The sequence below is a fragment of the Coregonus clupeaformis genome, unplaced genomic scaffold (genome assembly GCF_020615455.1).
Source record: "Coregonus clupeaformis isolate EN_2021a unplaced genomic scaffold, ASM2061545v1 scaf2327, whole genome shotgun sequence".
Lineage (NCBI taxonomy): Eukaryota > Metazoa > Chordata > Actinopteri > Salmoniformes > Salmonidae > Coregonus > Coregonus clupeaformis.
Window position 1 is genome coordinate 322 of NW_025535781.1, and position 72089 is coordinate 72410.

General features: G+C 45.1%; 1 protein-coding gene and 1 pseudogene across 1 annotated transcript; one reads left to right on the forward strand and one right to left on the reverse strand.

Annotated features, from left to right (window-relative positions):
- Window positions 1-20513: 20513 nt before the first annotated feature.
- Window positions 20514-33230, reverse strand: LOC121551567 (annotated as a pseudogene).
- A 29641-nt stretch (window positions 33231-62871) lies between these two features.
- On the forward strand, window positions 62872-68914 carry LOC121550688. Its single transcript, XM_045219373.1, has 8 exons — window positions 62872-62948; window positions 63030-63095; window positions 63466-63611; window positions 64875-64911; window positions 65490-67614; window positions 67874-68268; window positions 68423-68531; window positions 68699-68914. The coding sequence occupies exons 2-8, from the start codon at window positions 63045-63047 to the stop codon at window positions 68809-68811; spliced, it is 2976 nt and encodes a 991-aa protein (XP_045075308.1). The 5' UTR covers window positions 62872-62948; window positions 63030-63044; the 3' UTR covers window positions 68812-68914.
- Window positions 68915-72089: the final 3175 nt, after the last annotated feature.

Consider the following 72089-nt stretch of genomic DNA (forward strand, 5'->3'; position numbering starts at 1 on the left):
TCATTTTACAATACAAGCATGTGGTAATGTTGTGCAACACTAAATAAGGAACAATTAATTTATTAATAACTTACTCTACACTTACTCTCCACCATCCTCTCCTCTTACCTTCTGCTAGATGTTCTCAGGAGTGCTTGGCAGAGTTACCAGGGCAGAATCAAAGGACCATGGAACCATAGGCCCATCAGACTGCAGGGGCATCTGTCACGAGTTGCTAAGCCAGAACCCAGAAGCAGACCAGGACAAGGTAAGTTGAAACGAAGGTGAGTGTTTATTTACAAGTTCAATAGTGATGCTGAATAATCCAGGGAACAGAGCGGGCGATTAGTTGTTGGGGGGTGCAGTGGTTGATCCCATCCTGGTCGGCAGCCGACCACCCAGCAGAGGCTGGATGAAGGGTCCGGATCGGGTGACTGCAGATGGAACAAAACGGGGGTGAGTAAGCAACAAACCAACAAGGTGCAAAAAACAACAAAACTAACGCTAGGCTCTAAGACTGATACTCTGGTAAACCTACTGTTCATGGCTAACGATCCGGCAGGGAACTGGATATTAGAAGCCAGAGCCTAAGAAGGGTGATGATCAGGACCAGGTGTGGATTGCTGATGGGATACAGGTGCGGAAATCAAGAGAGCTCCCCGGAGCGTTCCCGAACCCTCGGGAAACTGGAGATCACGAACAGAAAAACTAGTCACCAGACAGGACCCGACTCAGACTGCCGGGATCGTCACAGCATCTGTAATCTCCTCATTGCCCACTGAGCAAATATGCTGGCTGGGATCTGTTGGGGATGAAATAGGTTGGATGCATCAAGCCAAACTCTGGATTAAAGAATATCTCCCAAGGGTTATAATTCTATGATAATCCTATGAAAAACACAAACAATAAAGCATGTAATACTACTGTACTACTGTTCCTACTACTACTACTACTACTACTACTTTATAAACCCATTATTTAACAATGGGAGAGAAATACATATTTGACACACGTTTACACCGCTGAGTTGCCTGAGTGACTTAATTGACAAGTAACAATTGCCAAAATGTAGATATTCTCTTCAGAGAACAAGCACTCATGGCATGTGTTGCCACTTCCCAGGACAGGTGTTAGCCAACAGGGCCCAGGGCAAATTTGAACAACAAGCCCTTCAAAAAATATGCACAAAAGACCATGCTTTATTATTCGAACTCCAGTGACAGCTCTTTATTCTTGTAGGGAGATGTGATACAGTATTTTAAAATGAATGATAACCATGTTAGTCTGTAACGGAATTTCCAGGTGAACAAAAGGAGAGCAGTCGTTGATCATATCAATCAAATATCAATACAGTTTAATACAAGAATTCAAGGAGACACCTCCATAACAGAAACATAGAAAATGTCTAACGGGCCTCTTGGACACAGGCCCTTTAGTCAGACAGTATCAAATGTTCTCTAAACATCAGCTGAGAGAGGCTTGTACGAAGTCAAAACAAAAGACAGGTGAATTGCCAGCTGCTACAGAATCCACAGTGTTCATAATGTCATCAATAGGTCTCCTGAGTGGCGCAGTGGTCTTAGGTTGCACTGCATCGCAGTGCTAACTGTACTAGAGATCCTGGTTCGAATCCAGGCTCTGTCGCAGCCGGCCGCGACCGGGAGACTCAGTGGGCGCGGCGAAATTGGCCCAGCGTCGTCCAGGGTAGGGAGGGAATGGACGGCAGGGATGTAGCTCAGTTGAGAGAGCGCATGGCGTTTGCAACACCAGGGTTGTGGGTTCGATCCCCACGGGGAGCAGTATAAAAAATATATATATGTATTCACTAACTGTAAGTCGCTCTGGAGAAGAGTGTTTGCTAAATGACGTAAATGTAAAATGTAAATAGGTACAATAATAATCAGTGTGTCCTTTGGTGAAAATAATAATAATAATAAATAATATGCCATTTAGCAGATGTTTATCCAAAGCAACTTACAGTCATGTGTGTATACATTTTACGTATGGGTGGTCCGGGTATCGAACCCACTACCCTGGCGTTACAAAGCGCCATGCTTTACCAATTGAGCTACAGAGGACCACATAATCTTACAACATATACCAACACAACAACATATGTAAATCAATGAAGTATTAAGTATACAATTCACATAATAAAACTGCATACTCAAGTCTATTCCAGTGCGGGAAGCCAAGCCAGGAAAAAGAAAACCTATTACAACCTATGGTTGACGTGATTTCATTAGTGTGATGACTATAATTTATTGAATAATTACCTACTATGTTTAATTGTTACTAAATTAAATTAATCATGTAACAATTAACTCATTAGAATTTGATCCACCACGGGAAAAGTTGTTTAATTAGTTACTGTTTCCCAAATTAACTCTAAAGATATCTAGATATCTCTTATCATTTAACAGTCATTTATTAATAATTACCGTGGACTCTTTAAGTCTGTACAACCCGGGTCTTACTGATCATTCCTTACCACACAAATTGATTTAATTATTTATTTACTAATTCATTAAAAATGATAACATAAGATACGAACACATACATGTTTAGGTTAGGGATTGGAACTTAATACAATGAAAACGGGTTCCAAGCGGACTAACACAATATGACACTTGTTACAACAGATTGCGAGTTAAACAGAGAACGATAGGAGAGAGAAAACCCTTGGCTACACATGGAACTACGCTCACAGTAATCCTAATACCTTGCCCCGAACTGCCGCCCGTTTGGTAAGAAGTAATGCATTGTTGGACCCATGCCTTCGTGGAAAGGGGTCGATTGGGCCTTCTCTTTCGGATGGGCCTTAGACGTAAGGCTCTGATTGTCCACAAGAGGTCACAATGTCCTTCTTCTTAGTTGTCTGTTTACTTTCACTCATTCTGGAAGTGGTCATCTGAGGACGGTTAATCAGCCGTGTCGATGATCCCCTGTGGGGTGATGAGAGCAGTGTAGTAGACGATGGTTTGAAGAGAGTAACAGGATGGTCCCACTTAAATTCACCTTCTTAGATACAGTACTTAGAACAGTTACTCAGCCGTAACTTTGATTGTTAGTGGAGGCAACTTTGTCGTCTTCACCTCGTGTTGATTTTCAGGGTCGGGACCTATATGGACCCACGCTGCAGCTTGAGGTCCGTCTAGTCTCCCCTGGTCTGTAGCGTTGAAACCTTTTCCATATTCAGCTCGCACTGCGTGTCGGCTAGTCTGCTTTGTTAATTCTTAACTCAATATTTTATGCACTCTGGTAAAGAGGCGTTACGTCATGTGGACACTCTTTCTGAGCTCCCGTGGCGTGGCTAGTTACTGGGGCAAAGTATTCTGAACACTATGATTTCGTTTAAAGAACCAAAATCTTCTCCCTATCTTTATAAAAATATTATCTTTCTCCTGGATATTTCCTACACATTTTTAACGGATGCAAACTGAAATGCACAGTATGAAAGCTCCTCAAGTTACAATGTTTTCGTTATAACGTTTTATACAAGTTTTAATGACATCACAAAATATACATTAATTTTCCAAATTCTCTCTTTCATCACTCCCAACATTCGGATGTTGAAATATACTGTTCCAGTGTCCACCTTTGGTCGTTTTAGAGTTTTGGGCGGCAATCTGTCCCTGTAACACAGAGACATTCAGATCGCCAATACAAGCAAACCATGTAGGATTTGGCGCGAGGGCTCTATAACTGTAAGGTTCTGTATGCATTTTCTTAGTCAACCTTGTGTTCTTGAACGTAGCCCTGTTTTTCATATTTGTTCATTGATTTCATCTGTGTTAGTTACTCACCTGGTCTCATCGGCTCCTTATTTAGTTCAGTTCATTCTGTTTGTGCCTTGTGAGGTATTGTTCGTTTTGACTCTACTAAGCCTTTTCCTAGCTCGTTTGTGAGAACCAGTTATAGCCTTCAGTCCTAGTTTTGTTTCACCTGCCTGTTTGCCTACCTGTGTATGACCATTGCCTGCCTGTGACCACGATTCCTGCCTTCTGCAGGCGTAATAAACACCTGCCGCACTCTGCGCGTGAATCTACACCTTTTTCTCCCTGAGTATTCATTACAATAACCTGTTAGTTCATATGCCTTGACACTGTGAAATACAGGCCTAAGGCCGAGACAATAATTTGACAGTGGCAGAATACATTCAACCACCTTTGTTTCATCACAAAACCGGAGAGGAACATCTGTCCTGTGAAGTCCACAAAACATGTTGCATGTAACAAACAGTTACATGACCTACAGCATGATCAAGCAACTTAATATTAAAGTTAATGTTTCCGACATTTCTGGACTACTAAACAACCACTGATTTTAGAACCACAGAGAGTTACCTTAAGTCGCAAAGAAAACAGACGCTGCCTCCACTATTCCAGCACAACTTCAACTTCAACATCATCTAATCACCTATGGTTAGTCTACTACAGTGACAACTAAAGATACCAAAAACGATTTAGTCCAATCAACGTAAGCTAAATATGATGTGGCTGTCCATAGTACTGATTTCTGTGTTGTGTGTGTGTGTGTGTGTGTGTGTGTGTGCGTGCAAAGTAGAAAAACATGATGTTAACTCACTCTACTTGTGAGAAACGCCAATGCCATCCTCCTCTTTCATGTTGCCTAAACGGTCTATGTTGTCCTAGGCTACCTGGCTAAAATGCTTGCTCGCTAGCCTAACTTCATTTCATGGGCAATGATACCCAGCCAGCTAGTTAACATTAGCATACTACATCTAGCTACATGTTGAACTTCCGCCCTCTCAGGCCAGGGGCACAATGTAAGAATTTGTGGTTGGATCAGAATCACCCGTTATAATCATTGGCCAGTACGGAGAAATAAGTTAAAATCCCTATCTCCATGGCTAAGCTAGGAAAAGGACAATTTTTGCTAGCTAGCTAGCTACGGTGGACAATGACACAACGAGATGCAACAATTTAAAGTCGATGACGTTTGGCTTCTTATGTGATGTGATTGGTGTGAAGCCAAATCCAAACTGGGTTACCTTGAGACTTTTTCTGGTGCTCCAGGACCATTCACAGCTGAGCTCTCTCAGTTTAGCTTAACGCTGATTGGCTATTATTTTATAACGCTCGCTGGCTTCCCTTGCATTCAATGCTACGGGCGGCAACAAAGTCATACTCTTTTTGACCAGACATCTACACTGAGAAGCAATGTTCCCTCTAAACTGCGCGCATGCGCAGCTGCCCTGGGACTGCCTCGCATAAGAAATATAAGCAGAAGAAATATAAGCAGAAGAAATATAAGCAGAAGAAATATAAGTGCGTGCAGAGAAGCACAAGATTGAATTTCAATCAACTTTCTAGAGTTTTCCCCGTTAGTTAACACTATCAACGTTTCCCTTTACTGTGGGAATTGTGATCGAATCAACACAATATTAGCCACTTTCAATGCAACATACTGAAACAAAACTAACTATACAATAGATTTTGTTGTAGACAGAATGCATCGGGGGTATTGCATTAACAGGCACATACTCTACACAGCCCGGTGTGCCATAACCAATCAGCACTGCAGTAGGGCTATTTGCAATTGGCCTATATGCAAATAGACCATTGCATATACGGATCTGTGCCATTCACTTTGAACTGGACTGTTTTTACAGCATCAGTGGTTGTGGGTAGATGCGCTTGTTTTGAGATCAAAGCGAGAGCTACATGTAGCGACGTGTGCATATTTGTTCATATCCTTTGCTAGTTAGTGAGTTATTAGTCCAGTTATAGATAATGTATAGTCAGCAATGGGGGAGTGATTGCTTCCTACCAAAGCACAAAACGTGCATTTCTAGACATATTTGAAAAGCGAGTCAGGTAAAGGGGCAGTGTTGTATTTTGAGACAGACTTGAATAAGCTAAGTAGCCAATAGGCAGAGGGTAGCATAATTTATCTCTTTCTCTGTAATAATGGTATGGGAATAATGATGCATTTTATTTTGTAAATTGGTTTCTTGCATCAAACAACACAACAACATTTTCAGTCACCTCCTTGTCTGAAGGACAAGTGTATAAACAGGTTAATGTCAAGAGGATCCAGAAAGATCCGTGTTGAAATTCTTTGTATTTTGGGTGTCATCAGTCAAACATCCCAGAGCAGGCTCAATTTCCCTGACTTCAAAGAAAGGAAAGCCGCACACTCTAGGAGCTCAGATGCAGCAATTTAATATCTTAATAACCAACGTTTCGACAGACAAGCTGTTTTATTGCATCTGAGCTCCTAGAGTGTGCAGCTTTCCTTTTCTTTTTGAAGCGTTTTACGCCGTCAGCCAGCACCTTGCCTAAATAGGTGTGCGTTTCTTTCACCTTTATCTCAATTTCCCTGACTGCCATAAATGCCATAACTTCAATGTTTTTTACTTAAATAATGGAAAGGAACCAGAAAGATCAGTTTTTAGGCTACTGGAATTCTTAGCAGTTTGATTGTTTAAAATAAAATTACCTGCCTGTAGGGCATCCCCTACTGTCAATCCCTGCTAGGCTAGGTGTAGCCTACAATGTGTCCTCCAATGCAATCTCGTTGATAGATGTAATGTAATGAAATACAGTACATACCTCAAAATAATATACATCCCAACACAGGAAGGATTGTAAGGTCACACACACAGACACAGACAGACAGACAGACAGACACACGCACACATACACACACACACACACTCACACACACATTCACACACACACAGACCATTCACATGCATGACTACATTATGATGATTCAAATAAAGTCAAATAAATTCTAATTCCTACCATTGCAATTTTGTGTGTGTGGGTTTGCACTTGAACTGTAAAACAGAATAGATATTTAGTTGTAGTTTGTTTTACGCTGAATTATGTAATTATTCAGATATCAGACGGAACTTGTGAATTCAGTCTGCTTCAATCTAGTGGAGATAAGGGAATATTTTAGTTGATTTCCCTAATGGGTTTACACCTTCTTATAGCTCAATAGTTCACACCGATAAAATTACATTGTCTGCGTTATGGACAGCAGGCTACCCACAACATCAATGCGAACACACAACACGAACACTTAGGTTTTGAATATTGAAGTCACAAAGGCAATATCGCCATAGAAATAGAATTCTAGATCTAGTGACAGGAACTGCATTCTTAAATAGGTTTATCAATCACTTTTCTGACATCCGCAGATGTTTCTGTTGTGGATTCATATATTTTAAGTACCTTTTTAAAGGGGGATTTCACCCTGAATCTGGGAATCTGGGATTGTTTTCATCACGTCCGAGGCATTTCTAGGACAGTGAGATGTGTTTCACACATAATTGCCCAGGAGGAAGGCAGGTCAGGCTTCCGCGCTGAATGATACACCATACATAGTTTCCTTGTTCTTCTTTGGAGTTTTACGGCGGTTGGCATCCAATGTGTTGCATTACCGCCAACAACTGGACTATAATATAAATCCATTATAGTTGTGTATACGAGATTTGACTTTAGAAGATTTAAAGGGTGTGTTGAGTGGTGGTGTCCCACCATTTTCTGTGATTTACATTCCATTTCTGCGGTACAGTTGATGACCATTGCTATGAATGCTAAGAAGCCAACCTTACTGAAGCATATATCACTCGTTGGCCCATCCCTCTGTGCTGGCAAATATCTACTACTCACATGCAACGTTCCGTTCCCCAGCAACATGGGCACCCCTACAGTTGACACACACAACTTTATCCACCGAAACTACACAATCCCCTGCACACTTCCCACATCTTGCAATCTTCGCTCCTACAAACTGCTGAGACATGACCATAAACGTTGCACCTGAAACAGCGGAGTGGACTCGGCACAAAAGCTCTAACAGGATAACTGATATATCCTAACATGACTTTATCGTCAAAACATAAAAAAAGACTGACAGTGACTCCTCTGTTTCACCACCAGGTTCTGCGTTGCACCAAACGGCAGGCATCACAAACACTAAGAATCTTCAACTTCAATTGCCACCTCCACACTTGCGCTACACCAGAAATAACTGCTTTCAATGGTGTCCTTGCAAAGCAAGAAACAGATCTTGACCCAAATAACGTGACATGGAGCGCCCGCCCCTTTGGTCAGAAGAAACACAAGCAAATATCAACAAGTCCACTACAGGTTACCTTCACTGATTCAACTGCAAAGAACTCCTGGATTACTTCATGGATCAACAGAAAGTGTTTATTTTAATAACAGACAAGATGTCTGCAAAAATCTTTGGGTAAATCACATTATCTGGTGTAACAATCTGTAGCTACAGTTCTTTGTACTTGTGTGTCTCTACACCTGAGACACACTCGGACACCAGTACTGTACTACACCGTTCATGCTATTTTTTGTATGTTACTTTGACCATATAACATTCTTGTTGAATACCCAGTTCTCTTTTTGAGTTAGCATTAAATAGTATACACACCCCTGTATTTTAGATTTGGACAAATAAACATTATTTGGATGCATCTCAATGTCTAGCATCTGTTTGATGCTAGAGAGCCCTGTACAGCTTATATACAAAAAATATATTCTGTGAATCCATAAAGGCAGACACATTTAGAAGATGTATTTATTTTATGGTGGTTCTACATGGTCTTATGCTGAGCCACACTGGCTGCGTTTACACAGGCAGCCCAATTCTGATATTTTTCTACTAATTGGTCTTAATCACATCAGGTCTTTTGCAGAACTGATCGGATTGGTCAAAAGATCAGAATTGGGCTGCCTGTGTAATAGTCCATAGTCCTTTATCCAGCTTCGGTACACTGGCAATGGTATTCGGCATTGTGGGCTGGGGAAGCTGAGACTCTTTGTGCTTATGGCCAATGGTCTTGTCCTGTCTGCGGTGAATGGCCAGCTAGATAAGACTCTGCCAAAAGTGTTGTAGGGCTTTCACCAACTGTTTGGTCCTCTTGCAGAAGATTTGCTGGTACTGCATGTGTCATGAACCCTGCATCCTGAGTCGGTTCCTGCCTGTGTTGCCATTTTTCTGCTCGGAATCTCCAGTTTCCTGAGGGTTCGTGAACGCTCCCGGCCTGGTTGCCGGGCGACGTTGCTAGGCGGGAGATCTCCCGATTAACCGCACCTGCATCTCATCAGCGGTCTGCACACCTGGTCCTGATCATCACCCTTCTTAAGCCCTGACCTGACATCCATTCCCTGCCGGATCGTTAGCCATGAACAGTATGTTTGTCAGTGTATCAGCCTTGGAGTTTTCTAGCGTTAGTTTTGTTGTTTTGCACCTTGTTGGCTTGGCGTGTACTTACCTCCGTTTTGTTTCTATCTGCAGTCAATCTCCCCGGAACCTTCACCCAACCCCTGCCTGGTTGTCGGCGGCTGCCGAGCCATTCTTGGATCTGCCACTGCACCTCCACCAACTCATCTCCGCCGCCCGCTCTGTCCCCTGGATTATTCTACATCGTTTTTTGAATCTGTTAAATAAATACTCACCTTCGTTTCAACTCACCTTGTCCTGGTCTGCTTCTGGGTTCTGGCTTAGTAAACCGTGACAGAACGATCCGGCCAGAAATGAACCCAGCGGACCTGGACTCTGTTCGCCATGCCATTACCCATCAGGAGAAGATGTTAGGACAACATAGCACGGCACTACAGGAGATAGCATTGTCCGTTCTGAACTTTTCTACCAGTCTGACGAAGATCCAGGCTCAGCTCAGTTTGCCGGTGGAGAATCCACGACCGGTTTCACCCATCTCGCCTGCCGCTTCTGGGACTGTGCCCTTCCCGTGAGCCCAAGGTTCCACGCCAGATAAATATGAGGGGGAGTTGGGAAGATGCCGTTCTTTCCTTATGCAGTGTGGTTTAGTGTTCGATCTACAGCCCCACTCTTATGCCACAGACAAGGCTAGGATGGCCTTTGTCATTGAGTTGCTGCGTGGTCGAGCTCTGGAGTGGGCTTCAGCCGTTTGGGAACGACAGGACACCTGCATGGCTTCATACCAGGAGTTCACGGCCGAGATGAGGAAGCTATTTGACCATCCCGTCCGAGGTATGTACGCAGCTAGGCGCCTGTTTTCGCTTCGCCAAGGAACTCGCAGCGTTGCCGACTTCGTGATCGAGTTCAGGACTTTGGCTGTGGAGAGTGGGTGGAATGAGGAGTCTCTGCAAGCGGCCTTTTACCAGGGGCTGTCGGAGCAGCTCAAGGATGAGTTGATCTCCTATCCGGAGCCTAGTGACCTGGACAGCTTGGTAGCCTTGTCTATTCGGGTGGATAACAGAGTTCGAGAGAGGAGGGAGAAGCAATGGGGCCTGTCCAATCAATCAGCTTCTCAGTTCCCAGTCGGGTCAGGGGGTGGACCAGAATACGTCGATCATTGTCCACCACACAGGATTAGTGGAGAGGTCCTGCCTCCAGATTCTGAACCCATGCAAGTGGGGCGGCACGGGTTAACCAAGGAGGAGCGCCAACATAGACGTAAGACCAACTGCTGCCTCTACTGTGGTAGTTCGGGACATTACATCTCCACTTGTCCCCGGCGGTCGTCAAACTGCTCGGCTCGTTAAAGTTGGGAGGACTTTTTAGCGAGCCAGTTTCAACCTCTCAATACCTCTGTCAGACCCCGTTTCCGGCTATCCTCATGAACAGGAATCAGAGTTTAGCGATTAACGCTTTCGCGATTCAGGTGCCGATGGAAGCTTTATTGATGCCGGCAGTGGTGGAACAGCTGGGGCTTTCCAAGGAGCGATTACCGGAAGCCATTGAAGCTACCACTCTGAACGGCAGTAGTCTGGTACGTATCACGATGAGGACTGAACCGGTTAAGATGCTGTTGTCAGGGAATCATTCTGAGGTGATCTCATTCTTCATTCTGCCTTCTTCCCATGTTCCTCTGGTCCTTGGATACCCCTGGCTGAAAGAACACAATCCCACGTTCGATTGGGTGACTGGCAAGGTAACTAGTTGGAGCCTTCATTGTCATGCTAACTGCCTCAAGACTGCCTGTTCCCATTCTGTTCCCAGTCAGGTGATTGAGGCTAAACCCCCAGATTTGTCCCTGGTTCCCGAGACATATCACGATTTGTGGGAAGTGTTCAGTAAGCAGAGGGCTCTGTCACTCCCTCCCCACCGACCATATGATTGTGCCATAAACCTGTTCCCTGGAGCTGTCTATCCCAAGGGACGGTTATACAGCATCTCCCGACCTGAACGTGAGGATTTGGAGACCTACATCAAGGAGTCCCTAGCTGCTGGTCTCATTCGTCCCTCGTCATCACCTCTGGGGGCAGGTTTCTTCTTTGTGGGTAAGAAGGATGGCTCTCTTCGACCGTGTATTGATTATCGGGGGTTGAATGATATCACGGTCAAGAACAAGTATCCCCTGCCCTTGATGAGCTCTGCCTTCGACTCCTTACAGGGTGCTACTGTGTTCACCAAGCTAGACCTACGCAATGCGTATCACCTGGTCCGGATCAGAGAGGGGGACGAGTGGTTGGCGGGTTTCAATACACCCGATGGGTCACTTGGTATCAGGTGATGCCGTTTGGACTGACCAATGCTCCAGCAGTGTTCCAGAGTATGGTTAATGATGTCCTGAGAGATTTGATCGGTCTCTTTGTGTTTGTTTACCTGGATGACATTCTTATCTTCTCGATGGAACCTTCCAGGCACATCCAGCATGTCAGGCAGGTTCTGCAGCGATTGTTGGAGAATCGCCTGTTCGTGAAGGCCGAGAAGTGCGAATTTCACGCCCACACTACATCCTTCCTCGGGTACATCATCTCCAGGGGAGAGATTAGGATGGACCAGGAGAAGGTTAGGGCGGTTCTGGAATGGGCCCAGCCCGGTACGAGATTGCAGCTCCAGAGGTTTCTGGGGTTTGCAAATTTCTATCGCAGATTCATCCGGGATTACAGCCGTGTGGCCGCTCCTCTAACTGCCCTGACTTCCAGTACCAGGACCTTCAGTTGGAATCCTGAGGCGGACCGAGCGTTCCTGGATTTGAAGAGGCGATTCACCAACGCACCGATTCTCTCTCAACCTGACACGGCCCGTCAGTTCGTCGTGGAAGTGGATGCGTCTGATGTGGGGGTTGGCGCCAACCTGTCCCAGCGATGCTCCACTGACGGAAACTCCATCCCTGCGCCTACTACTCTCGTCGTCTTTCGTCTGCGGAGAGGAACTACGATGTGGGTAACCGGGAGCTTCTCGTGGTGAAGCTTGCCTTGGAGGAGTGGCGCCACTGGTTGGAGGGGGCGGAGCAACCGTTTATTGTCTGGACCGACCACAAGAATCTTGCTTACGTGCAATCGGCTAGACGTCTCAACTCCCGTCAAGCCAGGTGGGCTTTGTTTTTTCGGACGCTTTAATTTTTTCCCTGACATTCCGACCTGGGTCTAAGAACGGCAACGGGACGCCTTGTCCCGGATGTTCTCCAAGACGGAGGAGAGTGGGGCCAAGACCGAGACGATTCTTCCCCGGAACTGTGTCGTGGGAGCAGTTTGTGGAGGATTGAGGAGGAGGTTATGGCGGCCCTTCGGACGCAGCCCGGTCCCGTAACGGTCCACCCGGTCGTTTGTTTGTGCGGAGTCGGTTCGTTCTGCTGTCCTCCAATGGTCCCACGCCAGCAAGATGGCTTGTCACCCTGGCGTGGCTCGGACGATGGCGTTACTTCGCAGACGATTTTGGTGGCCGGCCATGGGAGAAGATACTCGGCGGTTTGTTGCTGCCTGTCCAGTGTGTGCGCAGAATAAGAGTGCCAACCGGCCCAGCTCTGGACTGCTTCACCCCCTCCCTATTCCCCGGCGACCATGGTCGCATCTGGCCCTGGACTTTGTCACTGGGTTATAATAATATAATATAATATAGAGGGTTGCCCTCTTCTGAGGGGAACACGGTCATTCTGACTATCGTGGACAGATTCAGCAAGTTCGCCCACTTTGTGCCCATTTCCAAGCTTCCCTCGGCCTCTGAGACGTCCGAGATCCTGGTTAGGGAGGTTTTCAGGGTCCACGGGTTGCCCAGTGACATAGTTTCTGACCGTGGCCCTCAGTTTACCTCTTCTGTCTGGAAGTCTTTCTGTTTGGCCATTGGAGCTACAGTCAGTCTCACATCTGGTTTTCACCCCCAATCTAATGGTCAGGCGGAGAGAGCCAACCAGAAGATGGAATCACGCTACGCTGCCTTGTCTCCTCCAACCCCACCTCCTGGGTCTCTCAGTTGCCTTGGGTTGAGTATGCCCACAATACTCTCCCTACATCTGCCACTGGGATGTCTCCCTTCCAGTGCCTGTATGGCTACCAACCTCCCTTGTTTCCTTCTCAGGAGAAGGATCTCTCAGTGCCCTCTGTTCAGGCCCACATTCGTCGTTGCCACCGGACCTGGCATCGGGCCAGAAAGGCCCTCCTTAGAGTTTCTGACCGGTATCAGCTCCAGGCGAATCGGCGCCGGATTCCCGCCCCCACCTATACCATCGGAGATAGGGTCTGGTTGGCCACATGGGATCTTCCTCTGCGGACTGAGTCTAAGAAACTGTCACCGAAGTTCATTGGTCCGTTTGTGGTGGAGAAGGTGATCAATCCTGTTGCGGTTCGACTCAAGTTACCTAGAACGCTCAGAGTCCATCCCACCTTTCATGTCTCCTGCCTCAAGCCTGTTCTCCTCAGTCCTCTGTTACCCCCTCCGCCTCCTCCTCCTCCCCCTCGGAGGATCGGAGGTGGTCCTGCCTACACGGTGCGCCGCATTATGGATTCCAGACGGCGGGTCGGGGTTTCCAGTATCTCGTGGACTGGGAGGTATGGTCCTGAAGAGAGGAGTTGGATTCTCGGCGCCAGATCCTTGATGCTGAACTCCTTCGTGACTTCTACCGCCTCCATCCTGGCGCTCCGGGTAGTCCGCCCGGTGGCGTTCGTCGGAGGGGGGGTACTGTCATGAACCCTGCATCCTGAGTCGGTTCCTGCCTGTGTTGCCATTTTTCTGCTCGGAATCTCCAGTTTCCTGAGGGTTCGTGAACGCCGGGCGACGTTGCTAGGCGGGAGATCTCCCGATTAACCGCACCTGCATCTCATCAGCGGTCTGCACACCTGGTCCTGATCATCACCCTTCTTAAGCCCTGACCTGACATCCATTCCCTGCCGGATCGTTAGCCATGAACAGTATGTTTGTCAGTGTATCAGCCTTGGAGTTTTCTAGCGTTAGTTTTGTTGTTTTGCACCTTGTTGGCGTGCCGTGTACTTACCTCCGTTTTGTTTCTATCTGCAGTCAATCTCCCGGAACCTTCACCCAACCCCTGCCTGGTTGTCGGCGGCTGCCCGAGCCATTCTTGGATCTGCCACTGACCTCCCACCAACTCATCTCCGCTGCCCGCTCTGTCCCCTGGATTATTCTACATCGTTTTTTGAATCTGTTAAATAAATACTCACCTTCGTTTCAACTCACCTTGTCCTGGTCTGCTTCTGGGTTCTGGCTTTGTAAACCGTGACAGCATGTCTCCTGGAAAGACATGGTTGTGGTGTTAGGATTTTACGTAGGGCAACACGCCTTTGTTGGTAAAGGTGTCAACTGTATGGGACCGGCTAGCGTATTGTTTAGGGACAATGAGGGGACACTGGGAGCCGCTTTTGAGAGGAAAGATCAGTCAACAAAGTGAATGTGCTGGAGGGCTAAAGAAGGTGTGAAAAGTCTTAGGAGGGCAGTACTTACACAGTAGGAATTCTTGTGTATGGATGATTGAGGAGAAATAGTACCTCTCAATCGCTTTCATACACAACAATACATTTACTGTCTCTAAGCACAACCCTGCACAACCAAAACCCCCTTCCTCATCTCGAAGACCTGTCTGTAAAACTCCCCCAGCCCACTGACAGATAATTCTTATCAATAGCAGCCCTTTTCAGGGGATTTTTGTATACATGTCTTTGTATTGTGTTTTGAGAATCTGCAGAGAGAAGAATGAGGTGGTTGTGTCATTACTGTTGTAGTCTTGATGTTATACCTTTCAGTGTCCCTTGCTGGTTTCTGTCCCACAATCTTGTTGTGCTCCATAACCGCAAGGTGTCCGCTCCCTCATGCTCGTGTACCAAAAATGTCGACCACTTTGGGGTATTTTTTAGCAGGGCACTGTGGAATGACTCCAGCTAACCTGAGTTTTTACGAAGAAAAAAAGGTAAAAAAGTGAAGAGGGGTAGACTAAATTGATTACATGGTCTGGAAGGTACTCTGTGGTCCTCAAGCTACCTAACCACCTGTAACCCCATAACACAAACACAAACCATACAAACACTACCCAATTTATGTTTATGCATAACAATACACAATTTAACCACCCCACTAATTGTATTGATCTCTATTAGACTTTCTAGCTTAGCACACCTAACATGGACATTTCAATATTGTCAGCTTGCTGTTAGCTAGCGTCACTAAATTGGAAGCAAGATTGCTAGCCAGCTGAGACTGGCTGAGAACCAACTAACCAACCATAGATGATTTATACACATTCCTCATTGCTACCAACACAAAAAACAATTCTATTTTTAGTAACAATGTGTTTTCCAGACAAAGTTGGAATAGATGGTTACCATATTGAGCTACTCTTATTTGCTAACGTTAGCTAGCTAGCTAACTTACCTAGCTAGTCCAGATAGACTAGCAAGCTAGCTAACGTTAGGTTACGTCTAATCAAGAATCTTTCCGTTTTTTGGTGAAGGAAAAGATGGATGGTATCGCATCACTTCTCAGCTGTCATCAAAATGGATTCCCCATCAGTTCAGCCTGAAAATCCCTCTGATAGTCTTTGGACACCATAAGCATCATTCTTTATAGCCGCAAGCCACTGGCAGCATCGGGGTAAATCTCTGGTAGGTAGAACGATGAAAGATAACTAATTTTCACGCTTGTTTGTAATTAGCACAGCCAGGCACAGAACACCACACAGACATGATGACAAACGTTGTCAAAGAAAAATCCTGCCTACAGAAGTTCTGAGATTGCTTTGTGGTTTTCGTTCAAAGTACACAATGACATTGTAGTATCTAGACAATTTATGACTTTGCTGATGTTTGCAAATGGTGTGTTAGAGGAAGTCTGTTATGTGGAGGACTGGGATTGGTCTGTAGGGGAAACCACCCATATCATGTTACAGATTATAAGTACTATGGTTGGGACAAAGGACGGAGAGTAACAACATATTAGAGATTGGGCCAGTTGTTCTCCAGATGTCTGCAGAAGTCTGTAAATTGGCACTGAAATCTTCAATGTAATAAACTATTATAATCGAGGACAGTGTCAGCGGATTCCTTGTCATCACAGCATCTCAGCATCGTTCTCGACACTACAACATCAATAAAGTTCGTGGGCACACCCTATCTATTTTAGTGGGCCGTATCTGCAGTCGCTTTGAATGCCAGACTTTGTGGTTCACTATGAGCAAACAAATACACAGGAAGTCAGAACTTCCCGATTCTACCAGTGAAATTAAAATGTGTTAGTTCTTCCTTGTGTTTTGGATAATTTTGATGTTTATGACAAAAATGTAATTTTATTGATATAGTAATGACTATATGACGTGGTAGAGCCAGGGTGAAATTCCCCTTTAAGGTGCTAAACAATGTCCAAAAAGGTGTTAAAATATGTTGTTTTGTAATTCAAATAAATGTAAATATTCCACTTGAACATGAATTAATATAAAAATGACCAATACATATTGGACATAAACTTTGCAAAGCTTTTAATGTGTGATTCTGAATAGGTTTTTTAATAAACATATTGATACACATGCAGTCAAGAGCGTCATCTTTGTCTCAACATCCTCCTTGCTCTGCTTGATTGATCCACACTTAACACGTCTGTCAAAGAGTTGCAGTCGCGCAAGTAAAGGTACATAAGACTATTACTACACTTGTCATCATCAGTAATCAACCTCCATTGTTATAGGACCTATCATCTGTTCTTTTGAGTGTTGAGGGATTATTGTAGCCTTCTGCCAGACCATACTGGTTAGAGCGCTAATTTCAAGTGGGCCACCTCCCAATTTTTTACAAATATGTCAGAAGAACACCCTTGAAGTTAACATGGCATCTTTTTGGACATAGAAAACACAGTAACAACATAGTTCTTGATTGTTTTGATGAAACATTATGGTCAAAGCATTCTTATGTCTCTTTATGGTTGAGCTAACTGAGACGTTAGAGGTTTAAATCAGGGGTTCCCAAACTTTTTCACACAGCCCCCCTTCCAGCATTGGGGAACATCCCGACCCCCCGCACGCCACGTCTATTTATATGTGCACAAGCACTTTTCATGACACAAACTGTTCACACCCCTTGTGTGTGGAGAGAAAATGTTGAAGGTTTAAGCTTATTTCCTGCAAATCTACACATTTTGTCATGGGGTGCATAGAACATTTTGCAGTTTTAAAGCAAATTTTCTTGCAATTCTATACATTTTGCAATGTCTAATGTGTATTCTTGTGATATTTGAGTGACTAAAACATTGCAACAAAATCTATGGGCTAAAAAACCTAGCTAACAAATCTTAGCTGACATGGGCTAGCTGATCTGGACATTTCTGACAAGTTATAAATAGCTCTCTAAGGTCTGCAATGACTGACATGACAAGAGGAAAAATGAACCACATCGGGAATATGTATTACTTCAATAAAGAGATGTAGTGGAATGATTGATGAAGGAAGACTCAGGACTTGCATGAGATTCAAAATCAGTCACGTAATGTTAGTTATCGATTTATTTCAACAATTTGTTATCAGAATTAGAACACAGGCGCTGTACCTCATAGTTGTACAAAAATTATTGGACACCGTCCAGAAATTACAAAATACCATGCAGATGTCTAAATCCCCCTAAAAAAGCAAAGTCAACAACATCCCAAGGCATTTTTTTTGCTGTAAACATGCTGCAGCATTGAACAACAGTGTAGTTTATATAGTTCAGATGACATTCTCTAAGTTTCCTGAGATTCTGGCATTTAAATGGAGCCACTATGGAAGTCCCACTTTTCATCATGTGGACTCCAGATAGAGAAGTATCGAAAAGTGGCACAGTTACAATCATTTCAAAGAACAAGATGTATAAAATCACACATTTACACACACACTCACACACAAATAGGGCAGAGGGAGTTTAAGGCTTGAAAGCATGAATAATCAAAACAGTGATTGAGGAATGAGAGGTGTTGAGAAATGAGTGAGCTCCCTGCCCAAGCCAAGCACTGTAAATAGAGGGATGTAACTAAAAATATACTAATAATTAGGTAATAAAACTTTTGTCTGTCTTTATGTCGTCCTGTTACTGCTTTTACTGCTAGTAGGTTTGGATTCATGTAGCTATTCAACAAAACAATGTCTACAGTGCGAAACAAGAACAAACTAAGATATTCACAACATATGAATTCGGAGGACAGAAATGATTAAATATGAAAGCATTAGACCTACAGTTGAAGTCGAAGTTTACATACACCTTAGCCAAATACATTTCAACTCAGTTTTTCACAATTCCCGACATTTAATCCTAGTAAAAATACCCTATCTAAGGTCAGTTAGGATCACCACTTTATTTAAGAATGTGAAATGTCAGAATAATTGTAGAGAGAATGATTTATTTCAGATTTTATTTATTTCATCACATTCCCAGTGGGTCAGAAGTTTACATACACTCAATTAGTATTTGGTAGCATTGCCTTTAAATAGTTTAACTTGGGTCAAACGTTTCAGGTAGCCTTCCACAAGCTTCCCACAATAAGTTGGGTGAATTTTGGCCCATTCCTCCTGACAGAGCTGGTGTAACTGAGTCAGGTTTGTAGGCCTCATGCTCGCACACGCTTTTTTCAGTTCTGCCCACAAATGTTCTATAGGATTGAGGTCAGGGCTTTGTGATGGCCACTCCAATACCTTGACTTTGTTGTCCTTAAGCCATTTTGCCACAACTTTGGAAGTATGCCTGGGGTCATTGTCCATTTGGAAGACCCATTTGCGACCAAGCTTTAACTTCCTGACTGATGTCTTGAGATGTTGCTTCAACATTTCCACATAATTCTCCTTCCTCATGATGCCATCTATTTTGTGAAGTGCACCAGTCCCTCCTGCAGCAAATCACCCCCACAGCATGATGCTGCCACCCCTGTGCTTCACGGTTGGGATGGTGTTCTTCGACTTGCAAACCCCCCCTTTTTCCTCCAAACATAACGATGGTCATTATGGCCAAACAGTTCTATTTTTGTTTCATCAGACCATCAGACCATTTCTCCAAAAAGTACGATCTTTGTCCCCATGTGCAGTTGCAAACTGTAGTCTGGCTTTTTTATGGCGGTTTTGGAGCAGTGGCTTCTTCCTTGCTGAGCGGCCTTTCAGGTTATGTCGATATAGGACTCGTTTTACTGTAGATATAGATACTTTTGTACCTGTTTCCTCCAGCATCTTCACAAGGACCTTTGCTGTTGTTCTGGGATTGATTTGCAGTTTTTGCACCAAAGTACGTTAATCTCTAGGAGACAGAACGCGTCTCCTTCCTGAGCGGTATGACGGTTGCGTGGTCCCATGGTGTTTATACTTGCGTACTATTGTTTGTACAGATGAAGGTGTTTGGAAATTGCTCCCAAGGATAAACCAGACTTTTTCTTTCGGAGGTCTTGGCTTATTTATTTTGATTTTCCAATGATGTCAAGCAAAGAGGCAATGACTTTGAAGGTAGGCCTTGAAATACATCCACAGGTACACCTCCAATTGACTCAAATGATGTCAATTAGCCTATCAGAAGCTTCTAAAGCCATCACATCATTTTCTGGAATTTTTCCAAGCTGTTTTAAGGCACAGTCAACTTAGTGTATGTAAACTTCTGACCCACTGGAATTGTGATACAGTGAATTATAAGTGAAATAATCTGTCTGTAAACAATTGTTGGAAACATTACTTGTGTCATGCACAAAGTAGATGTCCTAACCGACTTGCCAAAACTATAGTTTGTTAACAAGACATTTGTGGAGTGGTTAAAAAACAAGTTTTAATGACTCCAACCTAAGTGTATGTAAACGACTTCAACTGTATCACTAAAAGCTTCAGTCATACAAAAGTTATACTTAAATCCGAACTGGTTCAATAGCAAATTAGTCAGATTGTCTCACACAATGTTCAAGAATGGCCTTTTCCCCTTTTTTTCAGATTACAACCTTTCACTTTCAGTTATTTGAAAAGGAAATAATCTCCCAAATATCACTATTGTATATATTATTATTACATGATGTATGATATAATGAAACCATTGCTTATATAAATGTAAAGTTGAGTGTCTAGAACAGATTGAATTACCAGACGTGATGTGAATCACTAGACCATAGCAGAAGAAATTGATTTTGTTTCTCGAGAATTTTCTCTCTAAATGAACAATGGATACAGAAATGGCAAAAAGCAATGTGACAATTGTTTGGCAGGATCCCATGGTTCTAATTACATATGCTTTTTGGCCTCACATTTATTCACCTGTAAACCATAAACAATCTGTTTACAAGAAGGCTAAGAGGATAGTTGTGTAGTCAAAGTAGCGATGGCTAAGATAAGCCTATAGTGCATTAGTGAGGGATACCTGGATTTGTATTAAACAATATAAAACAGACTTTCCCTTTCCCCCTATATTTCCCTGTGGTGTTCGAACAACCCTTTCAGCACAGTAACACAGTTTTACCACCACCACAGAAAAGTGCACTGATCTGGTCTCTTTCTTCACAAAGGGCTCTGGAAGCGCAGCACTGGTGGCACTAGAAGCACATTGTTGATCTGACTGAGGGAAAACTACAGTATCACTGGCCATTGGCCATCATCAGATATATCTACTATACATATATACCTGTCTGCCATCACGTCTACAGTTAGAAAGACAACAGTCATCATGTCCCAACCGGAAACCGGTCCTTGAATGCTCTGGAGCAGAAGAGGCCTTTGTCGTTGAGGATTGTTAACTATCGTTTAATATTGTGATTGAAAAGGGATAGAATCGGATAGAATGAATCTCAGCTGTCCCTCATTACACCCCCTCTCACCAGCTAGCTACTTCGTCTTCAGACAGAAAGTGGACGGCCTGCCCTTCAATCAGAGGCGCAGGTGGAGGTTTCATAGTTTTGGTCCGGCAACACCCCTTGAAGTTAACAATCCTTCCATTGAAATCAACAATGATTTTATACCAGATTCAGGCATATTGGTTCTCAAGTATGTAGCAATACAGCTGAAAGTTCTTTAATAGATATTTGGGTGCGTACATAGGCTCTTTAGGGTCTGTAGGTGGGTACTCCCCCACCGAGTCATCGAACCATCCCCCAGTCCGGATCAAGCCCTTGATGTAGTTCAGGTCTCGTTTTTCCACGTAATCGCCCCAGCGGGGGAAGTCTCCATTCTGGGCAGAGATTAGCTTTTGGGAGATTCCTCTGGTCTGAAGCACCAGGAACAGTGCCAGCCTGCGTAGTGGGCGGGGCTCCCAATGGACCACTGCACCAGAATGTGTCCACTCTTCCTCTGGTAGTTCCGGAAACCCGGCATGGAGAAGTATTCCCTGCGCCTCAGTGATATCCCGTCTCCATTGTAGACGGCGAAGAGCATGGCAACAGTGCAGGCGGAGACAATGTCCAGCGTCCCGGGCTGCCTCCAGAAGAAACCATAAAGGGACTTTCTCATGTGCATGGACACAGGTTCCGTCCAGCCGTCGTAGAGTTTGAGGAAGAGGATGCCCTCGCGGGCCGGGATCTCGTCTGCGTCATTGATGAGGAAGACATCATCCGGCCTGGCGCCTTGTACCCTGGACATCCCGTCACGGCTTAGAAACGTTCGCAGGTAGTCGTCAGCAATCCACCCGTTCTGCTGGCCACCTTTAGGGAAGTGATCGAGGAAGACGTAGAGGATCTTGTGGTGCACATAGTCGTAGGTCCCGTTAAGCAGGAGGCGCAGGAAGTGCAGCGGCTTGGAATCTCCGTAGGCCGTGAAGTTTGACTCACACACCAGGAAGAGGTCCACGGCATCAGCCAGCTCGTGAAAGCGGGCGTGGAGGAGGTCAAACTCATGGTTGATGTTAATGGCGTTGATGACCCTCCGCGGAACTATCCTGGGCGTCAGACGCTCCTTAGTGGGCAGGTTGGAGTGTTGCACCATGGTGGGGATGCCACAGTGAGGGCCGTGCCAGCCTGGGCGACACATACACTTCACCAGCCCCTTCCCCCGGGCTGTTTTCCCTGGGGCTGACTTGGGTTCCACTTGGTGTGCATGCAGGATCTTACGCTGGCCCTCTCCAGCTGCCTGTACCCTTTGTGCCGAGTCGTCTTTGAGAAAAGTCATTTCCGTCCCCTCTCGGAAGCAATATGCTCCAGACTTGGTGCGCACAAAGAACGGGGTGGGGTCATCGCGAAGATGGAAGCTCCGTTTGTGAAGTTCTCCCCATGGTCCTTTGGGGTCCGGGAGAGTGATCGTTATTCTGTTTACATTCCATGGATTAGGCTGCTCCTTGCCCAACGTGTCCTGAGTGGGAAAACAATGAATCATGTCAATGACAATATCATATAAACCCAAAACAATGTATAATGTGTAATCTGCCCCTCACCTCACTGCCACACCCAACCCTTCTCCTCACCTCCGCGTTCCCTTGGTCCTCCCGGTCTTCCCCTGGTTCCCACAGGCCCGTGTCGGAGGGTCCAGGGAGAGGCCTCCTCTCTGGGTGAACATTGTATGGAGGGTCCCCATTCCTTCTCCAGAGGAAGCTTAGGGCCTTGAGGTTGACAGAGGAGGCATACAGCTCTCTCAGCATAGGCATGTGGTGGAAGCCCTTGCAGTATTGCAGCAGGGAGAGGACACACAAGGCCAATGCGCCAAAGAGAAATAAGTTGTGCCTTCGCATCTTCATCCTGAAAAACAGACATGTACACAACTCTTTAGCTAAATGGAAGTTTACAAACTCCTTACTTAGTTAACAGTTAGGCCCACATAACCATTCCGAATGTTTTGGCATTGTTTGCATGCTCATCAATATCTATTTACATAAAGTAAAACAACAACTTGTCTTAAAGAAACAAAAAAGCGTGACCTACAGTATATTAGATTTGAACCCTGTTTACTCATCACCCATTGTTAATGAATGAGACTGGTAAAGAAAAAGCATCAGGAAACCAGAAGAAACTAACCAGGAAACGAGAAGAAACCACCAAGGAAATCAGCAGAAACCAACAGTACACAGACAGCGCTCTACACACTCTACACAATCTGGGCGATGAAGCGTCGTGTGTGAGCCAAACAAAAGTACGTAGAACTACATAGAAAATGACTCTCCGCCGCTGCATTCGCGAAACATGTGTAGCATCCTTAACAGTCCAGGAATAGCGTACAAAATCCAAAGGGAGTTCAGTTACCCATTTCATCATATTTGAGGACTCTTCCTGCATTGTTAACCTGGTTGGGTGTTCAATTAAAAGCCCCCACCCACTGAAAGCTTACAAGTGCTTCAACTGCCTTTTTTACTTGTGGTTTTCCTACATTTTACATTTTAGTAATTTAGTAGACGCTCTTATCCAGAAGGAATTAGGGTTGAGTGCCTTGCTCAAGGGCACATCGACAGATTTTTCACCTAGTCGGCTCAGGGATTAGAACCAGCAACCTTTCGGTTTCTGGCACTACGCTCTTAACCACTAAGCTACCTGCCACCCCTACATAGACTGCAGGCACTCTGGCTACTTTCACTTTAACCCCCTGTTTTGCATTCTTGGCATGGTTGTTTAGGGTTAGAATTGGGCATAAGCAAAACAGGTGTAGAAAACTGGGTTAATTATTATTTGCTTATATGACTGAAATACCATGAAGTTATTTTTTATCCAACAAGAAATGGTCTATCAGAATGGAGACCTCTCCATTCCATTGTGAATCAAATCACATAACTAAGATACATTTGTCCTCACTGCAGTCTCATGAGCGAGATAAATCTGGACAGTGGACTGCTATGTCTGCAGCTTTGCTGTGAGACTCACTTGTTAATCCAATCACTCCAGCTCTTACTGTTTCCCCCTATTTCCCCTTCTAACCAGAACATTTTAAAGGATGAGTGACAGTTTTGTATGTTATAAATATTTACTAGTAGCCTACAGTATATGTTTTTATTGTCTACATTTCATAACATTACATTGTAGGCTATAACGCAAAGTTGACCAAATGATCTGTTCATTGAAATAAATAATCTCACGTTTCATAGTACTGTTGTTCTATTGTTACACCATGATGCCTTTGGTGTTGGAGTACAATGTTGTCTCATCCACCAGCTAATGCTAGCAGTGCTGCTGGTCACTGACACGTGAGTATGAAGACATCGGGGTCTTCAGGTTGTGGGAAGTACTCTGTCTTTGTAAGAGCTGACACGTAATGGTCTTTGTTGACATGACTCCTGGCACTACTCGTGCATAATCAGAAGTTGGTTGCAAGGTTAGCCATTCTAAGCTGTGTTTGTGAAAAGGACCTTTGACCTTCTGAGATTGAATTGACTACACATAAGATAAACTCTCTCTTTCCACTTGTCTTCGTGGAATAGAAGTAGAACATTGAGATGTGTAGGACTGTATGCTTCCAAAGTAATGTCTTATTCGATTACACTGTACTGTTGATGACTTATTGTCATCAAAAATATGAATGTAATGATATGTACCGTAACACTTTATTTTAAGGGTCCATAATAAACCATTTAATAGGAATAATATGAGGCATTTACAAACCGCTTGCTCACCATTTATTAATCACTACTCCCACATTTGTAAATTTTTGTAAGCTAGTTATTCACACATCTATATATATACTTAAACATCCTGTGTTGTGTGCTTATTCTTTTACCAGGTACTGCATGAATGTCTACCAATGGCATGCCCATCTTTTTGTGAGAAATTGCACTGGTCACTCAAAACGTTTATAAAGTATTTGTAAAGTAAAAATAGTGCTAACTTTAGATTAGGGAAAATACTAATGATTGGTAAATGGTTTATAAATGTGGGAGTAATGATTAATACATGGTGAAAACACTATTTATAAATACCTTATTACAGACCCTTCAAATAAAGTGTTACAATATATACTGTACACATCATGTAGATAGACAGTAATGCACATTAGTTTAAAATATCACTCTCTCAAACCCTTCATGGGGAACATGTTTTTACTGTCAAATAAATACAGCAGGCCCAAAATGTATTGCATGTCATCACTTCAGTCACCCAAGTTATTTTATACATCCTGAGATGAAATGTCGCTCTTCGACATGATCTACAACTTGCTAAGATAACCATATAAAATGGTATGACCTGTTTTCATATCTCGTTCCATGTCACTTTTATATGGAGCCCGAAGGTAGCATATTAACAATAATTATTAAATCATCAAAGTTTATTGAAATGTATGATGATATGTTAATGTCTGACAGACAGGTAATATTGTCAAGTCAGGCCCTTTTTGTACAGTTGTTCTCTGATCTGTGCGTACACAATCTACTGTGCACACTTACAGGAACACCTGTCAACTTCCTAGTGTACTTCCTTTGTTTAATACCTGTTTCTATTGTGAAACCTGGAAGCAGGATCTGGGGAGTCTACTCAACCTCATAGTGGTGCAACAGTACCTAAAACCAATCTGGGATTTTATTTGACCATATAAAGGAAAAAATAGCTATTACATGTGAATGCAACTACAACTCAATTGCACCTGGATGTTTTTGCGGGCGATGGGTCACTTAGTTGGGTTATTTTCTTTGAAAACTGCTGGTTTATTGATGCTGGGTGCTGGTTTATTGATGCTTGGTTATTGAGATATGACCCATGCGGGTCAGTTCAGAAGACAAGAGGTGTTGCTTAGTAGGGCTTTCAGATAGTTTTGGCCACCTGTGAGGACAAATGTCATTCGGGTTAATCTGTTCTGTTGTATTGTTATCACATATTAAGGTTGAACACTAATATTATTGTAGCTTTGATGAGGCTTAGACAAGTGTATGAGTTCCTCAAGAGCCTATGCATATCCCAATATTGTATCTCAATGTTGGGATATGTAAATAATAAAGTTATGAATTTTATATGAGAATATGTTATGTGCAAAAATATTAAAGGAACGTTTTTATTTGCATTGTACATGAACAAGTGACAAAATCATTATCTAATAGGCCACACCTCCTGAAAATAGCCGATGGTTTACATTAAAAAAGACCCAGCTCCGTGTCAACCCAACTGATGGTTAAAAAAACGAACAACTGCAGGTTAAATTAACCCATGTTTGGGTAATCCAAACAACCCAACATGTTGGGTTATTCACGCAACCCAACTGGCTGGGTCAAAATAACCCAGCGTGTGATCTGTCCAATATTTAACAGGCTGGGTTACCAAATAACCCAAATGAAGTTGTTTTTAGCACAGCTTTTTTTTAGAGTGTAACCCCATTGCTCTAGGAGCTTACTTAGACTTGTAAAGATAAAGAAAGTCATGCGGAACTGTGTACAATCTTCATTGCAGCACACACCTTAGGGGTTGGGCCCTATGCAGAGGATTAGTTCTGGTAAATATGACAACATATCTTCCTCCTTACTGATCTCCACTGAATGAAATTCTGCTGATGTCACGTTTAAATGGGAACAGAGGACCAAGGCGCAGCGTTGAAGGTGAACATGCTTTTTATTAATGCTACACGAACAAAACAACAAACGATAACGTGACGTCCTCGGTTTAAACACAAACCTAATTGGAACAAGATCCCACACCATACTGTGGGAAACAGGCTGACTAAGTATGGTTCCCAATCAGAGACAACAAGCAACAGCTGATTCACGTTGCCTCTGATTGAGAACCACACTGGCCAACATAGAAACACAATACTAGAACGAACACAAATGAAAACTCACACCCTGGCTCAACATACTAGAGTCCCCAGAGCCAGGGCGTGACAGTACCCCAAAGGCGCGGACTCCGGCCGCGCCAACCAAACACCACAGGGGAGGGACCGGGTGGGCACTCGCCTTGGCGGCGGATCCGGCTCGGGCCTGATCCCACTCCTCTCCAACCCCCCAAAGTACCCCTGGTCGGTCTGGCCCCGCTGTCGGAGCTGGACTGCACACTGGTGGAGCGGATTGCTCTAGCTCCGGCGTGAAGCAGCTGACCGGTGCTGGACCAGGCACCGGTGGAACAGGCACGGGCCATGCCGGACTGACGACGCACACCACTGGCTTGGTGTGGGGAGCAGGGAACGGGCGGACCGGGCTGGCGACTGCTCACCATAGGCTTCCGCAGTGCGGGGAGCAGGAGCGGGCCGGACCGGGCTGGCGACGCGCACCATTGGCTTGGTGCGGGGAGCAGGAGCGGGCTGGACCGGGCTGGCGACGCGCACCATTGGCCTGGTGCGGGAGCAGGAACAGGCCGGGCCGGGCTGGCGACCGCACCATGGCTTAGTGCGGGGAGCAGGAACAGGCCAGGCCGGGCTGGCGACGCGCACCATTGGCTTGGTGCGGGGAGCAGGAACAGGCTCGGGCCGGGCTGGCGGCGCGCACCATTGGCTTGGTGCGGGGAGCAGGAGCGGGCCGGACCGGGCTGACGAAGCGCACCACTGACTTGGTGCGGAGAGCAGGAATGGACCGGACTGGGCTGGCGACGCGCACCACAGGCTCGGTGCAAGGGACAGGAACAGACCCGGACCGTACTGGGGACACACACCACTGGCCCCTACGCAGGGATCAGGAACGGGCCGGACCGGACTGGCAACACACCCCAGTACCTCTCGCCGTGCCTCTACACCTTCCTTCCCCTTTTGACCAGTGGCCCCCGTAACCTGGCGGCCTCCTCTGCCAACCCGCTGGGCCGCTCTATCGCGGTCTCCTGCTGCCCCATCGTCCACGGCGTGAGCCCCCCCCTAAAAAATTTCTGGGCTTCTCTCCTACCCGTGGACCAGGTCTCCATATCTCTCGCCAGCCTTTCGCCCTTCTGCTTCCAAGTCAAGCCCCTCTCTTCCTACACGGCTTGACCCAGTCGAGAGGCGAAGGAGATCCGCTAGAGATCTCCCTGGCGATGGCTCCTGGACACGCTGCTTGGTCCAGTCTTGGTGGGATCTTCTGTCACGTTCGTCGGGAACAGAGGACCAGGTGCAGCGTTGAAGGTGAACATGCTTTTATTAATGCTACGAACAAAACAACAAACGATAACGTGACGTCCTCGGTTTAAACACAAACCTAATTGGAACAAGATCCCACACCATACTGTGGGAAACAGGCTGACTAAGTATGGTTCCCAATCAGAGACAACAAGCAACAGCTGATTCACGTTGCCTCTGATTGAGAAACCACACTGGCCAACATAGAAACACAATACTAGAACGAACACAAATGAAAACTCACACCCTGGCTCAACATACTAGAGTCCCCAGAGCCAGGGCGTGACAGCTGATTGGTCCCACATGGAATTTGTGTAGGTGAGCGACTCAACGTTAAGATATTTGAGGTGCATGTGGTGGCACATCACAGGGTTAATTCCTGGGTAATGTGAATGATTGTTTACAACTGTGCAGAAAGGCAATTGACCACAAAAGTCATCAGTTACACATTAAACATTAGTGTGTGACAAGGAAGTCTCGGCTTTATCCTCTGGAGAGAGAGCCCAGTACCCTTTTGTACAATGAAACCTATTCTCTCCCACTCACCATGCTCAAATGTCACCCTCTTTTTTCTGTTACTCTGTGCACAGTGCATTACAATACCTTCCTTCTCCAATATGGAAGGGTAAACCTCCCCCCTCCTCCCGTCCCCCTTCCCTTACCCACGTACCTGCCAACCTGCTGCTCTGCTCATTCCTTCTGCTCCTCTAGCTTTGGGTTGCACACACACACACACACACACACACACACACACACACACACACACACACACACACACACACACACACACACACACACACACACACACACACACACACACACACACCTGATCCTCCGGTGTGCTGCTTCATTACAAAGGTTGGGGATAGGCTACCTGGGCAGTCCCACAGTGCTCCTATTGTGTCTGGGAAAGATTATCATCATACATAACATCCCCACCCACACACACCACGAATGCAGAGGCTACAGTGTTGTGCATTGGAAATAAGTAAATTTGCTCTGACAAGGTATTTGTCTAAGAGCAACCATCAACAACACAAGCTCCCATGAAAAGTCAGAATGAAAAACTGGAGAGTGACGGATAAAATGGGAAAAAGGGGAACAGACAATGTGCGCTATGGGCCCTGGTCAAAATGTGTACACTATAAAGGGAATAGGGTACTATTTGGGACGCAGCCTTAGAGGAAGGTCACAGCTACATAGGCCTATAGTCGTTTTGGTAATTTATTAAGATCCCCATTAGCTGTTGCTAAAGCAGCAGCTACTCTTCCCCTGGGGTCCACACAAAACATGAAACATGACATACTACAGAATATCAATAGACAAGAACAGCTAAAGGACAGAACTACATACATTTAAAAATGGCAGACATAGCCTACATATCAATACATACACACAAAATACAGTGGGGAAAAAAAGTATTTAGTCAGCCACCAATTGTGCAAGTTCTCCCACTTAAAAAGATGAGAGAGGCCTGTAATTTTCATCATAGGTACACGTCAACTATGACAGACAAATTGAGAAAAGAAAATCCAGAAAATCACACTGTAGGATTTTTAATGAATTTATTTGCAAATTATGGTGGAAAATAAGTATTTGGTCACCTACAAACAAGCAAGATTTCTGTCTCTCACAGACCTGTAACTTCTTCTTTAAGAGGCTCCTCTGTCCTCCACTCGTTACCTGTATTAATGGCACCTGTTTGAACTTGTTTTCAGTATAAAAGACACCTGTCCACAACCTCAAACAGTCACACTCCAAACTCCACTATGGCCAAGACCAAAGAGCTGTCAAATGACACCAGAAACAAAATTGTAGACCTGCACCAGGCTGGGAAGACTGACTCTGCAATAGGTAAGCAGCTTGGTTTGAAGAAATCAACTGTGGGAGCAATTATTAGGAAATGGAAGACATTCAAGACCACTGATAATCTCCCTCGATCTGGGGCTCACGCAAGATCTCAACCCGTGGGGTCAAAATGATCACAAGAACGGTGAGCAAAAATCCCAGAACCACACGGGGGGGACCTAGTGAATGACCTGCAGAGAGCTGGGACCAAAGTAACAAAGCCTAACATCAGTAACACACTACGCCGCCAGGGACTCAAATCCTGCAGTGCTAGACGTGTCCCCCTGCTTAAGCCAGTACATGTCCAGGCCCGTCTGAAGTTTGCTAGAGTGCATCCAGAAGAGGATTGGGAGAATGTCATATGGTCAGATGAAACCAAAATATAACTTTTTGGTAAAAACTCAACTCGTTGTGTTTGGAGGACAAAGAATGCTGAGTTGCATCCAAAGAACACCATACCTACTGTGAAGCATGGGAGTGGAAAACATCATACTTTGGGGCTGTTTTTCTGCAAAGGGACCAGGACGACTGATCCGTGTAAAGGAAAGAATGAATGGGGCCATGTATCGTGAGATTTTGAGTGAAAACCTCCTTCCATCAGCAAGGGCATTGAAGATGAAACGTGGCTGGGTCTTTCAGCATGACAATGATCCCTAACACACCGCCGGGCAACGAAGGAGTGGCTTCGTAAGAAGCATTTCAAGGTCCTGGAGTCTCCAGATCTCAACCCCATAGAAAATCTTTGGAGGGAGTTGAAAGTCCGTGTTGCCTAGCAGACAGCCCCCAAAACATCACTGCTCTAGAGGAGATCTGCATGGAGGAATGGGCCAAAATACCAGCAGCAGTGTGTGAAAACCTTGTGAAGACTTACAGAAAACGTTTGACCTGTGTCATTGCCAACAAAGGGTATATAACAAAGTATTGAGAAACTTTTGTTATTGACCAAATACTTATTTTCCACCATAATTTGCAAATAAATTCATTAAAAATCCTACAATGTGATTTTCTGGATTTTTTTCCTCATTTGTCTGTCATAGTTGACGTGTACCTATGATGAAAATTACAGGCCTCTCTCATCTTTTTAAGTGGGAGAACTTGCACAATTGGTGGCTGACTAAATACTTTTTTTCCCCACTGTATCTAGGTCAAATAGAGGAGAGGCGTTGTTGTCACGACTTCGGGCGAGGCTGCCTCCCTTCCTTGTTCGGGCAGACTTCAGCGTTCGTCGTCACCGGCTTACTAACCACTGCCGCCCCAATCATCATCACATGTGTCTTGTCTTGTCAATCACACACACCTGGTTCTAATCCCCTCATTAGTCTGTGTATAAGTGTTCCCTCTGCCCCCTTGTCCTTGTGGGTGATTGTTAGTTGTGAGAGTAGTATAGCTCGGTGGAGCTACTCGTACATTTTGTTGCCAGGGTAGATTTTCCCCTGTGCCTATGTATTATTGGATTCTACCATTACAGTGTATTTGCCAGGGATGAGAGTTTCCCCTGTGCCTGTTTTGTTGATCGCTATTTGAGCGCAGATGTGTGTCAACGAAGGAATAAACTCTGTCATCACACGCATCACAGTTGTGCTGTGAGATGTTGCTTTATCTGTTTTTTGAAACCAGGTTTGATGTTAATTTTTGTTCCATGCAATAATGGCTCTTTATAATACAGTACACTTTCTTGAATTTGTTCTGTTCTGGATTTGGGGACTGTGAAAAGACCCCTGGTGGCATGTCTTGTGGGGTAAGTGTGTGTGTCAGAGATGTGTGTAAGCTGACTATGCAAACAATTTAGAATTTTCCACACATTGTTTCTTATAAAAAAGAAGAAGTGATGCAGTCAGTCTCTCCTCAACTCTTAGCCAAAGAGAATGGCATGCATAGTTTTTATATTAGCCCTCTTATTACAATGAAAAAGGCACCTGACTACATGACTGGACAATAATCAAGATAAGACTAAACTAGATCCCGTGGTGCCAAAAAAGCAGAGCATCTCTCTATTATGGACAGACCTCTCCCCATCTTTACAACCATTGAATCTATGTTTTGACCATGACAGTTTACAATTTAAGGTAACATCAAGTAATTTATTCTCATCAACTTAGTACACAAAAACAGATCATATATATGAACCCCACTTCCTGGTCCACAATATACTGAGAGAATGACCCACAGTACCCGTTTACGGATCCTCTTTCATAAAACTACAATACAGAGTAATGTTAACTTCTGACTGATCGTTCTTTGCTCTCTTAAAAGTGACATCCGTACACCCGCCATACGCCACATGATCAAACCCTTCAGCAGCATGCAATATGCTAGCTAACCGGAAGTAGCTAGCCAAAAATATCCCCATGACAAATCATAAATCATGGTCTCACAGCCCTTGTTAATGTGAAAATGTGACAGAGTGCCTATCAGGGGGTTGACATTAAGGCTTGCCTTTAAAAAGGAAGTTGAACTGAGCAGTAGGGCCAGTTCAATCACCCACAACTCCACTTCCCTATGAGTACAGCTGTCATCATAGGGAGTTTATAGACTATTATTTGGTAACCCAGCGCTGGGTAAATATTGGACAGAACACTCGCTGGGTCATTTTGACCCAGCCAGTTTGGTTCTGTAAATGTTGGGTTGTTTGGATTACCCAAACATGGGTTAATTTAACCGTCAGTAGTTTTTTTGACCCATCAGCAGTTGGGTTAACCGCAATGGAGTTGGCATGATAGCACAAACAGATCTGACCAGGAAGTCTAGGCTTTAAACACCAATAGCAGACTGTACAACCAGGAACAAAGATGTCTCTGATGTGATTGTATGTTGAAATTCCCATTCGCAATGGCACCTCAAAGCAGTTGCATACAAGCACATTAAAGTAAAAGTTAATAGAAATAAACCTACAGAGTTGGCTAATTAATAATCTACACCAAACAAACATGTACCTCAAAATAGAATGTGTCCAAACATGACCATAAGATGAGAAAGGGAGAGAAAACTGAACGTGTGAGACAGAGGGAGAGAAACGGCAGGAGAGAAAGAGAGACATATTGTGATGAAACATACCTCCCTTGCAGGTAAAGTCTAGCCATGAGGGTTTGTTGGCAAGAGGAGCCCCACTGTTATTTCCGATTGAGAACTCTCTCTTCTTTTTTCAACATTGCCAATACTTGCGCTACTCTGCTACTCCGCTGTTTGAACTAGTTGGTAGAGCTTCCATACAGCGGCAGGTGGCCTCGACAATGACTGATAGGACAATAACCACCAGGCTACCAAACTGAATTTACAACAGTGAACACAGAGAGCGAGAGCGAGAGCGAGAGACAGACATACAGACAGAGAGAGAGAGAGAGAGAGAGAGAGAGAGAGGCTGGCAGGCAGGCAGGCAGGCAGGCAGGCAGGCAGGCAGGCAGGCAGGAAGGAAGGAAGGAATTCAATCGGGGTCTGAACTTACCATTGAGCATTAGAATAGTAGAATACACAAAGTGCAAGTTCGAAATTTGGTTGTGCATCAGCAGTTTTCCTCTTCTTTTGTCAGTCCCTGACAGTCACTTAGCCATGTCAGCTAACAATTTTTTGATATGTAAATTAGTCTAGCCAGTTATCTAAACTTGTAGAAATCATGGACGAATACAAACCGGGCACGCAGGGCACGTGCCTAGAGGCCCTGACCTCCAGGGGTCCCCCATTGATTTTGTTTGTCACTCTCACTCAGATATCATTACAGTTTTTGCCTATTGCTTACACATTTTTGCAGAATTTGGCTCATTATGTCAAAACTCAACACACAAGCCAATCAGACATAGCACTTGGAGATTAACAACTCACATATATGCCAAAATGAAACACTGCAATCAAAACTTAACACTCCTTTCTAAAAATGAAATTCTTGCAACAAAACCATACACACAAGCAACATTTGAATTACTCTTTCATATCACCAGCAACACACTGATGGGCTTTATATAAAACACTGCAGTCTTTGTGTTTCTATTTTTTATTGTCATTTTATTGTCATTGTCTTCTGTAAAACTCAAAAGTAGAATTTCTGCAGTAATCAAACAGTATTTACAAAAAAGTTTTTACAAAAAAACAAACATTCTTACAGAAATTCTTAACATCAAATTTAGCAACAAAACAAAGGTAAAAAAAACTAAACAATTACTGGATAAATTGCTATTGGGGAAAAAACATATACTTGTTTTGTGTGTGTGTGTGTGTGCGTGTGCGTGTGTGTGGTGGGGGGCGGGGGGGCTTATGGATCACGCCTTCTGTTCGGATCTGGCCACAAGACCTCGTCAACATCACAGGCGATGTCCTCGCGGGCTAGGCATCGGGGAAAATATCGCCTTGTGTGCCGAATCCATCCTTGGATTAATCCCACCTCAATGTCTCCACATGCCTCTTCCATTGCTTGCAGAAGAGTCATGCGGGCATGTGGTTGCAGATCATATACTTTCCACTGCCACGCTGAAAATAATTCCTCGATTGCATTTACAGTAGAAAGGGGCTGTAAGGGGGCAGGTATAAAACTGTGAAATGATTGTGGTTGTTGAACCAATCTCGGACCAGAGCAGCCCGGTGGAAACTAACATTATCCCAGATGACAACAAACCTGGGCTGCTGTGGTCTGTCCTGCACAACTGCATGTAGTGCATCTAGAAATGCAATGATCTGTCCTGTATTGTAGGGACTTAGAGTGGCATGATGATGCAGGACTCCTTGGACACTAATTGCAGCACACAAGGTGATATTTCCCCCACGCTGCCCAGGGACATTTACAACAGCCCTTTGTCCAACTATGTTATGGCCCCGACGCCTGGTTTTGGCCAGATTGAAGCCTGCCTCATCCACGTAGATGAACTCATGCGGCAGTTCGGCGGCATCAAACTCCAGAACTGTCTGTAACAGAAAATATTGAATAGTGTTACTGAAAACACATACAGTAACTACAATGTCTATATTTTCACACAAGTAGGGGCTGGGTTGGGTGATATAGACAAAAACTACAAGCTACAGGCAGGGCAGGTGGCAGCATAAACCCTCATTCCCACATCACAATATATAGTATGTAAAGTAAAGTGACACATACCTGCACATAATCATGGTGCAGATCCTTGACCCTGACACTGTTCCTCTCAAATGGCACCCTGTACAGCTGCTTCATTCTGAAGTTATGTTTCTGTAGGATGCGACTTAGTGTAGAAATGCTGACCCTGTTGATATTGTTGAATTCATTTCCATTTGCAATTATGCGTTGTTGCAACTCACGAAGTCGGATCTGCATTATTTTCTCGCACCATTTCAATGATGGCAAGCTCTTGTTGTTGAGTGAAGAGCTGTTCCCTTCCACCTTGAGGAGGTCGTCCAACCATTAGAAAATGCCACCACAAGATGTCATTGGTTAGGTTATTTTTCACATACTGTACTTTCAAACTGTACACAGTACTGCAACATCACAATGGTATTCCTTTACATATACAGTACTTCACAGCACTACCCATTTTTGTATAGTATAGTTAGTACAGTAATACTGTAATATGATACAGAATCATGTGACACATACAGTAGGTACAGTCTGGGTAGAAACTTGAAGATATACCTGTTCTCCAGTCGGAATGTCCTTATTATCGATGCTACTGTGTAGCGACTGAGGTTAGGGTGGACTCTTTTGCCCAGCCTCCCTCATGGACAGGCCATGATTTATGACATGGTCCACCAGAGTAGCCCTGATGTCATCTGATATACGTCTCCGCACTGGTCCTCGTCCTCTTCCACGTCCTCTTCCACATCCGACTCTCTCTCTTTGTCCTCCTCTTACTCTGACTCTCATTGCCTCCATGCTTGCAAAGTTCTAAAAATGGCTTACCTGAGGCCTATTTGTAGTGCTAAGGCTCAGACTGATTGGTGTTCTGTTTTCTGTGCAAGTGTTTTCAGGTGTGTATGTAAGTGCATACAATTGCCAGATGAGTTTTGCATTTTGAACAGAGTGTTTTCCCAATGATAACAGGTGATTTCGTTTTTTAAACAAAGTGTCTAATGTAAGAAAACGTGTGTAGTGTTTCGCAATAAGTGTGTTACAGAATTGCAAACAAAGTGCAAAGTTGACATTGTGTTTAAGCTATGGTTACACTGTGTTTAAGGTATGCTACAAGAGTTTAGGTATTGAGGCTTTGGTCAAGCATTCGGTTTTAGTGTGTAAGCAATGGGCAAAAACTGTAACATGGCACAAGTCATGGCAGTAGATAGCTACTGTACTGTACTGGTGGCAAAGGGTGTCAGCAAATATAATTAAAAAGCTTAACCCTATTCATGTATGACAAGCTCAGATGCAGTTGTCAAGTCAACACATCCGTCAGTGCTGCTGTGAACTGCATCACAAGAGATGCAATTTCAATATTGTTTGAGTTGCTTTGTGTACCACCAAATTTGCTTGATATGATTTTATTGCAACACTGCTCTCTGCATCCAAGTTGCTTGACATAAGCGTTTCAAAGAGCTCTCAGTCAAAGCGAGCGCATCAACATAAGCTCCCTGCCCATTCAGCCTTTCTTTTCAAACTTCCTGGTACTTAGCCATGAGAGAAAAAAGTACTTTTCTAAAATGTTGAGCATTTCTATCCTAAACAAATATTATGGGTGATGTTTTAGTCACTCAAAACCAGTGTTGGAGGTAATGCGTAACGAGTAACTTAATGCGTTAGTTTTTCAATTGAATTAATCAGATACTTAGTTACTTAAAGGAGAAAAAACATCATAATAAAATGCAAAATGTGCCTCGGGGATAACGCCTGTCAACTGCGAAGAACTCAACTTAAAATATCAAAAGTTCCTTCAGGCAGAGCACAGTTCCACAAGACTGGTGGAGAAAGACCCACGCCAACCGATTGATGTTGATGCTGAGGATGACGGTGCCAAAACAGAAAAAGCTAGATTTCTGTTTGGCTAAACCTGTCACCGAGATAACTAAATTAACATGTATGCGTCTTTGATGATTGTATGCAATTCCTTTGATTGTGTCACGTCTCCTCCCGTTGATCCCCTCCGGCGCTCTGATTCGCGGTCTACTGAGCCACCGGTCTGAGCGCACCACCTCGGCAACACGAACGAAACCCAACGCACCTAATCACCTCCAGCACACCTGCAACTCATCATCTCATCACCACCCCTATTTAGCCCTGGACTGTTCTGGAGGATGATGTGTGTGATTGTTAATCATCGTGTTGTTTACTCTATCTTTGTTATTTCTCTTACTCATTGTTTAAGTAAACCTTGACCTTGTTAATTCCTGCGTCTGCGTCCTGCCTCTTCTTTACTCAGTACGCATCACAGAATCACACACCAAACAAAAATGGATGCAGCAGGAGTTTCCCAGTGCCTCGACCAGCACCAGCAGCAGCTTGCCCAGTTGAACGCCGCCATGCAGGAAGTGCTCCAAACTCTGCATAATCTGCCCAGCGCTCCAGTTCCACCTCAGGGAGCGGCGAGTGCCCCCCAATCCACCTGTTCCCGTGCTATCACCCACTCCTGCGGGAACCCTCGCCCTGCCGGAGCGCTTGAGCGGCTTCCTGCTACATGTTTGCCTTTATCTGGCGCGTCAGCCTGGGGCATATCCATCTGACCAAGCCAGGACAGCGCTCGTGATTTCGCTTCTTAAAGGAAAGGCGCTGGATTGGGCCACGGCAGTCTGGGAAGGAGAGGAGGCAGAGGCACTTCCCTACCTCACCTTTCTCGCTAGGTTAAGGGCGGTGTTTGATCATCCTATGGAGGAAAGGATGGGGTTGAGCGTCTCCTCCATCTACAACAGAGGAAGGGCCCACGTCCCGAGTACGCTCGAAGCTTTCGCATTGTGGCGGCGTCTTAAGGCTGGAATGAGCGTGCTCTGCGCAAGGCCTTCTGGAGAGGCTTACGGGGAGGACATCAAGACAAAACTCGCATGTCGGGATGACGAGATGGACCTTGATACCCTCATCACCACGTCCATCCATCTTTACGACATGTTGAGAGATAGACGGCATTCCCAACACCTCCCCGGAGCCTCGCGCTCACCCCATCTGAGCTATGGAAGCTGCCCTGCTTCCGAGTCCTCACCCATGGAGGTGGGCAGCACCCCCCTACACCACCACGGACCACAGATCTCCTGGCGGCTCCCTATCTAGGCGGTATGACTCCGTCGCTGCTCCGTGAGTGTTACGTCAGCTCCTATCACAAAACCATTGTTTTTAGTTCTCATAACGGTGACAGGTTATTTCTACCGCAATGATAGATTCCGGATCAGCGGGAACCTTATAGATAGGGAGCTGTTCTCTGAATGGGGGTTTCCCACCGTGCCACTGCCATCTCCGCACATGTCACCTCACTGGACAATAAACCCCTTGGATCAGGCACAATTACGCATGTCACTCTCCCCATCACCATCACCATTCCCACACTACCTGAGCACCACGAGGAGCTGTCATTCCACATCGTCACGTCACCCCTTCACCGGATCGTCTTCTTGGGATTGACCTGGCTCAGACTACACAACCCCACCATCAATTGGAGCACCAAGAGGATCACAGCCTGGTCCACCTCATGCCGGAAGACCTGCCTGCCGGTGGTTTGTTGCTCTACGTCAGTGGAGAGTCCGGAGTCCGCCCCCCAGCCCAACAGTCCACGTGAGTATGCAGATCTCTCCAATGTCTTCTCTTCATTAAAGGCTATGTGTCTCCCTCCTCATAGGCCCTGGGACTGCGCCATTGATCTGCTGGAGGGACAATACCCCTCAAAGAGTCGCATTTACCCCCTTTCCATGGCGGAGACTGAGGCCATGGAGAAGTATGTGGCGGAGAACCTGACACAGGGTTCATCAGGACGCTCTACCTCTCATGCCTCCACCAGTTTCTTCTTCGTGGCCAAAAAAGACGCAGGACTGAGACCATGCATTGACTACAGGGGGCTGAACGCAGTCACCACCAAAGTACAGTACCCCCTCCCTCTGGTACCGTCGGACATCGAGCAGCTACGAGGGGCCCGGTACTTTACCAAGTTGGACCTGAGGAGTGCCTACAACTTGATCCAAATCCGGGAAGTAGACAAGTGGAAGATTGCATTCAGCACTACCTCAGGCCACTATGAATACTGCGTCATGCCTTAAGGCCTAACCAACGCACCTTCTGTGTTCCAGTCCTTCGTCAATTACGTGTTCCGGGACATGCTGAGTAGACAAGTGGTGGTGTACATCGATGATATCCTGATCTACTCAGCTACGTTCGAGGAGCACGTCAGGGGCGTCTGAGCTGTCTACTCCGCCTCCCGGGAACACAGCCTGTTGGTGAAGGGGGAGAAATGCGAATTCCACCAACAGGCCATTTCCTTGCTGAGGTACTGGATCAGTCCTCAGGGGGTGTTCATCAAAGGAGTGAAGACGGACACTGTCAGGTCATGGCCAGTTCCCACCACCATCAAGGGCCTACAGAGCTTCCTGGGCTTCTCTAATTTCTACAGGTGTTTCATCAGGTCCTTCAGCTCCATAGCCGCCCCGCTCACCTCTCTCCTTAAGGGTGGGCCTCAGAAGCTGGCCTGGAATGCTGAGGCTGGCACGCTGCCTTCAAGAGGCTGAAGGAGAGGTTCACCACAGCGCCAGTCCTAAAACACCCAGATCCATCTCGTCCCTTTCATCCTGGAGGTGGACGATCAGAGGAGGGCGTGGGTGCGGTCCTCTCCCAGCGGCACGGTAAGCCCGAGAAAATGTATCCCTGTGCCTTTTTCTCAAAAAAGCTTCCCCCGCAGAGAGGAACTATGGAGTTGGAGACAGGGAGCTGTTGGCGGTGGTCCTCGCTCTGGAGGAATGGAGACACTGGCTGGAGGGCGCAGTCCATCCATTCGGATTCTTACTGACCACCGGAATTTGGAGCACATATGGGCAACGAAACGGATAAACTCTCGTCAGTGCCAGGTGGGCCCAATTTCTCACTCGCTTCCAATTCATTCTGTCCACCGCCCAGGATCCCAGAATATGAAGGCCGACGCACTTTCCAGGATAAACCATACCGGAGAAAGGGAAGGATCTGGGGGTCCTATCCTGCCCTCGTCTCTCATTGTTACTCCTGTCGTTTGGGATGTGGACGAAGACATCCGCCTGGCGGCTCAGGAGGACCCAGGCGCCTGCGGCGCGTGTATGTACCCACCAGTGTCCGTGACCACCTGCTGATCTGGGTTTGAACCACTTAGTCAGAGTTTGAACCACTTTACACGACAGCTGCAGCCTCGCAATGTTCGGGTCTAGTCTGAGAGGTGATCCTCTTCACCTCATGTTGAGGTTCAACGTTCCAACCATTTTCAGATGTGTAGTGACCACCTCACGTCTTTCTGGTCTGATGTTAATTTGTCTTTCTAGTCTTTATGCACTCTTGGTAAAATGGGTCGTTCCATCATGCTGACACGATCTCTGAGCTCACTTGAAAAACAATTATCTCATTAGAAAACTAAAATCACATTCCTATCTTAACAAAAATACTCTCACCAGTTTTCATATCTCTGTAAAGGATGAAAACCTGCATACAGTGTGTATACTTTCCAAGTTACAATATTGTCTTGATACCATTCTTAATGACATCACAAAATACTAAACAATATGACATGATTATTCTTTAGATCCCCACTGACCATTCGCCACATTCTTATGTTAGAAATATTGTTCCAGTATTCACTTTTAATGTGTTTAGAGTTTCGGCGGGAAGACTGTCTGTTAACAAAGACATTCCTTTGGTTAATACTGGAGAGGGAGACCCTAGATCTCCTCTCCTTTAATTTACAACAGGGTATGAGCTATCAAACAGGCCCAGTCCCCTCCTCCCCTCTTTTATGGGTGAGAGAGGCCTGGTTACTGTCAACCATTGCCAAGCTGATCTACCCATTGGACCCTCATGGGACAGTTATGACCCTTGGCTTTGTGCTTAGGGTCGTTGTCCTGTTGGAAGGTGAACCTTCGCCCCAGTCTGAGGTCCTGAGCAATCTGGAGCAGGATTTTCATGAAGGATCTCTGTACTTTGCTCTGTTCATCTTTCCCTCGATCCTGACTAGTCTCCCTAGTCCCTACTGCTGAAAAACATCCCCACAGCATGAGTGCCACCACCATGCTACACCGTAGGGATGGTGCCAGGTTTCCATCGAGATGTGAGCTTGGCATTCAGGCCAAAGTGTTCAATCTTGGTTTCATCAGACCAGAGAATCTTGTTTCTCACGGTCTGAGAGTCATTAGAGCCTTTTGGCAAACTCCAAGCGGGCTGTCATGTGCCTTTTACTGAGGAGTGGCTTCCGTTTGGCCACTCTACCATAAAGGCCTGATTGGTGGAGTGCTGCAGAGATGATTGTCCTTCTAGAAGTTTCTCCCATCTCCACAGAGGAACTCTGGAGCACTGTAGAGTGATGCACAGAGCTCAATTTCGAGTCTCATAGCAAAGGATCGGAATACTTATGTAAATAATGTATTTCTGTTTTTTATTTTGATACATTTGCAAACATTTCTAAAAACCTGTTGTTGCTTTGTCATTATGGGGTATTGTGTTTAGATTTATGAAGATTTTAATTTTTTCAATCAATTTTAGAATAAGGCTGTAACTTAACAAAATCTGGAAAAAAAGTGAAGGGGTCTGAATACTTTCCGAATGCACTGTAATTTATCTTCAGAATCAACACTAGAAATGTTACACTGAAAAATCAACACTAGATAACATTGGCCAATTTGCTGTGAAGGCATGCAAGCATACACACAAACACGCACGCACACACACATATGCACACACGCACACGCTCAACTTCTCCCTCATGCACATTGAGCTCGGATCCGGCTCCACAAGGAGGCAAAAGGGGGCTTATCCCCCTCAGTTGAAACTTGTGCCCCCTCAGTTTTAGTTTTATGTCCCTATATAAAAATAGCAAAAAAGTTCAAATAATTGTGTGACAGGTTGGCGCAAAGTCTGTATCTCCGCTGCGCTGTGTCAGCACAATGGACAGAGCGCACTGTCCATTGGCTATGGAAAGTCACTGGGGCAGTTAGGTATGACTCCTTTGAGTTTCCATAAAAAGCGGGACAAAACAAGCTTCACGTAGTAGTCGTTCACGCAATGTCATCTGAGAATGCGCTGGAGGACTTTTTTAATGTCTGTGACTCTCTCTATAAGTTATTTAAAAAACCAACCGTGGCTGCCCTGTACACTGGAGAAAGCTTAAAAAGGATACTGGAACAAAATAGTTTTGACAGCATTGTGAAGTTCCTCTGACATCGAATGCACATTACAACACAGAAGTAAGATTTGAGGCCACAGGGCTGTTGAAGGCGGTGACGGACCCCGAATTTAGGTTTACAGCCACCATGGTGCACTGAATTCTCAGTCTTCTCGATCCTCAAACAAATTACTCAGGCAAAAGCAACAGATCTTTACACTAGAGTCAAAGTGGTCCACAGTGCGTTGGAGTGCATCGAAGCTGAGGTGTGACAGCAAGTTCAAAGCCATTTGGGCACAGTGCAGTGCCAGTGGCACTGACGCACAACCAGCTCCAAGCAAACGACAAAGTTATGTAAGTACTCCAGAAATACATGGTGGACAGTACAGTAGGCAAACTGGGCAGATGATTAAAGACTGAGTGTAAAAGACTGCTCTTCAGCACGTTGGATGCTGCACATTGTGAAATGTCAGAACGATTCAGTGAACGCAACAGCCAACTGGTGGAGGCCCAGAGAGCCGACTTTCTATATGTGAAAAAGATTAAACCATTCGCCTTTTGTTTACTGCGTTTGCTTAATGTTAATGTAGCTAGCCTAAATATAGATTGTGTCATGTCTTTATAGATCTGATATTTTGTTTACAAGGCCTACTACTTGATACCGCTGTTTTGTTCTGTTCGCATTCATTCATTCTCATTCGCAGTTGAGTTGGTATTCTAAGCCAAAGTGTTATTCAGTATTTTTGTTTGCATGCATGAATAACTAGGCTACTACTTTCAACATTTAACTTTGCATTATTTTGGTAAGACAGCAGTGTTTACGCCTGCATTCACGTAGGCTGTTTGTAATAGGTGAATTACCCTATCTATCTTATAGCCTATATTCATTACCAAAACTGCCTTATGCTGTCCATTGTGCTGATACAGTGCAGCAGAGTTAGGCTAAGAATTTCACACCAACCTGTCACTTCAAAAGCGCTCAATGATCTCGGAATCTCGGCATTTGAACTTTATGTTTATTGTGGTATAGCCTGATATAAGCAAAATTCAATATAATTCCAATGCAAGAACCCGAAAAAATTGTGCCCCCTCATTGATTTCAACTGCCTCCTTAGTCACTCTATCCTGGCGCCGGGTCTGATTGTGCTCTGTTGTATTCTAACTGTGGTAGAGAAAGTAGACGGGAACACAGATGGATATGAAAGCACACATTCTGTACATATACATGTATAATAAATGAACATCCATCAAGCCAAAATCTGGATTAAATAATCTATCCCAAGGGTTATAATCCTATGATAATCATATCAAAACACCAACAATAAAGCATGTAATACTACTGTACTACTGTTCCTTTACTACTACTACTACTTTATAAACCCATTGTGTAGCAAGCACCAAACGATGGCACGAATGTTTGACACCTCTGAGTTACCTGATTGACTTGCCTGTAACAATTGCTGAAATTGAGATATTCTCTTCAGAGCACAAGCACTCATGGCAATGTGTCACCACTTGCCAGGGCAGGTGTTAGCCAATAGGGGGCCCAGGACAAATTTGAACAGTTAAGGGGCCTAGCCCTTCTAAAAATATGTACAACAGACCATGCATTAATATCAACCTTAAATTACTGCAGTCTATGGTTTTCATACAGCAAATAATCCCGACCTTGAGAGTGCCATGTTGAAGCCATAGACATTCACTTCACTACTTGGTCTAATGTGCATCAACTTCATAGATTACTAATGTGTGGGTGGGTTTGCTGAGGACCAAGCCCTTAACCTTTACCCTACCTTACCTACCTTTTATTGGCTGACTGAGCCTTGACCTGCTTAGGCACAGACAAACAGACCAAAAGCACACTGTATAACATTTCTTATAATTTTACAATAAATTACTGGCAGTACAGTAGCCAGTAGGTTACTGTAAATGTACAGTAAAATACTGGCAGCACAGAAGCCAGTAAATTACTGTAGATTTACAGGACCTTTACTGAAACACAAATTTACAACACATTATTGTAACACCTGACTAGAGCAACATGTTGTATTTCTAGAATTCACAGTGCATTACTGGAAGTACAGTGGTTACTAAACTGTTGTAGATTTACAGTGTAGGTAACTTGTGCCAACTATGTGCAGTATTTCTGTTAAAAGCATTTGATATAGGTATTTCAATACCTATTTTGTCATTGTATTTCACTGGCCTGAAGCTTACAATTCATGTATTTTGTAACAGTTTTTTTTTGAATACATGTATTTTGTGTTTTCTAACACAAGCCCACTTAACTTCAACATTCTCAGCAATGGTAACATTCTTTTTACTTGCTATGATTGTGATATGTTCTTGTTTATAATTTTTATATTTAAATGTTGGTAATTTAGCAGACACTCTTGTCCAGAGTGACCTACAGTCAGTGCATTAAACTAAGTTGACAAAAAAAAACATATCACAGTCATAGCAAGTAAAACATTTCTGTAACGTTACTGAGAATGTTTTTATGTTTATGGATACATTGGTCTTCAAAGTAGTTTGTATTTGTGAGAGATACCTTTTGATATATCTTTGCCCATCTCTGACTAGTGCAAAGTATGATACGGTAATATTCACAGTAACCTACCACTAACTTTCTCTAAGTTACTGTAACATCAGAGCAACAATACAGTACAATACTGTAAAATTAGCTTACTATACTTTAAGAAAGTAAATGCTACTGTTATTGTAATATTGGTATTTTACTGTAATTACATGGGATTGGTGCAAGCAGGTTGTCTGCTAGGTATTTGTATATTACAGCATATTTATGAATATTTGTTTTTTTATATCACTTGCACTTCTAGGCCTACACAAAGGCTTCCAAACTGGCCATGATTACAGGGCAAAACAGACCAAAACGGCTTGGCAAAACTTGCTGCCACTTTGATCTGTCCTCTATACACATTTGTGTTACAGTTCAGGGTGAGGTCAGGTAAAGGGCAGGTCCACACAAAGACAGAAAGGAGAACAAGAGACCACAAGCTACTGAAGCTATTTTGTCAACCTTGACTGGTTATTTCCTAGGCAGCCAGTGTGGTAACAAGGCACTGTTTCTGTAACACAATCAATGGGCAAGATAGGGTCTATGGAAACTGTATATTGACGCCAATTACACCACTACATACTTGTCATCTACAAAAACCCTTTTCTCGGAAAGAGATATGCAAATAATTCCTTGTTCTTGTAAGGAAACGTGATACAGTATTTAAAAATGAAGTCACTGGTGTTTAAAGTTCAGATGAAGCATGTTCTTGAGCTGGTGGTCAATTTTAATTGAGTGGGAACTCAGTGGACTATGAGATAACCTTTGATGAAAAATCTGTGACAATCGTTACTACATAATCTTACAACAAATAGGCCTAACAACATCAGTAAATCAAGGAAAATTATGTGAAAAATGCACATAATAACTGTATGTTCAAGTATATTCCTGGATTGATCATTTCAGCCATAAAGTATCATAAGCTAAATGTTATATTTCCAATTTCCCTCTCACATTGACATTCTACGTAGGCCTACCAAACATCTGTGGACAGAGAATAAGCTTCAATTGGTGAAGGAGGACGATTTCTCTGGTGTGTGCAGACTGTGCTCGGGCCTCATTTATAAACATTGTGTATACACAGAATATGCCCCAAAAATGCGTACCCAGTTTTTCATGCAAAAGTTGCCATTTATAAAAGCTGAATTTGACTTGAGAATGTGCTTATCCTCCAAAAACGACCATGCGTAGGCTGTGCACAGATTCTAATGGTTGACGTATTGCATTGCAAGAAGGCAAAAGTTGTGCAGGAAAATATGATGAGACTCTTATTCATAACAAAACAAACAGGTAGCTAAATATAACAACAAGATGCAATCATTTGCTGTTAGTGAGAAGAGAAAATCGATTTATTTTATCTTTGCGATCTAAAATAATTAGAACTAGGCATCCATTTCCTATTTTTTATTTCATTTTCCATGATCATTGCAGAATAAATTCCACACTTTCTGACTGTGATTGTTTCATATTCGCGAAGATGCCTATCGGCCTACAACAAGTTAGGATAGGCTATCATTAGTGCCATCTCTCATTTAATTTGACCCACTTCACAATAGTAGGCTAAATACAGTTGAAGTCGTAAGTTCACATACACCTTAGCCCAATAGATTTAAACTCAGTTTTTCACAATTCCTGACACTTAATCCTAGGAAAGATTCCCTATCTTAGGTCAGTTAGGATCAACCACTTTATTTTAAGAATGTGAAATGTCAGAATAATAGTAGAGAGAATGATTTATTTCAGATTGTATTTCTTTCATCACATTCCCAGTGGGTCAGAAGTTTACATACACTCAATTAGTAGTCAGGTTTGCAGGCCTCCTTGCTCGCTTTTTCAGTTCTGCCCACAAATGTTCTATAGGATTGAGGTCAGGGCTTTGCTTGTGATAGCCACTCCAATACCTTGACTTTGTTGTCCTTAAGACATTTTGCCACAACTTTGGAAGTATGCTTGGGGTCATTGTCCATTTGGAAGACCCATTTGCGACCAAGCTTTAACTTCCTTGACTGTTGTCTTGAGGTGTTGCTTCAATATATCTACATAATTTTTGCTTCCTCATGTTGCCATCTATTTTGTGAAGTGCACCAGTCCCCCTGCAGCAAAGCACCCCACAGCATGATGCTGCCACCCACGTGCTTCCGGTTGGGATGGTGTTCTTCGGCTTCCAGAGTTACCCCATTTTTCCTCCAAACATACTCGATGATCATTATGGCCAAACAGTTCTATTTTTGTTTCATCAGACCAGAGGACTTTTCTCCAAAAAGTTCAGATCTTTGTTCCCTATGCAGTTGCAAACCGTAGTCTGGCTTTTTGTGGCGGTTTTGGAGCAGTGGCATCTTCCTTGCTGAGTGGCCTTTCAAGGTTTGTCGATATAGGACTTGTTTTCCTGTGGATATAGATACTTTTGTACCTGTTTCCTCCAGCATCTTCACGGTCCTTTGCTGTTGTTCTGGGATTGATTTGCACTTTTCGCACCAAAATACGTTTAATCTCTAGGGAGACAGAACACATCTCCTTCCTGAACGGGTATGACGGCTGCGTGGTCCCATGGTGTTTATACTTGCGTATTATTGTTTGTACAGATGACACGTGGTACCTTCAGGCATTTGGAAATTGCTCCCCAAGGATGAACCAGACTTGTGGAGGTTCTACAATTATTTTCTGAGGTCTTGGCTGATTTCTTTTGATTTTCCCATGATGTCAAGCAAAGAGGCACTGACTGTGAAGGTAGGCCTTGAAATACATCGACAGGTACACCTCCAATTGACTCAAATTATGTCAATTAGCCTATCAGAAGCTTCTAAAGCCATCACATCATTTTCTGGAATTTTTCCAAGCTGTTTAAAGGCACAGTATGTAAACTTCTGACCCACTGGAATTGTGATACAGTGAATTATAAGTGAAATAATCTGTCTGTAAACAATTGTTGGAAACATTACTTGTGTCATGCTTACAAAGTAGATGTCCTAACCGACTTGCCAAAACTATAGTTTGTTAACAAGAAATTTGTGGAGTGGTTGAAAAACAAGTTTTAATGACTCAACCTAAGTGTATGTAAACTTCCGACTTCAACTGTAGATAAGCTATTTCAAGTATTTTGCTCTTTTTGACCCAATCGAAGCACAGTTTAATGGTAGAACAGACGGTTCACCTTTTCCACTGTCGTTTGTAGGCTACTGCATCTGGAATACTGTAATGTCAAATTCTCGAGTAGACAATATTTAATTTATAAACATAATACATACACAGTATCATAACCATTGCAGAATGAATTCCTCACCTTTTCTGGCCATGATGAGTTCCCATTCCCGAAGTAGACATACAACAATTTACCATGCGCAACTTTAATTGTGCTTTATTAGATAACCATGCGGTTTATAGGCTAACATACAGTAGAATTTATCAGGCGAACGGACAGTTGATCTTTTGCATTGATGTGTGTAGGCTACCACTGTAAGTAGGCCTACTGTAGACTTGTTAAAAAAAATTGAGTAGACACCGTTTCAGAATTCACAGGCAGTGCAGCATATTTGGTTTGGGAAAAAGTAAATGTAAAACATTAATGAATTCAAAGGATATGTTTACAGATCCACAACAATTTGCAATTGTTGTTGTCTTTCAGAAACCGCAAATGTCACTGCAAAAGAAAACATTCTGTCTACACCTCCAAAAACATTTGATAAAGTTCGCCATTGCTATTTCCTTTAGATAGGCCTACTGTCTTGGCCTAACGCCTCGATCACACCGATAGAGAAAACCAATGGAATGCTGCATTTGCCTTGCATCATTGCGTTGCAGAGGCAATTGCCGTGCATTCGGTGTGGTGCATAAATTGTCAAACTGCATGCTAGACGGCTTGACAGAAATGGTAGCAGAAGGTGAATGTTGAACTTTTGTTGCACACATATCCAGATGATGCTGCGTACCATTTTGCGCAAAGGTACTGTTGGTGTGATCGAGGCGTAATTCCAATACTTCCAAACTATACAGCAAATAATGGCATTATTGTCATCATAAAAGGTGAATGATGTGTGTTTGTCAGGCGCAGTAAACGTGTCACGGTTCAGACAGACGACAAGAGGACCACAATTGCGTCACACCAGAAAGTTTATTAAAACTTAAGGGGAAAGGGATGTAGGGAGTGAGTGAAGGCTCCAGGGTATCCCGTCCGATGTGCTGGGTCTGTGCCTCCCCCAGTGGCAGCGATACGTCCGATGACGCCGGTGGTTGGTGGTCCCAGAAGTCCTGGGGGGGAGGAAACACAGACACAACGGGGGCGGATGAAAACAGGCAGAAGTACAGTTCAAGGGAATCCAAAATACGTAGTAGCAAGGCAGAAGGCTGGTCAGAGTTACCGGGATTGAAGAGTAGTCAGGAGTCGTAATGGCAGAAGCAGGTCTGGATCTCCTAAGGCAGAAGAGTATCCAATAAACAGGCAGGTCCCGGGGTCACAAAACCAGGGTGAGCCAGAAGCGCGAGCAAACAGGTTCGGGTGTGAGCTTTGAGACGATCTGACACCGGAGAGCTGAAAGACAGGGCCTTAAATACTGGGAGAGGTTAGTGGGTAATGCAGCGCAGCTGGCAGAGTAATTAGAGCCGAGCAGAGCAGGGACAGGTGGAGCTAGTTAGGCTGAGTAGAGAGAGGGAGGTGAGCAGAGTGGAAGATAGTGGAAACCAATTAAGGTGGTAACCCGGTGGAGTGAGAGGGCTCATGACAGAACCCCCAAGGGACGGCCCCAGAAGTCCCGGAAAGAGCAACACCACGCCGGGCGGAGGAGGGGAGGCCGGAGGAGGGCTAGAACTCCTCCGAACGGTCCGAGTGAACGTCCTCATCCTCGGAGGAAGCCGGAGGGCCGTGGTCGGGGAGATGGGACAGGTCCCGAGACAGGATCAGGCACAGGACAGGGAAGCCGAGCGGGCCGGACGGTTAGACCCCTCTGGGCGGCCCCTACGGATTGCAGGTTGATCAGGATGCCGTTGGTGGAAAGCGGTGATGAGAGTCCTATCCACAATCCGACTAGCAGGCACCCAGGTCCTTTCCCTCAGGTCCATAGCCCTCCCAGTCAATGAGGTACTGGAGACCCTACCCCTCCGTCTGGAACCGAAGCAGGCGGCGGGACGGTGTAAAGCCAGACCACCATCGAGCGAGCCGTGGAGGAGGAGGACCAAGCGCAGCAGGGACCAGCGGACTCTCATGGATGGGCTTAATCTTAGACACATGGAAAGTGGGGTGCACCCTCAGGGAATTAGGCAGTTGGAGCCGGACAGCAGTTGGAGCTAATCACTCTTATGATAGGGAATGGGCCAATGAACCGAGAGTGCCAGCTTCTGCGACTCCACCCTGAGTGGCAGGTTCTTCGATGACAACCACATCCCTTTGACCAACATGGTAGGTGGGAGCAGGAATTCTCCGACGGTTGGCCCGGTAGTGTAGCTGGCAACGGACCTGAGGAGTGTGGCTCGGCCTGTGACCAGGTGCGGCGACATCGACGGGCAAAAGCAAGTGCAGATGGGCAAGTAACCTCCTCCTCTGGCTGGCAAATAAGGAGGCTGGTATCCATAAACACATTGGAAAGGGGACATACGGATGGCAGAGCAGGTCAGAGAATTGTGCGTACTCCACCCCATGTCAATTGCTGCGACCAGGAGTGAGGGTTGCGTGAAGTCATGCATCGCAGTGCCTTCTCGAGCTCCTGATTAGCCCGCTCTGACTGCCCATTGGATTGGGGATGGAATCCGAGTCAGACTGACTGTGGCTCCCAGCAGGTGACAGAACTCCTTCCAAAAAGCGGAGGAGAATTGTGGACCACGGTCAGAAACAACATCCCTTGGCAAGTCCGTGGATCCGGAAGACGTGTTCCAGGACCACCTGGGAAGCGGTCTCCTTGGCGGTTGGGAGCTTGGGGAGGGAATGAAGTGTGCCATCTTGCTGAAACGGTCAACATGGTGAGAATGATTCGGTCATGCCACTTGAAGGGGGCAGCCCGTGACAAAGTCAAGGGCGGTGTGAGACCAGGGGCGTCTGGGCACAGGCAGGGGCTGCAGCAATCCCGGCTGGGGGCTGGCAGGACGACTTGTGTTGGTTGCAGATGGGGCAGGCTTGGAGCGAATTCCCGTACATCCTTCCTCAGAGAGGGCCAACAGAACCTCTGGGCGAGGCAGGTTGTAAGTCGCGGGTGGAGCCAGGGTGACAAGCTAGGCGAGGAGTCATGTCCCCACTGAATGACCTGGGACCTCAGGTCTTCGGGGACAAAGGACGGTCAGCTGGGCAAGGGTGCTGGGACCTGGCTGGTTACGGAGAGCCTCCAGCACCTGTTCCTCAACAGCCCAGGTCAGAGCTGCAACGATGCAGGGACTTGGCAGAATCGACACAGGGTCCTTGGAGGGTGTCATCCTTCTGGAATTGACGGAGAGTCTGCTTGGTGTTGCGTGATCCAGGCCGGTATGACAGAGTGAAATTAAACCTGGTGAAGAACAGGGCCCAGCGGGACTGCCTGGAGTTCAACCGTTTGGCGGTGCGGATGTACTCCAAGTTCTTATGATCGGTCCAAACGAGAAATGGAATGGTGGACCCCTCCAGCCAGTGGACGCCACTCCTCCAAGGCAAGCTTCACAGCCAGCAGCTCACGGTTCCCTATGTCGTAATTGCACTCAGAGGGGACAACCGACGTGAGAAAAAGGCACAGGGATGGAGCTTCCTATCCTCCGCAGCCCACTGAGAAATCACAGCACCAACTCCCACATCCGAGAGGCGTCCACCTCCACAATGAATTGCCGGTCCACATCAGGCATCTGGAGGATGGGAGCGGAGGTGAACCTCACCTTGAGGGTACTGAAGGCTTTGTCGGCTGCTGGGGTCCAGGTGAAGGGTTGCTTGGTGCTGGTTAGAGCAGTGAGAGGGGCAGCAACGGTACTGTAGTTCCGGATAAACTTCCTATAGAAGTTAGCAAACCCCAGAAACTGTTGCAGCTTCTTTCTGTTCTCGGAACCTGCCCGCGAAGTGACTGCTGATACTTTGGCAGGATCCATTTGGATACTTCCTTCTGCCACTATGTACCCCAGGAAGGCCACTGTCTTGACGTGAAACTCACATTTCTCTGCCTTGGCGTAGAGAATTCTCCAGAAGACGATGAAGGACTTGCTGGACATGGCGGGTGTGTTCAGACAGGTTTCTGGAGTAAATTAAGATGTCATCCAGGTAAACCAAGACAAACTTGTTTAACATGTCCCGCAGTACATCATTCACTAGAGCCTGGAACACAGCAGGAGCATTGGTGAGGCCAAAAGGCATAACCAGATACTCGTAGTGGCCTGTTGGTGTATTGAATGCGGTTTTCCATTCATCTCCCTCCCGGATCCGCACTAGGTGGTAAGCGTTTCTGAGATCCAACTTGGTAAAAACAGTGGCTCCCTGGAGCAACTCAAAAGCAGAGGGTGAGCAGAGGCAGAGGGTAACGAGTTTTTCACTGTGATGTCGTTGAGTCCCCTGTAGTCGATGCAGGGGCGAAGAGATCCGTCCTTCTTCCCCCACAAAGAAAAGCCAGCACCAGCAGGAGATGAAGATGAACGGATTAATCCTGCGGACAGAGAGCCATTGATGTAGTCCTCCATGGACTTTCTTTCAGGAGCAGACACGAATAAAGACGACCCCTTGGAGGAGCTGTTCCAGGAGGAGGTCGATGGCACAGTCGTACGGTCGGTGAGGGGGCAGAGATGTGGCTCTTGCTTTGTTAAACACCTCTCTGAGACCATGGTAGCATTCTGGGACATTGGAGAGGTCCGGAGCGGAGTTAGTAGGTACTGGCCGAGGGGTAGTGCGAGCACGCAAGCAGGCAGGTTCGGTGGAGTCCTCTCCCCACTCCCTGATCACCCCAGTCACCCAGTCGAGCTGAGGTTGTGCCGGGCGGAGCCATGGGTAACCCAGGATGAGGGGTTGGCCTGGAGGGAGCAGGTGAAACTGGATAGTTTCTTGATGGTTTCGGACAGACCCATCGAGACCGGGGGCCGTGACATGAGTGACCGATCCGAGTAAGTGTCCGTCCAGTGCCCGGGCAGGAATAGGAGGTGTCAAACGGAGGTTCTCCAGTCCCAGTTGGCGTGCCAGCTTGGCGTCCATTATGTTGGCTTCGGCGCCAGAATCCACCAGAGCAGCCAGGGTGTGAGTTGAGTCAGAGAGGCGGAGGTGAACTTGCAGCAGGGGTTTGCGGTCGGAGGACTGGATGGTCATTGAACTCGACCGGACTCCCCTACGCCCGAGTGAGCTTCGGCCCTTTAAAGGGCAGGTTACCTCACGATGTCCATCACCTCCACAATAGAGGCAGAGGTTTGAGGTGAAGCGCGCCTGGCGCTCTGCAGGAGTGAGGGAGGCTCGCCCAATCTCCATAGGCTCAGACTGATCAAGCTGACCTGGGTGAGTGGCAGTAGATGACAGGGAGCCCAGTCGGATCTCTCCGAATGCCGTGTAGGTGGACCTTGGCGCCCCCTCTCACGACGACGGTCTGTATCCTTCTGTCGATCCTGACAGTCAGTGCGATGGCTTCATCAAGAGTGGAAGGCAGTTCATGGGAGACCAACTCGTCCTTGATATAGTCAGCCAAACTATGGAAGAACGCGTCCACCAACGGGTGGTGTGTTCCAAGAACTTCGCCTAGCCAGGGTTCGGAAGTCGATGGAATGGTCTGCGACTGTACGTCTGCCTTGTCGAATACTGAACAGTTCACGAGACGCCTCTGCGGTGGGTGAATCCAGGTCAAACACCTTCAGCATCTCCTCAGCAAACAGGTCGAAAGTTGCACATGCGGGGTTTGACGTTCGAACTCTGCTGTTCCCCAGAGTCGAGCTCGGCCCGTCAGGTGAGTGATGGCATACCCAACTTTAGCCCCCTCCGTGGCGAAGGTCCTTGGCTGCAAGGAGAACTGAATCGGCAGCTAGTCAGGAATGGCCGGACCTGGGTTGAATCGCCGTTGAACCGCTCGGGGTTTCCAATCTTGGGTTCCGAGCAGCGGCTGCAATGACCGGGGCAGGTAACTCGGGGCTGGGCTGGTGGGCAGACTGGCTGGGGTAAGGTTGGTGAGGAGTTGAATGAGCATGGCGAGTTGTTGTTGCTGCTGCTGGAACTGCTGCTCATGCTCATCGGTTTCATGTCCGGGGAAAGTGTGCGCTGAGTCCATAAGGGTCAGATCGTACTGTCACGGTTCAGACAGACGACAAAGAGGACCACAAATTGCGTCACACCAGAAAGTTTATTAAAACTTAAGGGGAAAGGGGATGTGGGAGTGAGTGAAGGCTCCAGGGGTTATCCCGTCCGATGTGCCTGGGTCTGTGCCTCCCCCCAGTGGCAGCGATCGTCCCATGACGCCGGTGGTTGGTGGTCCAGAAGTCCTGGGGAGGAAACACAGACACAACGGGCGGATGAAAACAGGCAGAAGTACAGTTCAAGGGAATCCAAAATACGTAGTAGCAAGGCAGAAGGCTGGTCAGAGTTACCGGGATTGAAGAGTAGTCAGGAGTCGTAATGGCAGAAGCAGGTCTGGATCTCCTAAAGGCAGAAGAGTATCAATAAACAGGCAGGTCCGGGGTCACAAAACCAGGGGTGAGCCAGCGCGAGCAAACAGGTTCCGGGTGTGAGCTTTGCAGACGATCTGACACCGGAGAGCTGAAAGACAGGGCCTTAAATACTGGGAGAGGTTAGTGGGTAATGCAGCGCAGCTGGCAGAGTAATTAGAGCCGAGCAGAGCAGGGACAGGTGGAGCTAGTTAGGCTGAGTAGAGAGAGGGAGGTGAGCAGAGTGGAAGATAGTGGAAACCAATTAAGGTGGTAACCCGGTGGAGTGAGAGGGCTCATGACAAAACGTTCACGTGTGCACAGTTTTACGACAGGTCTGATTTATAACGGGAAACGTGTATGTATGGTTTGCGCCAAGTTTATAGATCTCAATATTTTTGATATTTTGTGTTATATTTACACAATGGTTATAAAAGTAGGCCCCAGTTGAGGAACCGCCAATGCAATGATGCAGTGTGTGAAGAGCATCAAACAGTGAAGGGGCAATCAATTGATCACTTTAACCATCAAACAACCGACTGGGGTCTTTTTCTTTATCATAGCCCAAAGGTGGTTTATTCAATTCTTCCATGTTTTCATGACTTTGTCAATCGACTTGTTCTTAACAAATCTCAATCATTGTTTAGTGTTTCTGTATGAATTTCTGTTTCAGTTTTGTCCATTGGGGTCATTTTGACTCCTAACAAAAAACTGTTGCCAGAGAATTGAATATTCATTTCTCTACCATAAGCTGCCTCCAACGTCATTTTAGAGAATTTGGCAGTAAGTCCAACCGGCCTCACAACCACAGACCACGTGTAACCACGCCAGGCCTCAGGGACCCCCACATCCGGCTTCTTCACCTGCGGTATTGTCTGAGGGGGGACGACATATTCTGATTGGCTGGGCCTGGCTCCCCAGTGGGTGGGCCTATGCCCTTCCAGGCCCACCCATGGCTGCACCCTTGCCCAGTCATGTGAAATCCGTAGATTAGGGCCTAATTAATTTATTTCAATTGACTGATTTCCTTATATGAACTGTAGCTCATTAAAATCTTTGAAATTGTTGCATGTTGCATTTATATTTTTGTTCAGTATAGGTTTCTCTGGAGACATAATAACAACTTATCCATAACACCAGAGGGTGGAGGGGGCCTGTATCAGTGATTTTGACCAGATAGACAGATTATCTACTGAGATATAGCTCCCCATGCACTTACGCCTATATTGCACTTTTCTATACCACGTATTGTATGACTGTCACGATCGTTGAAAGGATCCGGCTCCGGGCGTGACCACCACCCTCTAATAACCCACCCCCGTAGTGCCCCTGGTCTGGTCTGGCCCCGCTGGCTGGAGCTGGACTGGACATCAGTGGAGCGGATTGCTTAGGCTCCGGTGTGGAGCAGCTGACCGGTACCTGACCAGGCACCCGGTGAACCGGAACACGGGCTGTGCCGGACTGACGGACACGCACCCCAGGCTTGGTGCGGGGAAGCAGGAATGGGCCGGACCGGGCTGACGACGACGCACCCCTGGCTCGGTGCGGGGAGCAGGAATGGGCCAGATCGGGCTGACGACGCGCCCCACTGACTTGGTGCGGGGAGCAGGAACGGGCCGGGCCGGGCTGGCGACACGCACCATAGGCTTGAATGCGGGGAGCAGAACAGGCCGGGCCGGGCTGGCGACGCGCACCATAGGCTTGGTGCGGGGATCAGGAGAACAGGCCGGGCCGGGCTGGCGACGCGCACCATTGGTCGGTGCGAGGGGCAGGAACAGGCCGGGCCGGGCTGGCGACGTGCACCATTGGCTTGGTGCGGGGAGCAGGAAAGCGGGCGGGCGGGCTGGCGTACGCGCCCCACTGACTTTGCGCGGGAGCAGGAACGGCCGGGCGGGACTGGCGACACGCACCATAGGCTTGGTGCGGGGAGCAGGAACAGGCCGGGCCGGGCTGGCGGACGCGCACCATAGGCTTGGTGCGGGGATCAGGAACAGGCCGGGCCGGGCTGCGCACGCACCATTGGCTTGGTGCGAGGGGCAGGAACAGGCCGGGCCGGGCTGGCGGCGTGCACCATTGGCTTGGTGCGAGGGGGCAGGAACAGGCCGGGCGGGCTGGTGACGCACACCATTGGCTTGGTGCGAGGGCAGGAACAGGCCGGGCCGGGCTGGCGAAGCGCACCATTGGCTTGAGTGCGAGGGGCAGGAACAGGCCGGACCGGGCTGGCGATTCGCATCACAGGCTTGGTGCGAGGGGCAGGAACAGGCCGGACCGGGCTGGCGACGCGCATCACAGGCTTGGTGCGAGGGACAGGAACAGGCCGGACTGGGCTGGCGGCAGCGCATCACAGGCTTGGTGCGAGGACAGGAACAGGCCGGACCGCACTGGGAACACACCACTGGCCTTACACGGGGATCAGGAACGGGCCGGACCGGACTGGCAACACACCTCAGTACCTCTCGCCGTGCCTCTACACTTTCCCTCCCTCTACTCACCAATGGCTCCCGTAACCCGGTGGCCTTCTCTCCTCGTCCACTAACTCGCCCTTTTTCTGCCTCCAGCAGCCCCGTCGCCCATGCCATGTGCCCCCCCCTAAAAATGTATTGGGGGTGCTCTCGTCTGTCCGCGCCACACTGTTACGCCGTGCCTCCTCTCTCGCCAGGGCTTTAACCCTTGCCCATGGTCCTCTGCCCTCGAACATGTCCTCCCAGGACCACCATTGGCCCACCTGGGCCATCGCCAACTTCTCCAGCTCCCTACCCGGCGTTTGCTCCGACACACGCTGCTTGGTCCAGTTTTGGTGGGATCTTCTGTCACGAACGTTGGAGGAAGTGGACCAATGCGCAGCGTGGAATGCGAACATACTTTTATTAAATATTCACCACACGAACAAAAACAACAAAACGATAAGTGAAGTCCTTGGGTACATACACAAACCATACACGGAACAAGATCCCACAAACACAAATGCCCAAACGGCTGCCTAAGTATGGTTCTCAATCAGAGACAACAAACAACAGCTGATTCTCGTTGCCTCTGATTGAGAACCACCCCGGCGAACATAGAAACACAATGAACTAGATCTTGAACATAGAAACACAAAACATAGACTCTACACACCCTGGCTCAACATAACAGAGTCCCCAGAGCCAGGGCGTGACAATGACTGTGTACCAAAACCAAAATCACCTTATTTTTTGTGCATCTAAAATCTATCAATGGTATACAACATCTGCCAATGGTATAAATACTTGATAGAAATGCAATACAGAACTCAGGTAGACTCTGAATCTACAGGAAGGCCACACAGATTGTCAAAGACTCCAGTCACCCAAGTCATAGACTGTTCTCTCTGCTACCAAAAAGGCTCCTTAACAGCTTCTACCCCCAAGCCATAAGTCTGCTGAACAGTTAATCAAATGGCCACCCAGACTATTTACATTGACACACCCCCCTCCCACCCACCATTTGTTTTGACACTGCTGCTACTCGTGGTTTATTATCTATGCATAGTCACTTTACCCCTACCTACATGTACACATTACCTAGACTAACCTGTACCCCCACACATTGACTCGCTACCGCTACCCCCTGTATATAACCTTGTTATTGTTATTGTATTGTGTTACTTTTTATTGTATTTTTTACTTTAGTTAGTTAGTAAATATTTTCTTAACTCTATTTCTTGAACTACATTGTTGGTTAAGGGCTTGTAAGTAAGCATTTCACGGTAACACCTGTTGTATTCGGCGCATGTGACAAATACAATTTGATTTGATTGAGTGTTGTGTATTATAGTCTTCAAAAAGTAGTTATTCTAAGGCAAATCTAAAAAAGTATTTATTTGAATCCATGTTTCTCTGAAGACATAATGTTAAGTTATAAATATCCTTAGAGGGTGGAGGTGGACCTATTGGAGTGATTTTGACGAGATAGACAGATCACCTACAGAGATACAGCACCTTATGTACGTGCCAATGGTTATAACTGGTTATAACTAAGTATGACCGTGTACAAAATCAAAGTTACCTTAGATATATTTTAATTTAATTTAACCTTTATTTAACCAGGAAGGGCTCATTGAGATTTGAAATCTCTTTTACAAGATAGGCAGTACCAATTCATTACAGTGCCTTGCAAAATTATTCATCCCCCTTGGCGTTTTTCCTATTTTGTTGCATTACAACCTGTAATTTAAATGGATTTTTATTTGGATTTCATGTAATGGACATACACAAAATAGTCCAAATTGGTGAAGTGAAATGAAAAAAATAACTTGTTTCAAAAAATTCTAAAACATAACTAACGGAAAAGTGGTGCGTGCATATGTATTCACCCCCTTTGCTATGAAGCCCCTAAATAAGATCTGGTGCAACCAATTACCTTCAGAAGTCACATAATTAGTTAAATAAAGTCCACCTGTGTGCAATCTAAGTGTCAAATGATCTGTCACATGATCTCAGTATATATACATCTGTTCTGAAAGGCCCCAGAGTCTGCAACACCACTTAGCAAGGGGCACCACCAAGCAAGCGGCACCATGAAGAACAAGGAGCTCTCCAAACAGGTCAGGGACAAAGTTGTGGAGAAGTACAGATCAGGGTTGGGTTATAAAAAAATATCCGAAACTTTGAACATCCCACTGAGTACCATTAAATCCATTATTCACAAATGGAAAGAATATGGCACCACAACAAACCTGCCAAGAGATGGCCGCCCACCAAAGCTCATGGACCAGGCAAGGAGGGCATAAATCCAAGAGGCAACAAAGAGACCAAAGATAACCCTGAAGGAGCTGCAAAGCTCCACAGTGGAGATTGGAGTATCTGTCCATAGGACTACTTTAAGCCGTACACTCCACAGAGCTGGGCTTTATGGAAGAGTGGCCAGAAAAAAGCCATTGCTTAAAGAAAATAATAAGCAAACACATTTGGCGTTCACCAAAAGGCATGTGGGAGGCTCCCCAAACATATGGAAGAAGGTACTCTGGTCAGATGAGACTAAAATTGAGCTTTTTGGCCATCAAGGAAAACGCTATATCTGGCGCAAACCCAACACTTCTCATCACCCCGAGAACACCATCCCCACAGTGAAGCATGGTGGTGGCAGCATCATGCTGTGGGGATGTTTTTCATCGGCAGGGACTGGGAAACTGGTCAGAATTGAAGGAATGATGGATGGCGCTAAATACAGGAAATTCTTGAGGGAAACCTGTTTCAGTCTTCCAGAGATTTGAGACTGGGACGGAGGTTCACCTTCCAGCAGGACAATGACCCTAAGCATACTGCTAAAGCAACACTTGAGTGGTTTACGGGGAAACATTTAAATGTCTTGGAATGGCCTAGTCAAAGCCCAGACCTCAATCCAATTGAGAATCTGGGGCATGACTTAAAGATTGCTGTACACCAGCAGAACCCATTCAACCTGAAGGAGCTGGGGCAGTTTTGCCTTGAAGAATGGGCAAAAATCCCAGTGGCTAGATATGCCAAGTTTATAGAGACATACCCCAAGAGACTTGCAGCTGAAAATTGCTGCAAAAGGTGGCTCTACAAAGTTTTGACTTGGGGGGGGTGAATAGTTATGCACGCTCAAGTTGTATGTTTTTTTGTCTTATTTCTTGTTTGTTTCACATAAAAAAATATTTGGCATCTTCAAAGTGGTAGGCATTTTGTGTAAATCAAATGATAGTAACCCCCCCAAAACCCATTTTAATTCCAGGTTGTAAGGCAACAAAATAGGAAAAATGCCAAGGGGGGTGAATACTTTCGCAAGCCACAGTACAGACAGACAACATGAAAAACTGCAAGTAATATAGTAAACATCCATAGAAATCACAGGAGTTTAACAAAATCATAAAATAGCAATTTAGAAACATTGACAGGTTAAGGAATCAGCCTCAAAATCCTTCATCAATGATTTAAAAACACCAATTGGTGTTACCGTCAAAACAGCTCATAAAAGTCTGTCAGTGATATGAATACTTGGTAGGACTGTAATACAGAAACCAGCTACCCTCTGATTGTATACATAGTGCTGTATTGGTGTGTATTCTCCGATAAATATTTATTATATGGAAAATGGTAAATACAGTGCCTTCGGAAAGTATTCAGACCACTTAACTTTTTCCACAGCCTTATTCTAAAATGGATTAAATGAATACAAATCCTCAGCAATCTACACGCAATACCCCATAATGAGAAAGCGAAAAAAGTATTCAGACGGTTTGCTATGAGACTCGAAATTGAGCTCAGGTGCATCCTGTTTCCATTGATCATCCTTGAGATGTTTCTACAACTTGATTGGAGTCCTCCTGTGGTAAATTCTATTGATTGGACATGATTTGGAAAGACACACACCTGTCTATATAAGGTATCACAGTTGACAGTGCATGTCAGAGCAAACACCAAGCCATGAGGTCGAAGGAATTGTCCGTAGAGCTCCGAAACAGGATTGTGTCGAGGCACAGATCTGGGGAAGGGTACCAAAACATTTCTGCAGCATTGAAGGTCCCCAAGAACACAGTGGCCTCCATCATTCTTAAATGGAAGAAGTTTGGAACCACCAAGACTCTTCCTAGAGCTGGCTGCCCGCCCAAGCTGAGCAATCTGGGGATTTATTTTATTTTATTTTATTAGGATCTCTTTTAGTCCTCATTTGGGCCAATCTTCCAAGAGTCCTTAAACATTAAAATACGATCACATTTTCACATATAACACACTGTTATTAAACATACACTCTAAAAAGTAAAGGTTCCTGGAGGATCCTTTAGGGGTTCTTCAAATTGAAACTGTGGGGGAGCCCTATAAGTTCTTCAAATAACTCTTTAAAAGTGTTCTTTAAAGAACCCCTTTTAATGGATCCTCAAAGAACCTTTTGAAGAACATTTTGGGGTTAATTTTTGAACTACACCCCCCCTCCCCTATTAATATTATTATTAATAATACGCTTAACAATAACAACAATAGCACAATATTTTAGTTGTCAGTGTTTATTATGATTTTAGTGGCAAAGCAGAATAAAAAAATATGAGGTAAACTCCCAGCAGAGCCCCAAGTCCAATAGGTATATCCTCTGGCGTGTTGATGTTAGTGTTGATGTTCTCCATATCCATAGCCAGAATGATTTTGCAGTGCATGGTGATCGAACAGGTTTCCTGTTATATTCATCAGAGGTGTAGGGAGGGTGAAGTCTGTGAATCCTAAAAAGAGTAGTTATACAAATGATTAACAAAACATGCACACAACATTATTCATACCTTGGTTTTTGTGGTAAATGTGAATGGAAAAAAATCTGTTTTAATAATGTTTTTCATACACATACCTTGTCCATAATGTAGAGGCCTATGGGATATTCATTGTAGAGGTAAGGGAGGAGGATGGTATATGTGATCTGCATAACATACTAATACCAATTGACATACCTTTGTATGCCTCCTCGTCTGTATACCTGCAGACACAAAAGTGAGCAGTTCAGTCTTCTGCACCCAATGCACCTAGCCTTCAACATATTCTTATAGCCTACAGTACATATTCTTACCTCTTTGTTGATTGATATCCATTGAATTCTGCCCATTTTCTGTTTAAGAAAGATTTGCACAAATATGAAAAAATTGATAGTGTCATCAGAAAACAATATCAATTTAGATAAACCTTACCTTAAATTGAGGAGATCTTTACATTTTTCAGTTAAGTGCCTGCACCTGCTGTCCTTTCAAATTCAAATCCACATTTTTCAGTTGGGCAGAGGTTCCTGCAAGAACCCTCACCAACTAAGGAGGTTCCTCGATGAACCCCACCTCCTATGGAGTTCTTGGAAGAACCTTTTGGGTGCAATTTTCAGTGCCAAGAACCCTAAGGTTCTTCAAAGAACTTTGAAGATCTTAGAAGAAACCTTGTTGAACCCCTAAGTTTTAGAGTGTAGGCTATAATCTCTCAGACACCCAGTGTATCCACAAGGGATCCCAACCTTTGTTAATGAGTCTGATGCAGCTGAGAAGAAACAAAACAATAAATTGGTGAATTTAGTGGAAACCTGCCCATTTGTAACAAGCATGGTATCAAGCATTCGTTGTTACACTTCTGTCATTACAGACCGTAATTACTACCAGCTACATGTTGTTATTACACTGCAACTATGAGTTGATACAGTTAACCACAATACTTGTTACAGTGTAGTTACAAATGTAATTACACTGCAACAAGGACCCCTTAAAAGGAAGTGTTACCGTATAGGTTTTCAGTTGTTGTTTTTGTACGCGGACGTGTGTAATTATTCAGACATCAGACAGAACATGTGATATAAATCTAGTCTGCGCGCCACAGGCAAATTTACTTCAAAGCTTTGCCTCCATCTAGTGGAGATAAGGGAATATTTGAGTAGTGAATCATGAGAAACTAAACTGAGAAACGGAACATTTTGTGACTTGAAGGTAGGTGAATGATTTCCCTAATGGGTTCACACTGGCACAATTTCATTGTCCGTGTTATGGACAGCAAGCTACTCACAACATCAATGCGAACGCACGGGACCAACACTTGGGTTTTAAACAGTGACGTCACAAAGGCAATTGCCATAGAAATATAATTATAGTTCTAGTGACATGAACTGTATTCTAAAATAGGTTTATCAATCACTTTACTCACATCGGCAGATCTGTAGGTTGTTGTGGATTCGTATATTTTAAGTATATTTTTAAGTGCTTGGATCAACAACTGAAGTAAGAAATTCAAGAGAACTCATGAGTAATAATAATTATGAATTATGAGATTATGATGAATGACGTTGATGATGTTTTTAGCTTCCAGGTGCGTGTATGATGGATTCAAACCCTAACGTGTTAGGGCTGGAGGACCAGAATAGAACTGTAAGTAGCCCACAATGTTTGATTGTTGTAACAGCAGATGTATGCTTTTGTAATCTGGCTATTTATCAGGTAATTGACAGCACATGATCTCTCTCATCACTTTACTCAAATACAACTGGCAGTTTTTCTGACCCTTTGCCCATTAAAGTAAGTGTTGGGTTACTTGACTGGACTGAGAAATGTAACTTATATACCCTGCAAATAGTTTTTTCATAAATCACGATTTGTTTTCTAAAATGGCACCCTATTCACTATATAGAGCACTGCTTTTGACTAGGGCCTGACTACTTTTGAACCCTTGCCTGGACAAAAGCAGTGAATAGGGTGCCATTTGGGATGCAATGTGAGTGATGATACTGTCCATCTCCAGGCTTCCTCCTGTTCCTCTGGCTGTAGGGAGACAAGTCAGGCTGCAGTGACCTCAGGATCCAGAGTCAGTGGAGAGCAGCGTCCTCAGAAACCCAGCAAACAGCGCTCCCAACAGGGCTTCAGTGCACTACAGAAACTGTCTGCTGAGTAAGTTCAGTTACAGTGTATGTCCACTACCAGTCAAAAGTATGGACACACCTACTCATTCAAGGGTTGTTCTGTATTTTTACTATTTTTTTACATTGTAGAATAATAGTGAAGACATCAAAACTATGAAATAACACATTTGGAATCATGTAGTAACCCAAAAAGTGTTAAACAAATCAAAATGTGGAAGACCCAGAGGTGCAGAGGATAAGTTCATTAGAGTTACTAGCCTCAGAAATTGCAGCTCAAATAAATGCTTCACAGAGTTCAAGTCACAGACACAGATCTCAACATCAACTGTTCAGAAGGGACTGTGTGAATCAGGCCTTCACGGTCGAATTGCTGCAAAGAAACCACTACTAAAGGACACCAATAAGAAAAAGAGATCTGCTTGGACCAAGAAACACGAGCAATGGACATTATACCGGTGGAAATTTGTCCTTTGGTCTGGAGTCAAAATGTGAGATATTTGGTTCCAACCGCCGTGTCTTTGTGAGACGCGTGTGGGTGAACTGATGATCTCCGCATGTGTAGTTCCCACCGTAAAGTATGGAGGAGGAGGTGTTATGGTGTGAGGGTGCTTTGCTTGTGACACTGTCATATGCTATGCATATGTGGGAACTCCTTCAAGACTGTTGGAAAAGCATTCCAGGTGAAGCTGGTTGAGAGAATGCCAAGAGTGTGCAAAGTTGTCATCAAGGCAAAGGGTGGCTACCTTGTCACAACACAACTGATTGGCTCAAACGTATTAATTAACTTTTAACAAGGCACACCTGTTAATTGAAATAAATTCCAGGTGACTACCTCATGAAGCTGGTTGAGAGAATGCCAAGTGTGCAAAGCTGTCATCAAAGCAATGGGTGGCTACTATGAAGAATCTCAAATCTCAAACATATTTTGATTTGTTTAACACTTTTGGTTACTACATGATTCCATATGTGTTATTCCATAGTTTTGATGTCTTCACTATTATTCTACAATGTAGAAAATAGTAATAATAAAGAAAAACCCTTGAATGAGTACATGTGTCCAAACTTTTGACTGGTACTGTATGTCTTAACAGTTGTTGATTTTTATGTGTCGTTTTCTCTTGTATATAACCACTCCACAAAAGAAGTCCCCTGATTAAAAAAATAGTATTTTAATTCAATTTAATACAATAAGAAGCCTAATGTGAAATGTGTTACAAATGAACAAAGTACAGGAAATCATGTCACCCTACTGTATGTTATAACTACATCATTTCCCTGTTGACAATCTTAGAGAACGGAGGATCGTGAATGAATGTCTACATGGTGTGGTGAGTCTAACCATTATGTAGAGTTTATAGAGGCAATCAGCTGGTGCTACATCTATTTGTGGACGTATAAATTAATGATATGTACCCATTGATCTTGAAGAAGATAAGTTATAAATGCCTCATGAGCTTATTTCGACTGTCGTACCCCATCAGAACCCAAGATATAAACTTGTTTTACTCTAATGTTTGTAAACAAAGTAAATGTAAACAAACAGCCTCAAAACATGGTTAAAACTATAGTCTTGATATCATGGATGGTCAGTCCTTGGCATCCTCTATTTATGAATTTGAGAGTGGTTACATTTCTCCAAAACCATCCCTCAGCTTTTTACTGAAACAGGGGCATTCCGTTTTGTTATAGTTTCTACGGCTGATTGCCCCTTTAAGGGATTAGTTATTAGTATAAGATATTAGTTCAGAGATTTCAGTAACTCTCCTTTCAGTCACATTGAAAAAGGTTACCCTGTGTCTCATTGCCGACTAAAGGGTTGTCAAATTATGAATTGATTCAACAATACATTTGTTAAAAAGGAACCTCTACTGAAATGTTTAGATTTTCTCCTTTCTTCAAAATTCAGATTAGTTTGGAGGACCTGAGTCACGCCTCAGATGGCATCATCGACTGGGTGTTGACTGTCACCAGTGAAGTTCTCCTCCCTGCCATCTCCCTGTGCAAAGCTCTGAGAAGCAGATCCTCCTCTAGCACTAAGCAGGATCCACAGAGAAGGTCCCCATCAGAGGGCTCGCTGCTACAGGCCCCATCAATATCAACATCAACACCTCCACACTCTGGTGCCTCCCCAATGAGACCGAGAATCATCCCCAAAATGTCCAGCTTCCTCACAGGCCAGGGTGATGCTACTGATCGCCTTCTGGGGGGGCGGCCCCTTGGATCCCTGTTAGGTGGAGAGGTGAGGACGGATGCTGAGTTAGAACACATGGCCAGCAGGGTGGTGGCTGTGGTTCTACAAGGGGTCTGGACTATGACATCAGTAGACACTAGCGACCCTGAGATGAGGGCTCTTCTCTCAGGCATTCTCAAGAACATCCCCATGGTGTTGAATCCTGCTGTAGCTGCAGATAGAGAAAGCTCTGACAGTCAGAGTCCCTTGGAGATAGTTGACATTGGGCAGAGAATCAACCCAGGGTTTTTCCTCTCAGACGAGCACATCAGCCGTATTTGCTCAGACACGGTGACCAGCGCGTACAGCAACACCAGGTTCTCTGTATTGGAGGACAAGTCTCTAGGCTTCACTGATGACAGAACACTGTCTCCTCCATCACCGCTGTGTCAGAAGTCCCAGTGCTGCCTGACCGCTGGGGAAGAGACAGGCAGGTCTCCCTCTCTCTCTGAGCAGCACAGCATCACCTCCCTCCAGGGAAGACAGTCATGTTCCTCACACTGCAGACAGACTTCAGGGCAGAGTGCTGCCTCCCTCTCTGGTAGTCAGAGTCCAGACGAGCTCCTCACTCCTGAGGTGAAGCAGAGGATTATCATGGCTGTGGAGGAGATCATCACAGAGGGCGGTGAGGACTTAGCCTCTGGATCCACAGAGCTGTGTGAAGCTGTGTCACCAGGCTCTCGCCGCTTCACTTCCACTACCAGCCTGGCAGCCAGCAACATTTTGTCTGTTGTTCTGCACGGCCTAAAGGACACCATCGGTGCTGTTCAGTCCAAAGAGGTCGCCAGGTCAGAGTTGGAAAAGACTATCAGCCAAAGCCTGGTCAACTCTGTGAAGGTGACCCTGAAGAGTCTGCTGATGCTGGATGCTCAGGTTTCTGTGGTGCAGGGAGACAACTCCACCCTGAAGACCTCAGAGCAGATCCCACATGGAACCATGGAGACCCCAGAGCTGATCCCAGCTGTAACCATGGAGACCTCAGAGCTGATCCCAGACAGAACCATGGAGCCTCCAGGATGTTCCTCAGACATAGCTGTGGATAAGAACCACATCTCCCTCCAAGGTGAAGAGGACATCGCTTATGAGGCCAGCATAACCGCCACCTCTATCTTCTCCTCCATCGTGGATCTGGTGAATCCCATGAAGGACAGAAGGTCCACCTCATCCAGGGGAGGCTCTCAGTATCAGTGCCCCATGCGTGCCTTCCTGGACTCCAAGGACCTAGCAGGGTTCCTTCGCAGCCCTAACCTCCGCCGCTTCTCTGAGCAACTGATCTTGCACGTGGTGCGACTGATCCTGGAGTCCAAAATGGCGAAGACGATGTCAGTAAGAAAGTGTTTCTCAGACATGACAGTCACCAACCTGAGTGGAGGCTTTGACCTGTTCACAAAGTTCTGTACTGAGCTCCTCTACAGCTTTGTGGAGGGGGCGGTCAAGAACCTTCTGGAGACTTTCCTGAGTGTTCCACACAGCCCTCCTGTGGAATCCTTCATGGAGGATTACAGCTGCATGGAAGAGAGGAACTGGGTGGCCTCTCCCACCCTCTCTCGTGCCAGGAGTGCACGCCTGGAGAGTGATGATGACTCCACAATCACACAAGAGTCAGGTGAAGTGGGCGTGGTCAAGCCCAGCTCTAGAAAAACCATCAATGGTCTTCTATCTGACATGTTCATTTTCAGAGTTGGAGAACTTCTCCAAGAGGGTTGTGATGATGATGAGGTTGAACAGACTGCTGCCAGAGTTGAAGAACGTCTCCAAGAGGCTTGGGATGATGATGAGGTTGAACGTATTTCAAACAACGGTAAGATATCTGTACAAGCATATTTGGTTTAATCAACATAGGTCTGTCCATAAAGTGTCCATACAAAGCTAAGATGATTAGTAAGTCAGATTTGCTGTATTGGAAAAAAAATCAGACATTTACAACATGGTATTTATATGGTGCACAACCATAGCGCTGTCACATTTCTTTAAGATAAGTGAATTAATAGATCATTGATGGTATCAACATGACATAAAGACCCAATTTTCTTTGTGATTTAACTGTTGTGCATCTCCAGATTGCATGATGCCGGACATGATGTCAGAGACTTCGTATAAGTATTCTCTTGAATCTGATGTCACTGGCTGTGAGAAGAAACCCTACTCCCCTTGGATGACAGGGGAACTGGACGAGTGCAGAGCTGAATCAGTGGACTCAGCCAAGACAGAGCACAGAACCTCATCCTTCCGGCAGTCCAATCCCAGCCAGGCTTCCTTCAAGGCAGAAGCCTCATCAGGTGCCTCCTCACTGGCCTCACTGGAGACGATGGTAAACCTCAGCTCTTCTAACAATGCTGCATTAACAGCTGACCGTCAGAACATGGCTGTGACTCAGAGCAGCACAGGGGCAGCAGGTCACAAAGGGTGGCGCTGCATCCCTTGCTGCCAGACTGCTGAGGGGACACCCATTGAGGTAGCAACACTATTATCACTTTATCTCACAGACTATTACACATGAAAATACATTGAAATGACGTATCTTCATTTCAATGAGTTGATTAGAGAAATACATTATAGCAAAACATTCATGTCAAGTCAATGTCATGTTGTGCCTCTGCGGTTAACAGGTGCCTAAAACTCTATCAAAGACAGCGAAGTTTCAGAACAAAAGCCAGAAGAAATCTTCCAAGCCTCGTAAAGGAAATAAATTCAACAATTCAGTGGCACCCCTGCCTGGTAAGTTTTCCTAAAATAACAAATGCTCATGTTACAGGTTACCTTTTAGTTTTGTGTGGAAATCAGTTAAATCCGTTGTGGGGAATTGTGTAAAGCTGTGTACCATTTAAATACAGATGACAGCTATTACAGGCCTGTCAGAGTACTGATCTCTTGTTGATCTGTAGTTTCAGCTGCTGCAGAGAAACACAAGAAGCCCTCCTTTGGCTCCCGCTTGTCTGCTGCCTTCGCCAGGTTCTTTTGTGGATGCTGTGGTAGCAAGAAGAAGATCAGACAGTAGAGAATCATATCAGCCACAAAGGTTAACACCAGACATATTTCAACGCTGGGTTTGAATAGTAAAACCCACATGAATAAATAAATAAACATAATTGCACTCAAGTTCAACCATACCACAGTTTTTCCTTTATTGATCTTCTCCCGACAAAGTCTACCACATCTACATCAGATCTTTCACAAACAAGCAACAAACAGGAAATTATTACGTACATTTATCCTTAATTAACTGATTAATTTAATCAAAAATCATCACATCAAAAGCATTACAAATATTTTTTTCCCAACTCCGTAGTAGCACACAAAGACCACATAATTCTTACACAATGTCTATATAATTGGTATATTTGTCACGTTATCCCACTTTTTTCTTCATAGTTGTTGGTCACACTTTATTTAGATCAGGGGTGTCAAACTCATTTTAGCTCAGGGGCCACATGGAGGAAAATCTATTCCCAAGTGGGCCGGACCGGAAAAATCATGGTATATATAACTTAAAAACAACATCTTCAGATTGTTTTCTTTGTTTTAATACGATCAACATACAACATAAAGCTGGAGCCTGAGGACAGTGTGTCCAAAATAATACAAGCACAACATCACTATTAATCATAAAACACGTCAAGTTTATTTGAAAATTCTAAAGAAAAAGAACACACAAACACACAATGCCTCAGTGATTAACAGAACTGTTTCACAGATCACAGAACTATATCAGGGTGTCATTTCTCAGGCAGAAATGTAGATAAAAATAATGAAATCCTGTTCCCCAAACAAGTGCAAGAACCACAGAGTCAAGAATAGGTTAAATATACAAATAAAATAAAATCAATTAAAAACAATAGCACATCAACATAAAAACATATGAACATAAATCTGAAAGCGTTGCTCAAACTCCCGTAACAGTCCAGTTATTTTATCTTTGAACCGCTTCATGTCTGCCACATGTTGGGTCGCGCACACATTTTTCAGACAGGGGAAGTGAGCTGCATCACCACCGGCAAGTTGCGTCTCCCACAATGACAGCTTCAACTTGAAAGAACGTATGCTGTCATAATACTGCATGACAACTTTGTTGCGCCCTTGCAGCTGTTTGTTCAAGTTATTCAGGTGCTCTGTAACATCCACCATAAATGCAAGGTCCGGCATCCATTCTGCGGAATGAAATTCTAACACTGGTTTGCCCTTTTCTTCCATGAACTGTTCAATTTCTTCTCGTAAATCAAAGAAACACCTCAGCACAGCACCTCGGCTTAACCATCTTACCTCAGTGTGGTATGGCAGGCCATAGATGTGGTCTTTCTCTCTGAGAAGGCTGTCAAACTGACGGTGATTCAGGCTTCTGGATCGGATGAAATTAACAGTTTGGATGACCACCTTCATGACGTTATCCATCTTTAATGACTTGCAACACAAAGCCTCCTGGTGCAAAATACAGTGAAAAGTCAAAAAATCACGTCCTCCATTTGCAGATTGCACTTTCTCTCTGAACTTTGTCACAACGCCTGCTTTTTTTCCCGATCATTGAGGGCGCACCATCTGTAGCCAGGCTGACAGCGCGGGACCAGTCCACTCCGACCCTGTCCAGCGCGCCCGACGAAAGTGCGGTAAAAATATCAGCTGCTGTCGTTGTATCTGTCATCGGCACCAACTCCACGAACTCCTCGGTGACGGTCAATGTGTCATCAACTCCGCGGATGAAAAAATGGCCAGTTGTGCAACATCTGTAATGTCCGTGCTTTCATCAATTGCAACCGAAAACGCAATAAATGACTTTACTTTTTGCTTCAACTGGCTGTCCAAATCCACTGAAAGATCGGAAATCCTGTCTGCAACTGTGTTTCTTGTCAGGCTGATATTTGCAAAAGCCTGCCGTTTCTCAGGGCACACAATCTCCGCTGCCTTTATCATGCATGTTTTTACAAATTCACCCTCACTAAATGGTTTTGAAGCCACTGCGATTTCATTAGCAATGAGGTAGCTAGCTTTCACTGCAGCGTCACTGATGTCTCGGCTGTGAGTAAACACAGACTGCTGTTTCTTCATACCCGCCAACAGTTCATTCACCTTCTCTCATCTCCGCTGTCCTTGAAAGTTGTCATATTTGTCGGCATGAAGACTCACATAGTGGTGACGAAGGTTATATTCTTTCAGCACTGCAACATGCTCTGAACACACCAAACATACAGCTTTCCCATTCAATTCCGTGATTAAATAGGATGACCATTTTTCTTGGAACACTCTGCACTCTGCGTCCACTTTTCTCTTTTTTGACAGAGACATATTGGGGCAATGAGGGTGCCAAAGCACATAATGTTAAAAGTAGAAGCCGTAATAAATATCGCGGGCAAAACAAAGTAGCTCATTGGCTGCACGTGCTTGACCTACTTGCTCTGCCCCGGTATAAACAGTTTGCTTGCTTAACACAATTGCTATTGCGCCATCCAGTGGACGCAATTGGAACAGCAGTTTATTTTATTGAAAAATTGCAGCGCATTTTTATACTTAAAAAAAAGTATTTTTTTCCCCCGAAATCATCTCGCGGGCCGGATTAAACCCGTTTGCGGGCCTGATCCGGCCCGCGGGCCGTACGTTTGACACCCCTGCTCTAAAGGAAGAGAGCGCAAAGATGAGAAGTAGAACCGGAGGTAAACTTTGTTAGCTTGCTATTACCATAGCACATTTTGTTAGCCCATGATGATGTTATTCTATTCAGAGTTATTGACCTCACAGTAAGCCAAATTTAAGTAATTTACATTTCAACATGTTGACTCAAAAGCTGCACTGACAGAAAAGGTTAAGCTAACTAACGTGAGGACTACCCAGTCTAGCTAGAAGTGCAGCTTCATTAGCAACCTAGCAAATTTCATGAGCAGGGTTTTGACAGTACAGTTATTGATTAGCTATCTGGACACTGAATCCAACTGCTGGAGCTCTGTTCACCACACAACAAAGTATCACTAGCTAACCAATTACTGTCTAATCAAGTACTGTCCAAATATGCAAAAAATATATCCTAATAAAGATAGCTAGCTAATTTAAGGCTAACATGGCTAACATGACGTTAGTGTTTTGGTAACATCAGCTCAATTCGCTAGCTAACGTTACGTTATCTGTTGAAAAAACAAAGCTGGATAGTAGCTGTTACATTTTTTTCCAATTTATAGAAGATGGAATTGAAGACGCAGCTCAGCAAACACAGAGACGGTTGTTGTATTTGCAGGAGTAAGTGAATAGATTGTGTGTTTGTGTGTGTGTGTGTGTGTGTGTGTGTGTGTGTGT

Bases quoted from the DNA above. Each gene is read 5' to 3' on its own strand.
- LOC121550688 (XM_045219373.1), top strand. From the start codon at position 63,045: ATGATGGATTCAAACCCTAACGTGTTAGGGCTGGAGGACCAGAATAGA. The intron at 63,096-63,465 runs GTAAGTAGCCCA...GTCCATCTCCAG, and splicing joins TGGAGGACCAGAATAGAACT to GCTTCCTCCTGTTCCTCTGG. The intron at 63,612-64,874 runs GTAAGTTCAGTT...TGACAATCTTAG, and splicing joins CTACAGAAACTGTCTGCTGA to AGAACGGAGGATCGTGAATG.